This window comes from Mustela lutreola, chromosome X (genome assembly GCF_030435805.1).
Source record: "Mustela lutreola isolate mMusLut2 chromosome X, mMusLut2.pri, whole genome shotgun sequence".
Lineage (NCBI taxonomy): Eukaryota > Metazoa > Chordata > Mammalia > Carnivora > Mustelidae > Mustela > Mustela lutreola.
Window position 1 is genome coordinate 102,629,154 of NC_081308.1, and position 60,948 is coordinate 102,690,101.

The window sequence follows — 60,948 nt, forward strand, 5'->3', positions numbered from 1 at the left end:
CTGGCTTGGAGAAGGTACTCAGTCACGTCTTCTTGGAAAAAAAAAAAAAGAATCTGGGGCACCTGACTGGCTCAGGCCATAGAGTGTGTGACTCTTGAGCTCAGGGTTGTGAGTTCGAGCCCCACACTGGGTGTAGAGATTACTTAAAAAAAAATCTTAAAAAAAAAAGAATGGTTCTTCTGTACCAACTCACTTTGATCTAACTTCCTCACAGTATTACCCAGAAATGGCCCTGACTGGAAACCTAGGCCTGGAGTCCTTAGCCTAGAAATTCCCCTCTTCACAGGTTCCTTGCTTCACTGTCAGTCCTGCCCCGAAAGGACTCCAGCTCTCGAATGTCACGTAGATGCCTGACAGGAAGGTCCACTGCTTTGCTTTCTGGACCCTGGCTCTGCAGCAGGTGCCTCCACCATCTGACAAGCCACTTTGGTCTAGCTATCAACTGTACCAGTATGGACAGAATGAAAGGAAATTAGGGCAGGGAGGGAGAGTAGGGGCGATGAGGGAAGTCCACAAAAGCACATCCCAGATGGGAAGCCATTTGGCTCATGGAAAAGACAAACATAGACCAGTCTCTGGCATTAGAAACCTATGGAAATTTCTATCTAGTTCTACTCACCACTTAGTGGCTGTGAGACCTTTCTCTAGTCACTTTACCTCTCTGATCCTCAGTCGGCTAATGTAGAAAATGATCTTGAGGGGCTACTCTAGATCTCCTTCACCAGCTTTGCTGGCTTTGGGGGCTGCTACTGGTACATACCCCTGCAATCTGGCGCGGGAGGGGGGGCAATTCCAGTGCACCAGAAGATAGCATCGCTTGACACTGGGGAGAGGTATGTTTTTCAGAAAAGAACTCCTCTGTGAGAGGAAGCAAAAGTGCGCAGAAAACATTCCAGTTGCTGAGGCAGACTGAAAAATATAACATTATAACATCCAAAAGGCTTGGATAAATTCATGGCTGACAGTTTACTCAAGGGCATTTGGGTCTTTGCATCCCATTATGTTCTTGTCCAAGTCAGAGGAATATGCCACTCTTGTGTTCTCATGTCCTTCAAATGCTCCGGCTGAAGTCTCTGCAGCCGCACAGGCATGCCCATACCTTCTCCCCACATCCTGAAACCACCACCCAAAGGCAGGCAAGGTGATCAGCAAAATGACGCCAGAGGCTTCCGGAAAGCAGACAGGAAGTTTCTTCTCGGCTCCGCCCCCCCTTGCCACTTCCTGTCCCCAGCAGCAGTGTGAGCTCAACTCCCAGGGAGTGTGAGGGTAAGGCTGGCATTTTTCCCTCCTGCCACCACACAGCAGGTAGGAGCGGGGCCTTCCCCAGTGGTGTTTTCCTCCTGCTTCTCTTCTGTTCAGAATGCCTCCAACTGCCTGCTCATTTGAGTCCAAATTCACAGCCTGACCTTCAAAGAAATGTTGCCAGGAGTCGACACTTGCTGTGTGCCAGGCATGGAATCCAAGCGTAGTCATACCGCCTGAACCTGGTAGCTAGTCTAGGTTAGCCTCTCTGCTGTTTGTCAAATGAATGCGTGAAGAAGTCCTCAGGATAACCCTGAAGGGCAGGTGCTTTAAATCCCTGTTGTACCATTTAGGAGCCTGAGACATAGGGAGTTAAGTAACTGGCCCAAGGTCATGGTTAATAAGAGTCAGAGTCAGGATTCAAACCCAGGTCTATCTGACTCTGAATCCCTGAGATGATTTGCAACTGCGGTTCTTCAAACCTCTCCCTGCCCCCACTCCCTCCCTCGGGAGGGTTCTGCCTAGCAGACACAGCCCTGTAATATTTTTGGTTCCAGTTATTCCCATGGAAGCAGCTGCAGCCCTTCGGACAGGGGACACCTGTGCCAGTCGCCCAGTCGACAGGCTCCGCCCACCACAAATGGTTTGTCTTATCCAGAGGACTGGCTGGATAATAAGGCGCTGCCCCTGGGAACTTCCTGAACCTTCCCGGGACAGGCGCACCATTGGCCAGTCCCAACCCCTGGTACATCAGGGGAAGAGGCACTTCCTAGAAGCTCTGGTGGTAGAAGGATTTCCCTCCAGGCCACTGCTCCGCAGCGGGAACCAGGTCGGGGATCTGGGAAGGGGGCCCGCCTTCCATTGGGAGGGCCACCTCCAGAAGCTGGGCTAGCTCATCTTCCTGTTCTTTTTTTTTTTTTTTTTTAAAGATTTTATTTACTTACTTGAGAGGCAGAGATCACAAGTAGGCAGAGAGGAAGGCAGAGAGAGAGGAGGAGGCAGGCTCCCTACTGAGCAGAGAGCCCAATGCAGGGCTCAATCCCAGGATCCTGGGATCATGACCTGAGTCAAAGGCAGAGGCTTTAACCCACTGAGCCACCCAGGTGCCCCCTTCCTGTTCTTTAGAAGCCAGTTCGCCAGGCTTACCGGGTGTCACTTGGCTCTGACAGTTCTGTAACGGGTAGGTCTCTAGACCTCGCAGCACCTTGGTTTCTTTCCCTGTAAAATGGGGATTAAAAAAAAATATATTCCTGCCCTATTTTAAGACTCGAGAAAAAGCTTCAACTGGAGGGGGGAAATGTATGGGTAAATTCAAGATGCCAAGGCCCCCCGTGGACACTCAAGAAATTCTTGGTGCCTGGCCGGAGTGATTAGAGATCATTTGGTGATATTAATCAACCTTTTTCTTGTCACAGCACACACAGAAAATATCTGGCAAGCACACTGGGATAGAAAGGAAGAGGTTTCTGTGGACCAGAACTGCCCCAGGCTCAGCCCAGCTAGCCCCCAAGGCCAAGGGCGCGGACAGCACTGCATTCTTGGAGTCCTTGGGCAGCATCTGAGCTCTCCGTGATGCTATAGACAAAAGCGGTGGCCAAAAGTAGTGGTGAGCCTTGCTGACAGTCTCTTTCCCCTCCTTCCTGTCGGTCAGCCAGCAGAGGGCTGGGGTGGGAGGCCCTGCTTGCCCAGACACACGTGGGAGTGGTCACTGAGCAACTTGGGCAAGGCTCTTCCCTGCCTGGCTGTGGCCACAGTGTGGCGTGCTTGCTCTCACTCCTTCCCTAATGCAGTAAGGTGAGGCCATCACAGCCAGCTACAGACCTGGGGCAGGCAAAATCAGGAGAGGGGGCATCTGCCTTCTGTCTCCTCCCAAGCTTCTTGTTCTCTTTTCTCCTTCTGCTACCCCCTCGTGCCTCATTGACTTATCCATCCCCAAAGCCCTTAATAAGTAGTGACCAATGGCCAAACCCCCTGCCCGGTTATGGGACTACGGGATGCAACTGTTGGCTTCAAGGCACTCAGTCCGGTAGAAAGAAAGACCTGGAAAGAAAGGCAGTGAAGAAGGTGCCCTAAGTCTAATGGATGTCTGTAAAGAAGAGGGGAAAATTTGAGGGCTGGAGACAGGCTCAGAGTGCCTGAAGTTTGCGAGGACACTTACAGCATAGACGGGGTTGAGGGTGGGCAAGTTGGGGGGGAAAGAGGAACCAGGGAGTAAGGAGGCAGCTTTCCAGAAAGAAGGACATGCACAAAGGACAAAGGAGGCATTGAGACATGGGAGAACGAAGCATGTTCAAAGCACTCCAAGTTGTCCAGTTGTGCGAGAATAAAAAGCCAGGCAGGCGGTAGCCAGATCAGAGAGGTTGTGCCGAAAACAGCGCCAGTTTCCGGCTCGAGTCACTGGGTACACGGTGGTCCCATTCACTGAGACTGGAACACAGCAAGGACGAGGACCAGGCAGGGGTGGAGGCGAGCGCTATCACGGATAGGCTGGCTCTGTGTCAAAGGAGGTTTTTGTTGAAGATAGTTGTTCAGATTTCCATGCTGAAGGGAAGCGGGGTTGGGGAGGTCAAAGCTTCGGGAAAGAGAGAGGAAATGAGTGATGGAGCAAGGCCCGAGGGGATGTGAGGGGGACTGGACCCCAGCACACCAGATTGGGGAGGAGGGTCTCAGCCTTGGGCAGAAGGGGGGCGTGGGGGCAGGAGAAGAGAGTGTGGCAGGTCGGGTTTGTTGAGAAGCCAATTCTTTTTATTTACGATTTCATTTTTTTTTTTTTTTATTTAAGAGAGGGAGAGAGAAAGAGAGAACAGGCAGGGGCAGTTACAGAGGGAGAGGGAGAAGCAGGCTTCCTAGAAAGCAGGGAGCCTGACACGGGGCTGAATCCCAGGACCCTGAGATCCTGACCTGAGCTGAAGGCAGACACTTAGCCGATGAGCCACCCAGGCTCATTGGCCCCGAGAAGCCAATTCTGGGATCAAGAGCAATAGGTTTACTAGGGAGTGCTCTTGGGACCACTTCTACCACCCATGAAAGGGAAGGAATGGGACCAGGATGGGAGGAAGGAGATGCTGGGCTGCAACCTGGGTTCCACAAAGCCTCAGGCAGCCCCATGGGAAGCTCTGAAGCTAGGAGTTGGGACTGGGTCGGGGGCTGGGCCCTTATACCTCCCATCAGTCCTTCATGGAGAACAGGCTGCCCTGGGAAGGGGGCCTGCCCTCGGGCAGAGAAGCTTTCTTCAGCCGAGACAATCCCCAAAGGGGTCTGAAGGCTGAGCACCCTGAGCCACAGGCACCACTGGATCCTTTGGGCCTCGAGGGGGTCCCGGAAGCACATCCAGTGCCCATGACAGAGAGGAAGGGGGCGCTGTTGCATTTGAGTTGAATCTGTGGGCCAGCAGGTGACACTGTAGAGGAGCTGATCGGGGACATGGGACAGGATTGCCAAGTGGTGTTGGGGTCTTAGTTAAAACTAGAGGATGAATCATTTAGGCAGGCCCAAATAGTTTTCAGATTTCAAGGACCCTCATCCTTGATTACATGGCTCCATCCTCTCTCCCTCGGGTTGGTTTGTACCAGGAAACGTGTATATTATTTAGAGAACTGGGTTCCTAAATTCCCAAACTTTTTACCTCAACTACTTCCTTTTTTAAAAAAATATTTTATGTTTATCTGAGATAGAGTAAGAGAGAGAGAGAGAGAGAGCACAAGCAGGGGAAGCGGCAGACAGAGAGAGAAGCAGGACTCAATCCCAGGATCCTAGGATCATGACCTGAGCCAAAGGCAGACACTTAAACTGACTGAGCCACCCAGGAGCCCCTACCTCAACTACTTCCTTTCTTAAAAAGGGTTATTTATTTTTTATGTCTTAATCTACACCCAACATGCCGCTCAAACGGATAGTCCCCGAGATCAGAACTCAAATGCCCTTCTCACTGAACCAGCCTACCTACACTACTTCCTAAACACAGATCCCAGAATTTTGGTAGCTAATCATTATTTTTGTTATGACAATCATTACTTACATTAATGCCAACGATCTAGCTAATAGGCAAATAAAACTATGTGAATATTGCAGGTTACAAAAAACCACTCAGAAAACCATTTCTGAGAGAACAATGAATAAACACTCGTCTCCGAATAAACACTCGTCTCCGAGCAGATAAATGAAAATTACAGGTGTCAGCATTAAACCTAATTAGGAGACAAATACGATATGTAGAAAATGACAAAGGAAAACTAATTAGAGAGCTACAAAGGAAAACCCACAGCGGTGGTGCAGTGCTGACCCGACATGGAACCAAGGGCTCATCGGGTACTAGCGTGACAAAAGAGAAGTATGCCACCTAATTACATGGGCTTTCTAAATGCACACAGGAATGACACAGATGACCATTCAGAAACAGTGCCGGGCTCTTCTGAGAAGAAAGGGTCCCTGCATGGAGGGGGGGGCAGAACGAGAGCCCCCTTGGCTTACAGCGAGGGTCAGGCCGCCAACTGTGTCGCACTCAGGAAGACAGCTTGCCACCCCTGAGCAGCTCTGAGTGAGTTGCAACCACTTTCCGAAACGGCTACAGCCGGTTCCTAGGTTCCTAGGACAAAATGCAATCATTTCTCCTATGGTTCCTAGGACAAAATTCAATCACTAATTCACAAACAAAGTCAGCCTTGGTGATGTGGCCTCACCCTATATCCCCACACAGGTTTGCCACCGAGCATGCATTTTAACAAAGACTTTGTTGCTCCTGTGATGAGTGACTCTTTTGCGGAAATTTTAGGACACAGAGTGGCAGCCTGGGAGGGGAGCTGTTTAGGAGGGATCACATCGGTGTGCCCTAAAATCATTCTAGATACAAGGGGAGTCGGTCCTGCTGCCAAAAGCCTGGCCTTAGGGGAGAGATGGGGCTACCTAGAGCTTCTAGGGGCAGATCCCTCCTAGCAGACACCATCTTCTAGCTCTTGCCGCCAGCCTGCAAGACCACTAGGTGTGAATTCTGGGAGCGCCAACTGTTGTTCTCCATCCCATACCCCCTCATCTCCAACACACACACATACACCACAAACGCACGCACACATGCACACACCCCACAGGTGATCTTCTGAATCTCCAATGATAGTACCTAACATATCATGTTCCAGACCACCTAGTAGAGGTTTTGCCTTGTCTTTTTCTCTTGAGAACCCTAAAAAGTAGGCACTGCTGTTATCCCCACTTTATAGATGAGGACATTGATACAAAGAAATAAAGTGATTGGCCCAAGGTCACAGGGAAGCTGAAGGTAAGGTTGTGCATTTCCTGTAGACTATTATGTCTCCCACGATTTGAGTAGATCCTCAACTTTCTTTCTTTCCTTTTCTTTCTTTCTTAAGATTTTTTTTTTTATTTGAGAAAGAGAATGAGCAGGGGAGAGAGGCAGAGGGAGAGGGAGAAACAGACTCCCTGCTGAGCAAGGAGCCCAATGTGGAATTCGATCCCAGGACCCTGGGATCATGACCTGAGCCAAAGGCAGACACTTGAACCAACTGAGCCACCCAGGCACAACTCTCTCTCTCTCTCTCTTTTAAGATTTTATTTAGGGGCACCTAGGTGGTTCAGTGGGTTAAAGCCTCTGCCTTCACCTCAGGTCATGGTCTCAGGGTCCTGGGATTGAGCCCCACATTGGGCTCTCTGCTCAGCGGGAAGCCTGCTTCCCCTTCTCTCTCTGCCTGCCTCTCTGCCTACTTGTGATCTCTCTCTGTCAAAATAAATAAATAAATTTTTTTAAAAAAAGATTGTATTTACTTATTCAAGAGAGAGAGAGAGAGAGCATGAGCAGCAGGGAGAGGGAGAAGGAGGCTCCCCACTGAGCAGGGAGCCTGATGTGGGACTCGATCCCAGGACTCTGGGATCATGACCTGAGCTGAAGGCAGACCCTTAACCTACCAAGCCACCCAGGTGACCATAGCCATTCTTTCTTCAAGGGCCCCTCTGGTGAAAGTGAATCCCCTTCACAGAAAAATGTCCATCTCTTGCATGCAGCCAAAACGTATTTTGGGGCACTGGGCTCCGACCATGGAAACAGAGAGGGAGGGAAATCGAGCTCCTGGGCAGAGCTGATGAAAACGGGTGTGGCCAAGGGCGGCCTAGGCCCTACCACAGGTCAGAAGTGGAAATGAAGTCGAGAAAGGATACAAGGGGAACCAGAGGGAACCTCACTGTGAGGGCCTCTAGCGTGGAGGCTGCAGTTTGGCTTCTCCTCCCGGAAGGGCAGTGGATTTGAGCCATTCCAGAACCCGGAGAGCTGGCTCTGTGGCAGAGATGCGCGTGAGTCCCCTTTGAGCTCAGGACAGGTGGGGATGACCCCATCTGTGGCCATTCACTGAAGCAACGGGTAGTATTTGACATTTGTTTCGTTACCTGGCACTTACCAGACACCCGTGCTAAGTGCTTGACAAATACGGACCTGCTTAGTGCTCCTAATGCCTGGTGAGAGGGACTACCGGGGTCTCTGCTCAACAGATGGGGAGCCTGAAGCCCAACAGGGGTCACGCGACTTGCCTGAAGTTCTACTGTGAGTAAGTGGCAGGGCGGGATTCAAACTCCCGCAGTCCACACTCTGCCCCACTGTGCTCTGCAGAGAGCGTGATCAGGGACTGAGTCAGGGACTGGCACGGGAGCCGTAAGCAGCCCAGACGCTGTCTCTGCGGTAGAGGGACTGACGCTTAGCGGGTGACAGATGATCACGGCCCGGCCTGCTAGAATGCATTCCCCCATCGGGGTAGGGGGGGCTATGGCCGTGCTCCAGAGCGGGCAGGAGGGGCCCAGGCTCCAAGGAAGCAGCTGGCATGTTGCAGGGACTCCTTTCTCAGGCCCAGGACAGAAGCAGATAGCAGAGGGAAGAGCGTTCCGGGCAGGGGAATGGCAAATGTGAAGGCCTCAGGCAGGAATGGGCCTGGCATGAGAAACCGTGAGAACTGGGCAGGAGACCACAGTGGCCGGAGGGGAGTGAGCAGAGGGGGATCGCAGTAGGAGTTGGGGATCAGAATGAATGAACAAGTCGTGGAGATTGTGCATGGTGCCTACGATCAGGGGAACCAAACTGGTTCCCCAGCTTGGAAGCCCTCCAAATCCCTGCTGGGACTCACTGGGGGAGGGTGGGGAGGCCCCACAGGAAAGTCTATTAATAACTCACTCTCTCCAGAGCTCCATTCCAAAGGCATGACTGGACTCCCTCCTCCACCCCGACCCTCAGCTACCAGGGAGGACAGGCAGGGGCGTCCAGGAAGCTCATCCTTCCTCTCAGGCTGAGACTGGGGCGGAGCTGGCAGGAGCAGGCTGAGTTAAGAACTGACCTTTCAGGGTGCCTGGCTGGCTCAGTCAGTAGAGCATGAGGCTTTTTTTTTTTTTTTTTTTTTTTTTTTTAGGATTTTATTTCTTTGTTTGACAGAGAGAGTAGGCAGAGAGGCAGGCAGAGGGAGAAGAGGAAGCAGGCTCCCCACTGAGCAGAGAGCCCAAAACGGGGACACGGGGCTCGATCCCAGGACCCTGAGATCACGACCTGAGCCAAAGGCATAGGCTTATTAACCCATTGAGCCAACCAGGTGACCCAGAGCATGAAACTCTTTACAAAAAGAAAAAAAGACTTGACCTTTAGAGTTTACACAATATTCTACCTTGAGAGTACAAGAGAGTACTACACTTACGTCCTTTCAGAGACTGCAATGGAGGCCACGGCCATGATGGCTCGGGGCCACCTGTTCCCTCTGGTCCTTCTGAGAGAAAAAAACCCTTTGACAGTGAGGGTCTTTAGACAGCAAACTCTCTTTCAGAGTTCTACCTTCCCACCTCCCTCCCTCTCTCTGGCTCTACCATCAGAGGCAAACAGAGTGGCCTTGCCCTCCTGGTGGGATGTCTGTGTCTGAGTCCCAGAGTCAAACCCTCTATTGTCTAGAAGATGATTTGTAGTTCTCTAGAGATTTTGGAAATGAGCTTTATACTTCCCTGTATTAGAAATATCTTCACCCACTCTGTGGTTTGCTATTACACTCTCTTAATAGTGTTTTGTCTTTTTTTTTTTTTAATGAATGGAAGCTCTTAATTTTAATGTAGCCAAATGCATACCTCTTTTATGGTTAGTGCTTTTTGTGTTTTGATGGAAAGGTCTTTCATTTCCCAAAGATAATGAAAATATTTTGCTATATTGTTTTCTAAACTTTTTACAAGTTTTGTTTGTTTGGTTTAAAGATTTTATTGACAGAGAGACAGCATACACACAAGCAGGGGGAGCAGTGGAGGGAGAGGGAGAAGCAGGCTCCCTGCTGAGCAGGAAGCCCGAAGCAGGGCTCAATCCCAGGATCCTGGAATCATGATCTGAGCTGAAGGGAGACGCTGAACCGACTGAGCCACCCAGGCACCCCAAGAATTTAAATTACCTTGTCAAGTCCCCCCACCCCACCCATCCCATACACACACACACACACACACACAGGTATACATAGGAATATAATACATATATATATGTATTATACATATATATGTTATATATATAATACATATAAATACATAGGTATTTTTATGCTATTATAATGACTTAATATTCATTTCTTTTAAGTTTCCATATGCTTGTTGCTTATATAGACAAATACAATTATTTTCCATATTGAGCACATGTCCACCAACTTATTTAAATTCATTTATCAATTCAAATGCTTATCCTTCATTTCTTTTGGATATTCTTTGTACACAGTTGTGTTTTCTACAAATGATGACAGCATTCTTTCTTCCTTTCTAGATCTTTGACCTTTTTGTTTCTTTTTCTTCTTTTATTGCACTGGCTAGGATTTCCAATACAATAGTAACAGAGGGAATCCTTGCCTCATTTCCAATCTCAGGAGGCAAGTTTTAAGTATGACACTTGCCATATAATTTTTGTAGATACCTTTGATCATAATTAAGAATATTTCTTCTATTCCTGGTCCCTTATTCCCATATGCATCCTTACAATAAATCCCAATTATTTAGGATAACTTTGAGTATGTTCCTAATATCCAAAAAAACCTAACTAAAACAATGATCATGTTGTCACTTCCTTTAAAATACTTATACCTCTCAATTTTCTTATTTTATTCAGTAAGGTAGAACTTCCAGCATAATACTGAGTAGTAGCAATGATGGCAGACATCCTCATCTCATTCCTGACATTAATGTAAATGCCTCTAGAATGTCATCTAAATTCTACTTGTTGGTATCTTATTTAACACTTTGGAAAATCGAGGGGCACCGAGGTGGCTCAATTGGTTAAGCATACGCCTTCGGCTTGGGTGGTGGCTCCAGGGTCCTGGGATGGAGCCTCACCCGTGTTGGGCTCTCTGCTCAGCAGGGAGCCTGCTTCTCCCTCTGCTGCTCCCCCTGCTTGTGTGGGCGCTCGTTCTCTCTCTGTCAAATAAGTAAATAAAAGCTTAAAAAAAAAAAGAACTTTAGAACATCTATATTCAAGATTTTTATATGTGTATTTTTAGGTGAGATTGGTCCAAACATTTCTTTTTCCCACTATCATTGTCAGGTTTGGTATCAGTTATCCTATTTTCATATAAAGAATTGGGGAAAATGATCTTTTCTACTCTCTAAAACAGTTTAAGAACTATCTGTTCATTAAAGTTCTGCTAGGGGACACCTGGGTGGCTCATTTAGTTAAGCCACTGCCTTCGGGTCTGGTCATGATCCCAGAGTCCTGGGATCGAGTTCCACATCGGGCTCATTGCTCAGTGGGGAGCCTGCTTCTCTCTCTGCCTCTGCCTGCTGCTCTGCCTGCTTGTGCGCTCTCTCTCTAACAAATACATAAATAAAATCTTAAAAAAATAATAAAGTTCTGCTAGAACTCAATGACACAGTCTCATTACCCAGAGATCACCATTGTTAGTCTCTCGATGCCTATCTTTCCAGATCTTTCCCCTCCCCATGTATATGTGTGTACACGTATGAACAAATATATAATAAACCAAGTGAGATCACTCCATATTCTGTTCTGAAAACTGCTTTTTTGGCCAATAATCTTCATGATTTTAATAAATTTTCATCTCATCTAATACCATATATTTATATTTTTCCAAATGATCCCAAAATGACCCTTACAGCTGGTTTATCCAAAGCATAACCCAATCCAGAACAAGACCTTAATTGCATCTGATTGTTTTGAAAAAAGTTTTTCTAACAATTTTATCTGCCTTAAAATGGAAATGGCTGCTTTGGGAGGTGGTTAAGACTAGAGATTCTCAAGCAAAGGCTGAACCCATGTGAGTCTGGGGGCTGCCAGGGGGGTTCCTGCATGATGGAGGTTAGAGCACACAATTCTTAAGGTGTTTTTCCAAAGTTGAGTGATGAAGATACTAGGGCTGATTTTCCACAAATCGTCTTATTGTATCACCTTTGCACTGGCTCCTATCCCCTCCTGTGTACTCGGGTAGATTACTCCAGTGATTATCTCTCCTGCATGATTGATTTTTACTTCCCTCTTGTCTTTTTCCTCATCAGCATTCAAATATGCTGTTACTCCGTCTATCTTGAAAATACCTACTGTCAGTCTTGCCACTCCACATACTACACTTTGTTTTCCTTTTACAGAAAAACTAAAAAAAAAAAAAAAAAAAAAAAATGTCATCTGTATTCACAGCCTCTCCTCCCGTTCTCTCTTGAACTCACTCCTGTCTGGCTTTTTTGCTCATGCCACTCTACTGAACTGCTCTTGTCAAGGTCACCAAGGACCTCCACTGAATGCAATACTCATTTCCAAGTCCTCATCTTATTTACATGTGCTGGCCACTTCGCCTGTTCTGCTCTGCTGTGTGATACAGACGATTACAGATCCCGGGTGTCCTTCCCCTCTGACTTCCGGGTAGGTTTGGCCAATGGGCATTACTGGCTGAAGACTGGAGAGCAGGAGGAGGGGAGAAGCGAGGGTGCTCCCCTTCCTTTCCCTCTGTGAGCAGTGTCATCTCTAACACTCACTGCATTTCTTCCGTGGCCCCCCCGTAGGCCCTCCCTCTGTGGACCAAGCTCCCGTGGGGCCAGCCTTCCTGCTTCTGCTGGGTGGTTCCTGACTGTAGACTTGAGTAACACCTACTTCTGCTTTCACCCCCTGTGGAGGGGAAGCAGCTAGAAGCCCTCAAGGGGAACGGCTTCCCGCTGCTCGGTCTCTTGGTTAGTTCACCATCCCCTCCTTCGCTTGTCAGCGCTTCCTGAGAGGAATAGCTCTCACCTGAGTAACCGCTTCCTTGGGTTTGGTTCTTTCTGTTTACAATTCTGAACGTGGCTTCTGTGCTCCAACTGGCCCCTGGCTGACAGAAAACACCCATTTCTCTTAGCTTTCAGGATAGTTCCCTCTGTTTCCCTTCAGCCTTACTGGCCATTTCTATCCGGTCTTCTTTGCTGGTGTCTTCTCATCTCTTGACCATTAAACGTTGGGAGGCCCCCGGGTTCAGTCCTGCACCGTGCTCTTTGCCATTCACACTTACGTCTTTGGGACTCTCATCCTGGCTTGTGGCTTTGAATGACATCTACAGAAACCTCCCGAATTTCTATCTCTAGCTAGACCTCCCCAGTTGAGTTCCAGACCACATAGCCAACTGCCTGCTGGACATCTCCACTTTAGATAGCCAGTAGGCATTTCAAACATAACATGTCTGTCCTAACCGTGTTTGGCTTCCCCCCACCCAAATGCTGTTCCTCCCCATCTCGGTAAACAGCACTTCGGTTCACCCAGTTCCTCTAGTCACAGGTCAAGAAACTGTCCTTGACTTCCCTCTGCCCCTCACTTCCCATGTCCGGTCCATCAGCTCGTCCTGATTTACAAAACCACCCAAACACACCTCCCTTCACTTTCTCCAACTCCGCCTTTCCTGCCCTGGTCCGGCCGCTCTCAACGCTCGCCCGGGCTATGACTGTCATCTGATTGGTCTCCCTGCTTCCATTCTGGCCTCCCGATGACAAGCCATTTTCTGTGTGGCAGCTAGAATCATTTCAAAGCATAGAGGATATTACTCTTCTGCCTGAAAGTCTCCAATAATTTCCCCACTGTGCCTTTAAGGGTCCAAACTCCCTGTTTGGGCCTGCAAGGCCATTCACAGCCTGGCTCTAGTTCATTCCTTTGGCTTTACCTCTTGCTTACTCGTTCTCTCACTTAGTACAATCCAGTCCCACTGGCCTTCTTTCTGTTCCTCCAACGTGCTCAGCTTATCCCTCCACGGGGCCTTCATATTCCCTGTTGCCTTCGTCCGGGTTGCTTCCCCCTCCCATCCTTACCTGGCTGCCTCCTCCTCATCCTTCAGGTCTGGGAGGCTGGAGGGCCGCTCCTCAGGGTCCTCCCCTGCCCACCCGCCATTCTCTGGCACGTCTCGCTATTTTAACTGATCCATTTCGGGTTCACTTGCTTGGCTGGGATCCCTGCCCCAGAACATGAGCTGCTCTGTTCTCCACTCTGTCCCCAGCTCCTCGTGCTCCGTATCTAGGAGCACGTATCTAGGAGTTGACTGAGGAAGGGACAGGAGTAGACCTGAGCAGGAAGTGAGCTACGTCCGCCTCCGGAGCTGGAAGGAGAGAAGGTTGGGAAGGGATGCGACTAAGGGTGCCCTATGTCCTCAGTGCTTTGGAAAGAAAAAATGTCTGCCGAGAGAGAAAGGGATTGCAGGCAGAGGGGTTGAGGGGAAAGCGGTCAAGGCTCTAAATTGTTCCAGGGGGACCCAGGAAGGTCACTGACCCAGACAGGCCGAAGTGCTGGCCAGCTGTGGCGGGACCCCGTCCCATACTGAAACCAGAGATCCATGATGTCAGACTCCACCCACTCACAAGCTCGGGACACTCCTCTATCTGGGGAAGAGGTCAGAGGAAGCAGATTGTGTGGCTGCTGCTAAACTGGGAGTTCGCAGGGCAGATATTATAATATTAAAAGGAGGGAAGATTGATCTAGTCTTGTTTCCAACAAAGCACGGTTGCTGTAACAGAGATCAAGCCCAGGGTATTGATCAGAATGTGTGATAATGAGGAATCATGGGCAGTGGCTTAGAATATTTGGGCAGAAGACCATTACCATATACATTTCTATACATTTTTTTCTAATTTTTTAAAAAGATTTTTATTTGTCGGAGAGAGAGAGATGTAGACAGAGGGAGAAGCAGGCTCCCTGCTGAGCAAGGAGCCTGATGTGGGACTTGATCCCAGGTCCCTGGGATTGTGACCTGGGCCGAAGGCAGACACTTAATCAACTAAGCCACCCAGGCATCCCATAAATTATTGTAAATTTTTTTTCAAAAGAACTGCAGGCCTGACCTCTGCACACGGGACTCTAATCGCTGTCACAAGGATGATGCGGCATTGCCTCTCACCCACTTCCCAGACCTGCTAATTCCAGACCGGCTGACCTAGAGCCCTCTGAGCCAAGAGACAATAATGCATCCCCTGGACACTGCCACAAATACATATTATCAGTTTTTCTTGTGTCCTTTCCCAAAAGGTCCAGCAGCTATTGAACAAAGCCCCTGTCAGCTAGAGAAGGAGAGCCAGAACGCCACCCCGAGACCAGTCAGACCGGGAGCTCAGAGCAGGGGGTCAGGAGATAAATGGAATTTCTGCCTGAGTTTGCATCAGAATCCATCTCGGGGAGTTTGCAGATCCACTCAGAGATTATTTTCCTTGTTTAAAGGGAAGTGAGTTTCAGGGCATCTGGCTAGCTCAGTCGGTAGAGTGTGTGACTGAGTCTCCAGGTTGTGAGTTTGAGCCCCATGCTGGGTGTAGAGATTACTTAAAAAATAAATCAAAATTAAAACAATTTTTTAAAAAAGAGGTAAGGTTTACGATAGTACCAGAAAAAGACCAAGTACTTAGGTATAAATTTAAACAAAATACCTGCCCGATCTGTACAAGAAAAACTACAAAACGCTGATGAAAGAAATCAAAGATTAAATAAAGAGATAACTGTGTTCATGGGTTAGAAAATGCACTATTATTAAGATGTCAATTCTCCCCAACTTGATCTTTAGTTTGTACACAATTCCAATAAAAAGTCCAGCAAGAATTTCAGAGATCCCAGCAAGCTGATTCTAAAATGTATACGGAAAGGCAAAGGAACTAGAATAACCAAAATAATTCTTATAAAGAGCAAAGTTGAACAAGTCATCCTACCCAGTTTCAAGACTCACTACAAAGCTATACTGATCGAGTCAAGATAGTGTGGCATTAGCACAAGCATAGAGAACAGACAAAAGAAATAGTCCAAAAATACAGTCAGCTGATGGGGCGCCCGGGTGGCTCAGTCGATTAAGCGTCTGCCTTTCACTCAGGTCATGATCCCAGGGTCCTGGGATCGAGCCCTGCATTTGGGCTCCCTGCTCAGCAGAGAGCCTGCTTCTCCCTCTCTCTCTGCCTGCTGCTCTGCTTACTTGTGTTCTCTCTGTCAAATAAATAAATAAAATCTTTTAAAAATACACAGTCAATTGACTTTTGACAAAGGTACAAAGGCAACTGAATGGAGAAAGGAGTCTTTTCAGCAGATGGTGCTGGAAAAACTGGATGTCTATGCAAATTTTAAAAGATGAACCTCTACACATGCATCACACCATACACAAAAATTCATCCAAAATGGGGGCACCTGGCTAGCTCAGTTGGTTGAGCGTCTAACTTTTGATTTTTGGCTCAGATCATGGTCTCAGGGTCATGAGCTTGAGTCCCACATCAGGCTCTGTGCTCAGTGGGGAGTCTGCTTGAGATTCTCTCCCTCTCCTGGCTCTCTCTAAAATAAAAATAAATCTTTAAAAAAATTAATTCAAAATAGATCACAGACCTAAATGTAAAATATAAAACTTACAGAAGAAAATCTGCATGATCCTGGGCCATGAAAGCTACTACACTATTAAGAGAATAAAAAGACAACCCCCCCTAGGAGATGTTGCAAATCCCATGTCTGATAAAAGATACATATCCAGGCTATACAAAGAGCTCTTAAAACCCAACAATAAAAACAAACAAACACAGTTTAAAAATGGGCAAAAGATCTGAACAGATGCTTCTTCAAAGAAGACATATGGATGAAAACTCAGCTAATAAAAATATGTTCAGGACGCCTGGGTGGCTCAGTTGGTTAAGCATTTGCCTTAGGCTCAGGTCATGATCCCCGCATCCTGGGATCGAATCCCACATTATGGGGCATTATGTGAGCAAACTCACAACCTTGCTCGGCAGGGAGCCTGCTTCTCCCTCTGCTTCTGCCTGCCATTCTGCCTGTAAACAAGCCTCTGCTCGATCTCTCTCTCTCTGACAAATAAATAAAAATCTTCAAAAAAATATGTTCATGACAATAACAAATCAAATAATCCAATTAAAATGACCAGACCTCTCTCTAAAGGGACTATACAAATGGCCTAGAATCATATGAAAAGTTACTCAACATCAATAATTGTGGGGTGCCTGGGTGGCTCAGTGTTGTTAAAGCCTCTGCCTTTGGCTCGGGTCACGGTCCCAGGGTCCTGGGATCGAGCCCCGCATCAGGCTCTCTGCTCAGCAGGGAGCCTGCTTCTCCCTCTGCCTCTGCCCCTCCCTCCCACTTGTCTCTAATATATCTAATATATTTATTATTTTATTTATTTATAAATAAATAAAATTTATTTATAAATTTATATATTATATATATAAATTTATATATTATATATAAATATAATTTATAATATTAAAAAATATTTATTTATTTATAAATAAAATCTTTCTTAAAAATTACTCATAGAACTAACCATATAAATCAGAAGTCCCACTTCTGGGTATTTATCCAAAGATTTGAAAGCAGGGTTGCAAAGACAACATCTATCATTAGGGAGATGCAAAGTCGAAAGCACAAGATACCACTGAGAAACTGTCATGAATCAGAGGAGACTAGAGAGACACAGCAGCTAAATGCAGCGTGTGATTGTGAATGGGGTCCTCAGCCAGAAAGAGGACAGTGAAACAGCTGGTGAAATCCAGATAAAGCGTGTGGCTTTTAGACCACCATATCAATGTTAACTTATTAGTTTTGAGTACTGTGCTATGGTTTCGTATGTATTAGTCTGCCTGGGCTGCTACAACCAAATACCATAGACCAAGTGGCAAAACAACAGACATTTATTTCTCACAGTTCTGGAGACTGGAAGTCCAAGGTCCAGGTGCCAGTTCCCGGTGGAGCTCTTTTTCTGGCTTGCAGACGGCCACCTTCTTGCTGTGTCTTCATGTGGTAGAGAGAGCTCTCTGGTCTCTTCTTCTAAGGGCAATAATCCCATCATGAGGGTCCCATCTCATGACATCATTTAAACCTAATTAACTTCCCAAAGGCCCATCTCCAGATCCCACTGCACTGGGGATTAGGGCTTCAACACAGGAATTTTGGAGAGGACACAATTCAGCCCACAGCATTATATAAGAGGTTAATACTAGGGAATCTGAGTGAAGAGTATATAGAAACTTTCTGAACTATCTCTGGAACTTTTCTGTACATCTAAAATGATTCAAAGACTTTAAGTTAAAAAACTCAAGGTCAGGAGCACCTGGCTGGCTCAGTTGGTAGAGTGTGTGACCCTTGATCTCAGGATTGTGAGTTCAAGCCCCACGTTGGACATAGAGCCTACTTTTTTTAAATAAAGAAAAAGCAAACTCAAAGTCAGAAGGGTTGAAGGTGAGAGGACTTCAGAGCCCCAACCACAGGATCTAGCAGGGTCAGAAAGAAGACGGGTAGTGACAGAATGGCAGTACTGGGAGAAAACAGGAGGATGGAGGTTCTACGAAGTGTAGAAGCAGGTTTAGTTCACTGTAAGTGATGTTTTTTGTTTTCCTGGAGGAATATCAGATACTAAAAGCTCAAGTGTAATAGACTGTGTTTTGTTAAAACTGAACAAAACAATGGAGTAGTCAGGGATGTCTGGGTAGTTCGGTCAATGAAGCATCTGCCTTCGGCTCAGGTCCCAGGGTCCTGGGATTGAGCCCCCCAGGAAGCCTGCTTCTCCCTCTGCCTGCCGCTCCCCCTGCTTGTGCTCTCTCTCTTACAAATAAATAAATAAAATCATTTTAAAAATCTTAAAAACAAACAAGCAGAGTAGTCAGAGAGGTAAAGCAGCAGCAGAGTAAAACATCAAGGAAATCAAAAAGGGAAGTTTTTTCCTTAAGGAAAGGAGGTGACCCACTATGCTAAGGATTCCAGAAGGGTGGAGACAAGCTAGTTTTTAAAAAGCTTTTCAATTTCTCTTACACGGTAGAATTACACCTCCAAATGTCAGTAATTATTACAGTGGAAACATTTTACATTTTACTATTTTATTACAGTTGATAGTACAAACACAAAATAAAACAGAGTAAGACTCTCCGAAATTCCAATACGGCTCTTAGTACTAACATTAAAACACTGTATTTGCTGCTAAAATACTACAAGAAAATAAAGAGACTAGAGATAGCACAGTGTATCACTTTTGTAAGTAGATCAATATGAAAGCAGCCAACACTAAAGAGCACATGTTTATTTGGTACTAATGACATCATGATTTGCAGTCTTAAAGATGAAGCAAAGTGTGCAATTTGAACCAGCTGTTAAAATGGTTTAGGGTTAGTATCTAAGGACAAATATTTCAGAAAATATGTGGAAAGGTGACAACACATTGCTACAGGGAAGTCCTCTATGTGTCTTTACAGCGCCTTTTACTTGGTTTCTCAAAATGAAATTGTTATCTGTTCTCCATAATAGATTTTTTTTTTAAATCCCACAGGAGAAGCAATTCAGCCTAGTTCTATAGTCAGATTTTTGGCTTTATCACTTCCTGGCTACGGGATCTTAGGAAACTTATACTCTCAGAGTCTTCAATTCTCGTCTGTGAGATGAGAATGGGAACAGACCGATCTCAAAGGACTGTCATCTTGTTGAGATTTATTTACTTGACAGGCAGAGATCACAAGTAGGCAGAAAGGTGGGCAGAGAGAGAGGAAGGGAAGCAGGCTCCCTGCTGAGCAGAGAGCCTGATGTGGGACTCGATCCCAGGACCCTGGGATCATGACCTGAGCCGAAGGCAGAGGCTTTAACACACTGAGCCAGCCAGGCGCCCGTCATCTTGTTTTGACTAGGTCATACCCACGAAGTGCCTTCCATGGCACGTAACACAGAACGAGCAGCCATTAAAGAGTATCATCATCATCTGTAAACTCCTGCAGTTTTTTCTATGAGGACTGATAAAATAACCATCCTTCACATCTGAAAACAGAAAGAACAGGTTTAGTGGAAGTGAGAGCATGAGAGTGGCCATGTGAGGAGGCTGTGATCACAGAGCAGAAGTTTGGATCTCTAGAATCTTGGATCTCAGACGTGGTGGACATGGCTGCCAGGCTACGGTCATGGGAGTTTATGGCTACAGAGGCGTGAAGGTGAAGGTCACTGTTTGGAGGTGAGGTCAAGGAACTGCGAGGAGATTTTGATTGGCCATCTACATGCTGTCCAAGTATCTTTCAGAACGAGGACAGGAAATGAGGTGGACAGGAAGACTCGGTTGCAAAGACCTCACTGGATGCAGGAGAACTCGGGAAGATGGCAACACAGCCCCACCTGGCTTTCCCCGGCCCCCTGCCGCTCCTCTTTCTCCCAGTTCTTGCTAGCTCGCATCTACCCCCTACTCCAAGCTACTCTGCATTCCAAATAAGGAAGGCAGGGGAAAAAGCAAGGAGAAATGTCCTATTATTTCCCAGCAGCGCCTTACACACGTCTTGGGCGACTGCTGAGCAATCCGGCCCAACAGCTTATGACACAGGTGAACAGATAAAAACACGTATATAACGCTCCATATTGTTATCACTGAAACGGCGTGACATTAACTATTTTTTTAAAGATTTATTTACTTGAGAGAGACAGAACTAGAGAGAGCACGAGCTGGGTGGGGAGGGGCAGCCTCCCCACTGAGCAGGGAGCTCGATGCAGGGCTCCATCCATCCTCATTAGCGTGACTGAGCCGACGGCAGAGGCTTAACCAACGGAGTCACCCCGGCGCCCCTAAATATTTAAAAAGACAACACTCCTCTACAAATAGCAAATATGAAATACGAGCTGGCCAACAGCTACTTTTGTTTTGTCTCAGTATCAGCTCTTACTCTAGGTCTCCCTCCCGTACCCACATATGGAAGCAGGCGTCTCCCTAGCTGCCTGACGGGATGGTGGTCACCTTGGGTTGCTTACTGAGACCCCATTTTCATTTAGACCTGGGCTACCCTACCCGCCCCTGCCCCCAATCTGGCTGTTCCTTCTTTAAGTACAAAGGCCAGTAAGGAATAATGCATCTACAGCTTTACCATTTGAAGTAAAGGAAGAAAGACTATACTTTCAGGATCATTTCTTGGTTTATTACCAAGGAAGTTTCTCTGAATGTGAAGCTAAAGGAAGCTTTATGGACATTCTGGCTTTCCACAGATTCCTTTCTGACAGGAGAGAGGTTCAAACCATAGTCAATTCCTGCTCGTCTAAGAATAGTCACTTAAAAGAATCATAATTGCTGTAACTTTAAATATAATTCACGCCACTTTCTCTGTGATACATCATAGTACTTTTTAAAAAAAGTCTATAAACATTTTATTAGCTTTGAAGAGGGACTAAGAAGAGCTACTTTCAAAACAAGAGACACTCAAGCCCTGGTGTGTTCAGACTTTCCACACAGCTGAAGAAGTTTACATCAAATGCACAAAAAATAGTACAGAAGACCTATATACAGAAAGATTTAGAAAACCCATCTCTAGAAAGCAGGTCACATGGATTCAAAGCCCTCACCGAAAGTAGGAAGAATCAATGGGAAGTAATGGAAAGCCTTCCACTGGGGCTAAAAGGTGACCACAAGGCTGTGGAGTCAAGAAACAGTTCTTTTTCCTCCTTGTCTAAATGCCTGCTTCTGGTCTGGGCTGAGAGGAAGGTCCTGATCACTTGAACTGGTTGTCAATCAAGGTCCCCTTCATCTTTGCTTTCTTGGCTTCCAGTTCAGCCTGGAAAAGGAAGAAAAGCATATGCCCTGAGTGATGCCATGACATTCTTATTTTCCTTCCTTCTCCTAACTGCCCAGACACTATCCTTTTGTGTTCATTTAGTATAGAAACTAGAACAGTAGTTGGCAAATCCACGTATCTCTAGCAACTGCTTTCCAACCTTTCTGGTATTATGCTGCACATAGAAAACGATGGCGTCTGTGTGGTAAAAGGCTGCGGTCAAAGGTGATCAGCGCAGGGCTCCTACAGCCCCAGGCCCTTCAAAGGGCTGAGGGAATCAATACCATGATATACCATTATCCCATTCCTGGCAGAATAAGACAAGAAACACTGTTCTGGAACAGTGTTACTTCATGTTATACAGTTCGTGAACTGCTGGTTGTTGGTTCATGCAAGATATATATAAAAATCAAGAGTTAGCATCTAGAACCTTGCACAGTAATTTGCCAGCGTCATAACAAAAACAAATCATTTAGCATGAGCACTTGAGGCAAATGCATTTTTATGGAATTTTATAAATTATAAATCTGTTCTTGACAAAATGGAGATTTATAAAAAAGAAGCAAGCCCCGGCCCTTCCCCTCGGCAAATGGGATAGGCACGGCTCTAGACCACGATGGCAGGGCAATGCCGTGCCCAAGACCCACCACCTGTCACCCTGTCACCGAAGGAAGCTCTCCGGTCATCAGACTGCACCGCCACAGCCTCTGATGAGGCATGAAGACAGTGATGGCCGATCTTAAAGAACTAGCAAAAGTACATTGTTATCAAGAAGACCCACCTTACCGGCGCTATCAAATGCAAGTGTCCGCGCCATGAGTCTGTGACTCACACAGAAAGTAAGGACGGCCCTGGGGCTTTAGGCAGCCCCAAGGCCCCCATCCCAGTGAAGCCAATGTAGCACAGCTGTACGCCCTCCCCACCTAGGTGCACATCCACGAACCCCGGGCAGCAGGTTCAAGTACCGGCCCAGTCAGGACTGGCCAGTGAGTACTCTAACTTGGGGCCTGGAGCCCATGGTCACTAGACAGAGTACACTGACCGTGACGGGCCAGGGTGAGACAGCTGGCCACCAGCTACCGGGCGCCCCGCACCCGGCACACAGACTTCCTGCAGGATCTCCCCGACTGCTGGAGGGTCTCTCAGACCGAGAAACCCTTGCCGCCCAGGCCACTCACCAGCTCCTGCAGTCGCCGTTTGCTCATGCCCTTGCGCTCCAGCTGCTTTTCGATCACTTTGGCATTCTGTGCGTACGAGTCAGCAACCTCTCTCTGCGGGAGGAAGAACGGCAGCCGGTACCAGTGAGTCCCAGAGACCTTATGGAGCAATTCCTGCTCCTCGGATCTCAGAATTGTTCCTGAAATGGACTCTGTTCCCTTTAAACTCGTCAGCTGTACAATAATCCAGGAGAGCTCAGGTTTCGGCCGAAACCATTTGAAAAACAACAGATAACATCTCTCTGTAAACCTCATTATACTGAAGGACCATAAAGGTAATTGCTCCTACTACTACAGAGAGCCTCACAAGCCACTCGAGCCAGACTGACAGGACCTCAAACTGCAGAGTCCGATAGGTTTTTAGGAACGAAGAGGGATGAGAGATGAGGGATTTGCCCCCTGAAAGCATCTCAAAATCAGTATGAAAATGCCACTGATCCAGTCCAACTGCCTGGTTCTCATTTTACAGATGCCCTAGGGATCCAGAGAGACAGGAACGGGACTGGGGTCCTCTAGTTTCTTACTAACACAGTAAGGCCTGGAAGCAACATTTCTCATTATTCCGCTACTCGAATGGACTGATTCTAGAGTCCCAGTTCCTTCCGGGCCCACCCCCCAATCCAGTTCCCTTGGGAGCAGAAACACTCACAGCCTCAATTTCCTCTTCCTCTTCATCAATGGTAGACACCGTAACGGAGCTGAACTTGCCCATGTCTTTGGTCCGTTTGGTCATCATCACCTGGAGTCACAGGAGGAGGAATCAGTCTCGTTCACTGCAAGAGGCTCTGTGAGCTGCACATCGCGCACGTGTGTCCATGCACATGCCTGACTGCAGGGTGAGGACGGAGAGGCTGGCCTATCTAAAAGTGCCAGTAGATTTTTTTTTCTATTTGGATTCTATTTTTCTAATATTTGCCATCAAGGCCTTTTAACTTTCACTTTAACTGTCCACACTGAAAAAGGAAGAGATTTCAAAGGAAATCAATGTGAATCAAAACCATACAATTTCTAACTTTACTCCTGGGACAGCCGTAGGAAAGAACAGAACACATAATAGATGTTACATTAACATCTGCTCACCCATAAAAATGGCATCCTTTTAATAAAGCATGCGTCCAAAAAGAGCACTTTCTCATTATACTCATTGAAAGATGGAGGGCGATCTGGAGATTCGCAGCTATATGAACCAGTCAGTCTCCTTCAGTGATTACCTTCTTAGGAGGCTCTTGCTTCTGAGTGTAGATATTCGTTTTACCAAAACCTTGGCCGAACTTGACTACTGCGCCATCCACAATGAAGGTCACGGGGGCATTCTTGGGCTGGGACTGATAGAAGAGGGGCAGTCCACACCTGCAAACAGCAGAGTCAGTCTCTGGGAAGCTCAGAATCCAAATCCCCAAAACGCCGATTCACAAAGCGCGCTCAGACACTGAGAATAGTTTCATTCGTGGCATAAACTGAGGTTTCGCTCCTTCCGGTGTTTCCCGGAACTGCTGCCTAAGAATCACTGAGGAATCACTTTACCGAGTAAGAATTTGTTACAGCTGCTGCTCAGACTCCCAGCTCCTTCCAAAGATCTTCATTCAGCAAATCTGGAAGCTGAGGCCTGGGAATCTATTACTTTCCTCAGCATCCCAGGTAATTCTCAGCATTGGACAAGTTTGGGAAATGCTGGCGCCCGCTGCTGTTTGCTTTCCCGTTAAAGCCACTGCCACTCTGGGGCGCCTGGCTGGCTCAGCTGGGAGAGCATGTGACTCCGGACGAGGTTGTGAGTTTGAGCCCCATGCTGGATGGAAAAATTACTTAATAAATAAAAATTTTAAAATACAAGTTTCTTTAAAATATATATATAAAACCTGCTGGGGCTCCTGGGTGGTACAACCAACTCTTGGTTTCAGCTCAGGTCATAATCTCAGGGTTGTGGGATCAGGCCCCACACCAGGCTCCACACTCAGCAAGGAGTCCGCTTGGGTTCCCCGCTCTCTCTTTCTCACTCTCTAATAGATATATATTTAGGAAAAAAAACTGCTGCCATTCTTCCCAGAAGTCTGGGTACCTAGCATGGGGGGTTTGTCTAGTTTTGTTTGGGTTTTTGTAGTGTCGAGAAGGGGTGTAAAGCTCCTCGGCAGTGGCCGGCCAACTGCTCTAGGGAGTAATCATCAAACTTTCTTGGGTCAGTCAGTTTTGTTCTACTTTTTCAGCTACATGAAGTACTCAAAAGACATGATAAACTAGTGGGGGGCCGCCTGGCTGGCTCAGTTGGTGGAGTGTGACTCCTGACCTTGGGGTTGTGAGTTTGAGACCCACGTTGGGTACAGACGTTACTTAAAAATCAGATCTTTTAAAAAAAAAAAAAAAAGACAAACTGAAGCTGACAACTCTAGTGTGGCTGGGAACTAAATTGCCTTCTTAGCCATTTCCGTGCCTTGATTCTCCTCGCCAGAGTCTTCTGAGAGCTGTTGTGCCATCAACCAGATGGAACATACTGTAGTTTAGTATTCTCACTGTTAACGGCCAAAAGCTGGACATGTAGATATAGCTTTACAGAACAGTCTCTAACGCTCTTGTGAGTCTATGGGCCCTCCAGTAGGCTTTATAAGTAAGTCTGGATTACGTTACATTATGTTCCATTGACCATATGAGCCAGCGATTCCACTCCAGAGAAAACACGTGTCCCCACCAAGGTTTATACAGAATGTTCGTAACGGCTTTATGCAGGACAGTCAAAACCATCAGCAACTCAAATGCCCTCGTACAGGGGGAGAGGGACAATGGAGCCATGGACACTACTCACCAGGGCTCAATCCCAGGACCCTGAGACCATGAACTGAGCCAAAGGCAGAGGCTTAACCCACTGAGCCACCCAGGTACGCCTTTAGGTAACATTTTTAGAAAAGGCAAACCTGTAGCTACAGAAGGCAGCTCAGCGGCTGCCAGTGGGGGAGCACAGAGAAGAGGACTGACTGCAAAGGGCACAGGAGGCCGGAAATGGCCCGCATCAGGGCAGGGTGGTGTTTGCAGACTATACGTTTCTGTCACAAGTTCTCAGACTGTATGCTTAACACGGGCAAATCTGGGGAGCACCTGGCTGGCTGTCAGGAGAGCAGGCGAAAGTCGGTCTTGGGGTGGTGAGTTCAAGCCCCACAGTAGGCAGAGAGATTAGTTAAGAAAAAACAAAAACAAAAAAAGGACAGGGGCGCCTGGGTGACTCAGTAGCTAAGTGTCTGACTTCAGCTCAGGTCATGATCCCAGGGTCCTGGGATCGAGCCATATTTGGGCTCCCTGCTTAGCGGGAAGCCTGATTCTCCCTCTCCCATTCCCCCTGCTTGTGTTCTTTCTCTCGCTGTCTCTCTCTCCGTCAAATAAAATCTTTTTTTTAAAAAAAGGTAAATTTTATCATATATAATTTATATCTCTATTTAGAAAAAATGATACAATGTTAAAAAAAATTTCTGTGACCAGCTGCTCAGAGATGTGACTTCTGAGAAGCATATTGGTATTTGTGTAGTTGAAGTTCAAAGGCAGTTGAGATTACAAGGATAAAGATAACAGAGAATGGTATCCACATAATTCCTTCCTGAACATACTACCGCCTTTGCTTTTGCGTGACTGGGAGAATCCCACGCTGTTAGACACGTACTTTGCACACTTCTTCCTGTATTGTCGCTCAATGCCTTCAGGCCTGTGCAGGAAACGGAAGTAAAAAAAAAAAAAAAGGTATGAACAAATGAGCAGCAGGAGCTATAGTCACAGCAGCAGGCAGGGTCACGGTGGTAACAATAACAACAACAACAATACCAGCACCCACATGTACGCAGTGCTCAAGGACGTACGTTATGAAGCCATTTAAGCCTTACAGCAACCCAAGTTCCTATTACCATTCCTATTTTCCACACGAAGGCACAAACCTAAGCACATGATTTGCCCCAGGTCAGAGTCCAGAAGCAGAATAGGCTACATTCAAGCCCAGGCCACCAAGCTCAAGAGCCCACAAGAGCGCCTTAGGTAAGCAACTCTGCCACCCACCCAAGATGCTTAACACAAACCTGGGACTCATCCTTGACTCCTCTTTCTCTTATTGCCCATACCCAGTCCATCAGCAAATCCTATGGATTTTCTCTCCAAAACAAGATCTTGAACCTGTCTGCTTTGCTCCACCTTCCGGCCACCATCTCTTCCTTGGCCGCCTGTCCTAGCTTCCAGACTGGTCTCCTCACTTCCTTGCCCCTTGTTTGTTTCCATTTTTTAAAAGGCCATATGCAAACATGGCATATGTAAGAATAGAAAGAAAAGTAAATATTCTCCCCACCCACCCTTCACCCACCCAGTTCTCTTCCCCAGGGGCAATTATTGCTTCTGGTTTCTTCTGTTCCTCCCAGAGATAGTTGATGATTCAAGCAAGGAATCCTTACTGACATAGAAAGAAAATATATTTTATTTCTTTCCCTTTTTAGACAAACGCAGCATACCTTACACTTCTTTGTTCTTCATTTGTTTGCCTAAAAAAATGTGTCCTGGTTAGAAAATTCATAGGGGACCCTTCCTTACCAATTGACAAAGAGGTGCCTCATTCTTCATAAGGGCTGCACTGTATTCCTTTGTGTGGATAAACCGAAAAGTCTTTTACCTGTTGGATAAATTCCTAGAAGAGTATCCGCTTTAAATTCTGAGAAATACTGCCAAATTACTCTCTAGGGAAGTTGAACCAATCTACGTTCCTACCACCAATGTGAAATTTGTGTTTTTCTCCAGTCTCACCAACACAGGATGTGATTAAATTGCACGACTGTCAATCTGACACATGAAAAATGTGTTCTCATAATTTGCATTTCTTTTTTTAAAGAGTGAAAAGTGAGGCATCTTTTCGTGTATTTTATAGGCATTTGTGTTTTCTCTTTTTGGGTGAACTGTCAGTTCATATCTTTTGCCTACTGAGTTATCTTCTTATTTTCTAGTCTTGCAAATGTTGATGGCCCTTATAAATATTTCTTCCCCAGTTTGACTGGGGGAATTTCAGATCTGGGGGCAGTCAAATCGAAAGCAAGTGCGCGCATGTGTGTGGTATTCGGTTAGGCCTTCCCTGTTCTAAATTCATACCTAACATACAAACTTTAACTACTATTCTAGAATCTGCTTCCGCTACTGTTACACTCCAAATCATTCTTTAAGCAGAGGCAAGAGTGGCTTCCTAAGACACCTAGAATAAAATCCAGCCTCCTTACCATGGCCTCCTAGGCACCAGCTGAGCACAAAACTGGGCTCATCTCCTTTCACAGATGCCCTTCCTCCCTCACCATGAACCAGCCACAACAGACCTCGCTTCTTTGAACAAACAAGTGCTTTCCCACCTTGGACCTTTCACACACACACTTCTTTCTCCCCAGAATGCTCTTCTCACTGCTTTCCCATTCTCATTTTTGGGGTCTCAGCCACTTTTTCAAAGACGTTTTCACGACATTCTCTGTATGAGCCCTTTGTTTCATTCACAGGACCTCCCAGAATCATAATGACTTTATTTTTCTGTCATTCCACTGGACTGTAGGGTCCATGAGATCAGAGATTAATGGAGACCATGCCTGTCTGACCACTCTATCCCCAGAACCGAGCAAAGTACTGGAAACGAAACAGACATGCAATAAAACACTGGTTGAAAGAATTCTTTTAAGAATTTGGTTTAGTGGGGCGCCTGGGTGGCTCAGTGGGTTGAAGCCTCTGCCTTCGGCTCAGGTCACGATCCCAGGGTCCTGGGATCGAGTCCCGCATCAGGCTCTCTGCTCAGCGGGGAGCCTGCTTCCCTCTCTTTCTCTGCCTGCCTCTCTGCCTACTTGTGATCTCTGAAATAAATAAATACAATCTTTAAAAAAAAAAAGAATTTGGTTTAGTGAGGAAAATTACAATCATGGAGGTAAGTTCTTAAATGGAGAAATGTATACCATGTAATCGAATGTAAAGGTGGGAGCACCAAGTCTGTCTGAGGCAGTCATGGAAGGCTTCATGAGGAGGTGTCTGAAAGTCAATGGTCCTGATAGCAAGCAGTATTTCAAGCAGTGGGAATATTATGTGCAAAGCCAAAAAGCACAGCATATTCAGGGAATTATAAATCGTCTAATGTTAGTAGGATTTTAAAAAATCAAGAGTACTACTGGTCTGACAGAAAAAGATTTGTAAGATTATCCTATGAATGACCATATGGCAACAAATGAGATAATCGAGATGAAATGGGCAAACTCCTAGAACAATAGAATAAGATAAACTACCAAAATCACTGGAAAAGAAACAGAAAATCTAAATAGACTATCCATGTAAAGAAATTTAGTTAGTAATCAAAACACTTTGCACAAAGAAAAGCCTGGGATGAGTGGCTTCACTGGTGAATTCTACTAAAAGTTCAAAGAATTAATACCAAAGTTTCACAAACTTTTCAAAAGAGGAGGAAATACCTTCCAGCTCTTCAGATGAAGCCAGGATTACCCTGATACCAAAACCAGACAAAGGTACAACAACAAACTAGAGATCAATATTGCTTACAAACACACAGGCAGAACTCTGTAAAAAACAAAAAAATACTAGCAAACTGAATCCAGGAGCATAGAAAAAAGATCATATAACATGACCAAGAAGAATTTATCCCAGGACTACAAGACTGGTACAACATATAAAAAAATTAATCCAAGCCAAGACACCATAGTAATAGAACAAAAGAGGGGAAAAAAATGATCATCTCAACATCTCAAAAGACACAAAAGAAAAGCAGCTGACAAAATTCAAAACCCTTATTAATATACTAGGCATAGAAGGGAACTTTTTGCACCTGATAAAGGGTATCTATGAAAAACCCACAGTTACTAACAGTTACATAAACTAATATCATACTTAATGGTGAAAAACAGAAAGCTTTTCTCCTAGGATCAGGAACAAGACAAGGATACTCACTCTCAACACTTCTATTCAACATTGTAGGAAAAGTTCTAGCCAGGGCAACTGGCAAGAAAAAGAAATAAAAAGCATCCAGATTGGAAAGGAAAAAGTAAAACCATCTCTATCTGTAGATGACATGATCTTACACACAGAAACCCTAAAGAACACACAAACATACAATGAGAGCTAATAAACAAGTTTAGAAAGACTGCAGGTTACATAATCAACATATAAAAACTAATGGAGGGGCGTCTGGGTGGCTCAGTTGGTTGGACGACTGCCTTCGGCTCAGGTCATGATCCTGGAGTTCCGGGATCGAGTCCCGCATCGGGCTCCCAGCTCCATGGGGAGTCTGCTTCTCCCTCTGACCTTCTCCTTGCTCATGCTCTCTCTCACTGTCTCTCTCTCAAATAAATAAATAAAATCTTTAAAAAAATAAAAAAATAAAAAAATAAAAACTAATGGAGTCCTATATACTAAAAATGAACAATAAAAAATAAAGATAAGAAAACAATTCCAATTATAATAGCATCAAAAAGAATAAAATACTGGGTGTCTCAGTCATCAAGTGGCTGTCCTCAGCTCAGGTCATGATCCCAAGGTCCTAGGATCGAGCCCCCCATTGGGCTCCTTGCTCACCAAGGGAGCCTGCTTCTCCCTCTCCCTCTCCCCCTGATTGTGTTCCCTCCCTCTCTGTGTCTCTGTCAAATAAATAATAAAATCTTAAAAAGAATAAAATACTTAGGAAAATTTTAACAAAATAAGTGCAAGGCTCGTGCACTGAAAACTATAAAACATTGCTGAAAGAAATTAAAGAACACCTAAGTAAATGGAATGACATTCCATGTTCGTGGACTGAAGACTTAACATTAAGATGGTAATACTCCCTAAATGAATCTACAGCTTCAAAACAATCCCTATCAAAATCCGAGCTGGCTTTTTGCAGAAATTGACAAGCTGATCCTAAAATTCACATGGAATTACAAGGAATCTAGAATAGCCAAAACAATCCTGAAAAAGAACAAAGTTGGAGGACTCACATTTTCTGATTTCAAAACCACAAAAGCCACAATAATCAAGACAGGGTAGTACTGGCATAAAGACAGACAGATCAACGGAATGGAACAGAGTCCCAATAAACCCATACATATATTGCTAACTGATTTTTGATTTAAGGGTACCAAGACCATTCGAAGGAGAAAGAACAGACTTTCCATAACTGGTACCAGGACAACTGGATATCCACATGTACAAGGATGAATTTATTACATACTTATCTCACGCCATCTAAAAAAATTAACTCAAAAAAAATTTTAACTCAAAATGGATGAAAGGCTTAAACCCAAGAATTAAACTATAAAACTCTTAGAAGAAAATGTAGACATAAACCTTCAAGACCTTGAATTAGGCAAAGGTTTCTTAGCTAAGACTCCATAAGCAAAGAAAAAAATAAGCAAAGCACAAGCAAAGAAAAAAATAAGCTGGACTTGATTAAATTAAAAACTTTTATGCTTCTAAAAGTATCACCAAAAAGAGAGAAAAGGCAATCCACAGAATGGGAGAAAATGTTTGCAAATCATATATCTGTTAGGGGGTTAGCATCTGTAATATATGAATTCCTATGACCCAACAATTAAAAAGTCAAATACACCAATTAAAAAATGGGCAAATAATTTGAATAGACATTTCTCCAAAGAAGATACACAAATGACCACAAGGTACATGACATGTATGACCCAGCTATTCGTAAGTATACACCCGTGAGAACCAAAAACATGTTCACACAAAATCCTGTACACATGTCCACACGTTTACAACATTACCCATAATAGTAAAAAAAATTTTTTTTAAAAAGGAAACAGTCCAAATGCCCATCAACTAATGAACAGATAAACAACATGTGGTATGTCCTTACAATGGAATGTCATTCAGCTGCAAGAATAAAATACTGAGTCATTCTACATCATGGATGTACCTGGAAAACATGCTAAATGAAGAACAGTAGACACCAAAAGCTACAATATTTATGCTTCCCTTTTTTTTAAAGATTTTATTTATTCATTTGACAGACAGAGATCACAGGTAGGCAGAGAGGCAGGTGGAGTGGGGGGGAATCAGGCTCCCAGCTGAGCAGAGAGCCCAATGTGGAGCTCAATCCCAGGACCCTGGGATCATGACCTGAGCAGAAGGCATATAGGCTTTAACCCACTGAGCCACCCAGGTGCCCCTTTATGGTTCCCTTTTAATGAGGTACCTAGAATAGGCAAACCCACAGGGAGAAAGTAGATTAATGATTGCCAGGGGCTGGGGGAGAAGGAAGTGGGGAATGACCATTATTAGGTATAAGGTTTGTTTTAGGGGGGTGATGAAAATGCTCTGGAATTGATGATCGTTGCACAACCGTGTGAATATACTAAAACCACTGGATTGCACCCCGTAAAATGGTGAGTTTTATGCTCTATGACTTCCCCCTCATCTCCGAGGGTGGAGGTGAGGCATTAGGACTTTTCAGAAACCCCCCTGGATGGTGCTAACACAGCCAAGAGGCACTTCACAGAGGTGCATATGAAGAAGAATAAAACTGCAGAGGAGTAATTACGTGCATCTTACAAGGCCAAAGTGCTTTCCAAAGTCATTGTAACTATTTATGGTCATCCTGGTACTGCAGAGACTCCTAGCAGCTCTTTGACAACACATGGGTATTTTTTTCCCAGTTGAGGGATAAGGAAACTGGGGCCCAAAAAGGTTAAGCGAGTTGCTTCAAGTCTCACAGTGGTGCTGCTCCACCATCTTTAACAGCCCGCCTCTTCACTTATGTCAAACGTGCCATGATTCACCAGCATCATGTGACTAGGGCCCTAGCCATAGTTTCGGTTCCATGTAACTTACACTTCCATATAACTTCCTACTGGGACTCTAAATTCAACCTCAGCCTGAAGGGAGAGCTCCACCATACAACGGACTTCTAGAATTCTGGAGTCAGCCCATCTCTCATAAGCCTGAGCTTTGAAAACACAGGATTTTAAGTAAAGGGGACTGTGTATTTCTTGGTGAGAAATTTTCAAATACTAGTGCCAAAGAGGATTTTGTCAAGTTTGCAACAATTCATCTACTCTAACCATGTGCCAACAATCAGGCAAGGTGTACTAAGGGTTTTGGAAGTACAAGGCAGGATTCTTGCTCTCAAAAAGTTCATGGAAGTGAGGCAAGATACTGAACTGGCATAAGGAAGTGATTAACATGAACTAGGTAGCTGCACTAATTGACTCTGGTCTAGGATTATGTGAGGGAGGGAAGGCCAAAAACAAAACATTTTTCCTGGTTGTGGCAGTCTCTAAGATGGCCCCCAATAATCCTTGCGCCCTGGTATTGACACCCAGTGTAGTCTCCTCCCAAACTAAATAGGGCTGACCTGGGTCGCCTGGGTGGCTCATTGGGTTAAAGCCTCTGCCTTCAGCTCTGTCATGATCCCAGGGTCCTGGGATGGAGCCCTGCATTGGGCTCTCTGCTCAGTGGGGAGCCTGCTTCCTCCTCTCTCTCTCTCTGTCTGACTCTCTGCCTTCTTGTGATCTCTGTCTGCCAAATAAATAAATAAAATCTTTTTAAAAAAATAGGGCTGACCTGTACTAACAAGAGGACACTGCAGAAATGATGGTGTGTGACTACTGAGTCTCAGTTCTAAAAGATACTGTGGTTTTCACCTTGCTCTCTCTCGGATCACTCACGCTGTGGGAGGCCAGCTGCCACAACCCAAGGATAGTCACGCAGCCCTATGGAAGATTCTCGCGGTGAGGAACTGAAGTCAGTGCTCAGCTGCCAATCACGTAGGAGGTGGAACTCCCAGCCCTAATCAAGACTTCAAATGACTGCATCCATGATTGACTTTTTTTTTTCTTAAGATTTTATTTATTTGTGATAGAGCGAGAGCAAGAGAATACAAGCAGGGGGAGCAGCAAAGCAGCAGCAGAAGCAGGCTCTCCAATGAGCAGGGAGCCCAACGTGGGGCTCGATCCCAGGACTCCAGGATCATGACCTGAGCCAAAGGCAGCCACTTAACAGACTGAGCTACTCAGGCATCCCCCCATGATCTACCTCCTAACCACAGCCTCATGAAGAGATAGGAACCACCCAGCTAAACTGCTGTTGAATTCCTAACCCACAGAAATTATATGAGATGATAAATGTTGTGTTTTTAAAAATCAAGGGGCTAGGGCGCCTGGGTGGCTAAAGCCTCTGCCTTTAGCTCAGGTCGTGATCCCAGGGTCAGAGGATCGAGCCCCACATCGGGCTCTCTGCTCAGCAGGGAGCCTGCTTCCCCCCTCTCTCTCTGCCTGCCTCTCTGCCTACTTATGATCTCTGTCTGTCAAATAAATAAATAAATTCTTTTAAAAAAAATAAATACAAAATAAAAAATCAAGGGGCACATATTTTTTATTATAAAAAAATAAATACAAAATAAAAAATCAGCTGGTAGAGCATGCAACCCTTGATTTCAGGGTCACGAGTTCAAGCCCCACGTTGGGTGTAGAGCCTATTTTAAAAAAGAAAAAGAAAAGAAAAAAAAATCAAGGAGTACCAGGAGACAAGAATAAAAAGGCAGGCCAAGGCAAGAACACAGAGAGGCTTCAGACTTCGATTTTACCCCGCTAACCATGATTTCTAAAATCGCACTCCACCAGGACCCCTAAATGAAACTGGAAAAGGGAAGGGTAGGAGTCCTTAATGGATTGGGCTTGACTCTTCCCCAGTCACAGCAGCCTCCTGCGTATTCATACTTCTGGACAAGCATGCCACTTGAAGAAAGGATTCACTGTCTAAAAATGTCTGAAAAGCACTGTTGTAAGTGATGGAGAGTCACTAAAAGACTGGAAGCAGGAGACTTCTGTAATGTGCGTTTGAGACCACTCAGGCAGTAGACAACAGACTGGAGGAGAACAAAATGAGAGGCAAAAAGACCAGGTAAGAGGCTACTTCAACAGCCCAAGCCAGCGATGGCAGGTACTGGAAGATGGCCTGGCAGCAGGGCTAAAGGGGAGACACCCACAAGACAGACTGGAAGGGGGAGTCAACAGGACACGGTGAGTGACTGGTGTGTGCAGGGGATGGATGAGCCAAAGGGAGGACTGGCTCACGGACTCTGGCATGGACTACTGCATGAATGGGGGTGTCATCGTAGAAGGGGGAGGAGAAGGAAGGAACTGTGTGTGGCTGATATTTAGAGACCTGTCTGCAGTGGCTCGACACAATGGTTTGTTCTCCTATAAAAGACATCCAGAAGAGGGGCACCAGGGCGGCTCAGTAGGTGAAGCGTCTGACTCTTGATTTCGGCTCAGGTCATGATCTCAGGGTCATGAGATCCAACCCCGCATCGGGCTCCAGCCTGGGCATGAAGCCTGCTTGGGACTCTCTCTCACTCTCTGCCCCTGCCCCCCAATTCTCTCCCCCATCTTAAAAAAAGAAAAGAAAAGGTGGTTCATGGCAGTGACTGGGACCCAAGGATGGTGATGGCAAAGCTCTGCAATTCTTGTGGCCTCTCCTTCCTGGTCCCAGGATGGCTGCTGGTGCTCCAGTTATCATGCCCATTGTCCCCAAAAGCAGGAAGAAATAAGAATAGAAGAGTGAAAAGCCCTTTCCTTGGAAGCCTCATGCAACAGCTTCTACTTCTGTCCCTTTTACTTGGCAAAAGTGAAGTCACATTCAGAATCTTACGGGTCATTTGGGGCAGGGGTGGGGTGGGCGCTGTAATGTATGCCATAACTTTTCAGACACCCACATACAGGCAGGTATAGAAGAAGAGTGTTGTGGCAGTGCCAGGTCAGCCCACCTGCAGTATCTCCTTACTAGAGAAATAATGAGTTTGGCCTTGGTCATGTTCAATCTGAGACAGAACATCAGGTGAAGAAGGAGAGGAGGCAGTTAGATACACAGTTCTGGGTATGGGAGAGAAACGTAGGCAGATCTAGATTTTGTGAGTCATCAGCACATAATGTAACTGATGCCGTGAGAGGTTGTGAGGACGTCCAAGGAGAGTGTAAAGAGAGAGAAGGTAAGATCCAGGTCAGAGCCCGGGGAAATACCAACATTTAAGGGGCAGGCGGCCAAAGAATCCAGAATATTGAGAAAGCCAAAGAAGTAGGAGAATCCCCAAAGCAGCTTCACAGAAGTCAAGGAAGGAGAGCATCAAGGGAGGCAGGGTCAACAGAGAGACAGAAAAGTACTGGATCTGCAAACACTGGGACTGCTGGAGGGGAACGGGGGGCCCAGGGAACAACAGTGTCAAAAGAGAGGAACTTTAGAATGTTAGAATGAAAACTTGGAGGTGGACTATGATAGGCTCCGGGGCATGGGTACTCTTTTTTTTTTTTTTTTTTTTTTAGGCTCCAGGGGCGCCTGGGTGGCTCAGTGGGTTAAAGCCTCTGCCTTCAGCTCGGGTCATGATCCCAGGGTCCTGGGATCGAGCCCCGCATCGGGCTTTCTGCTCCACAGGGAGCCTGCTTCTACCTCTCTCTCTGCCTGTCTCTCTGCCTACTTGTGATCTCTGTCTGTCAAATAAATAAATAAAATCTTTTTAAAAAATTTAAAAACGTAAAAAATTAAAAATTAAAAACAAATAAATAAAGTAGGCTCCGAACATGGAGCCCAACATGGGGCTCGAACTCACAGCCCTGACACCAAGACCTGAGTCAAGATCAGTGGTGGGACGCTCAATCGAGGAGCACCCCCCCAACACACCCCTGGGCTCCCGGGCACATGGGGAGTGGGCAGACTGCATGTGTTCAGCAACCGGTGCTGGCACACACCCCTGGCTAAGGAGGGAAATGCACCCCCCCCCCCAGCCAGGAGGGGAGCACACTAGAGTGGGCCACTGGACAGACTGCTCATGATTAGATCAGGGACAACAACCGGAAGGGGAGTTTACCCTGCCTTGTTGGTAAACTCTGAGAACTCTCTGGCCCGACACAGTCACCTGGCCAGAGACCACAAGCCTGGGCAATACAGCCCTAGGGTGAAGTCCCAAAGCTGGCTCGCTTCCAGGACCAGGCTGGCTGGATTCCAGGGTTTCTATTTCAGACTAAGGCCACTCCGTTTTTTGGCCTAGAGGTGAGGGCGTCTGCCTTTTAGTGCCATGGGGGCCTCTGGCCTGCTGTGTTGTTAGATCAGTTTTTGTATTAACTGAGTAATACACAACCGTTCGATATATATTGAAATACTATTACACATTAGTATATGTAACTATGATACATATATAATAAACACATCATAAATCTTAGTGATCTTAACGATACTCAGTTGGAGAGTTTTTCTTTTTTAAAAAGATTTTACTTATTTATTTATTTATTTATTTATTTCAGAGAGGGAGAGAGAGTGCACGTGAGCTCAAGCAGGGAGAGCAGCAGAGGGAAAGGGAGAAGCAGACTCCCTGCTAAGCAGGGATCCGTATGCGAGGCTTGATCCCAGAACCCCAGGATCATGATCTGGGCTGAAAGCAGACGCTTAATGGACTGAGTCACCCAGGCACCCCTCAGTTGGTAATTTTCAACATCAGAAAACTGAACAAGGGTTAATGGAGGGAGAAAAAGACAACGGATTAGCTTCAGATAGGGCATCTTGTCAACCGTCCTAATCATCATAATGGGGTATTCTCCCCGTGCTTCCCAAAGGGCATTCCTTTGTAAATTTCATCAATTTTTATAATCTGGTTGTATTACTGGCCTCGAGTTGTATCTTGTGTATGACCAATTTCCTCTTCAGCTGCACAACTCTAGAAGCCTGTGCTCTAGAAGCACAGTGGTGCTCAAGGTCTCATTTGCTACTGAATGTCACCTAGCAGTACTTCTTTTCATTAGTGTGGGCTGACAACAGTTTGGTTTCTTAAATTAACATAGCAAGATGTCAGCCTGTTGCTTTCTCCAGCTCAGCCCTAGAATGCAAGCTCCATACAGGCAGGGTACTTTGCTTGTTTACTGGTTGTACTGGTTGGATGGTATCCATTAAAAAGTCACATCCTTCCAGGAATCTCGGAATGTGACCTTATTTGGAAAGAGGGTCGTTGCAGATATAATTAGTTACAATGAGGTCATGTAGATGAGTAGAATGTGCTCTTAATCCAATGTGACTGATGTCCCTATAAAAAGAAGAGAAGAAAAACAGAGACCAAGACACAGGGAGAAGGCCATGTAACGATACAGAAACTGAAGTGTTGCATCTGCCAGCCAAGAAATGCCAAGGACTGCCGGCAACCACCAGAAGCTGGGAAGGGCCAAGGAAGGATCCTCCCCAAAAACCTTCAGAGAGACCACGCGTGGCTCTACCAACAGCCTCATTTCAGACTTCTACTCTCCAGAAATGTGAGACAGTTTCTGTTGCTTTAAGCCACCCAGCTGTTGGTACTGTTACGGGAGCCCTAGCAAATAAATCCACTGGCATCTCAAAGGCTTCTGGACAGGACCCCGGCACAGAGCAGAAGCTGAGGAAATGAAATGTATGTGAAGGAACATCTGGACTTTTTAATCCCCTGCAACTGACCTCTCTGTGGCCTCAGGCACCTGCTGACGGCCACCCTCCCCAGACATACACACTTCCTGACACTCTCTCCTCCCGTTTCCCACATGGCCAGGTTCCAACTATTTTGTCTGCTTTTGAAATGTCAGTGTTCCCCAGGATGGTATTTTCAGTCCTCTCTCCTCTTGCTCCACACGCCATATAACAGCCCTTCCCAGGTTTCAATTATCTCGGCCAAGGACTCCCAAATCTCAAACAGATCCAACCATGTCACTCCCCTGCTTAAAAGAGAGAGATGGCTCAGGGCACCTGGGTGGCTCAGTCGTTAGGGGTCTGCCTTCGGCTCAGGTCATGATCCCAGGGTCCTGGGATCGAGCCCCACACTGGACTCCCTGCTCAGCAAGAAGCCTCCTTCTCCCTCTCCCACTCCCCCTACTTGTATTCCCTCTCTCGCTGTGTCTCTCTATGTCAAATAATAAATAAAATCTTAAAAAAAGAGAGAGAGAGAGAGATGGCTCTTGCCAGCAGGTGAGGTCCAAACTTGCCTACTTCAGCAATTCACTCTGGGCCCACCTCAGGATGCATGAAGCCCTTCCTGTAAAGTCACTAGACTACAGTCACCAAGGACCGTTCGAAGTTCCCAAGCATACCGTAAGTGCTCCTTTCAATGCTTCCATATTCCCTCCACCTGGGATGCTCTTCAGCCCCCTCATCAACTTGGTGAAATCCTAGTTCAAGGCCAAAGACAAATGCCATCATCGTTTGGTGCCTTTCACCACCATTCAGAATGACCCGCTCCCATCTGCTTTCCCATAGCTTTTGGCTTACCACCCCGGCATTTCACTTTTTACACAGAAGGTAGCCAGGCCTCCGCACTGAGCGGCAGACTCTTCAGTGGTAAGGGCAGTACCTCATTCAACTCCATAGAGCCAGTTCCCTGCTCGGGGCCCGGCACACGGCACGCTAAGACATCACAGATCGAATGAGCTCATTCTACTTGCAAAAAAAACAAATTACAGCTATCAAATGGCAACAGAATCACATCTCGGCAGCATTTCAAAGAAGCACAGCGAAGGTATTGCCACATTAACAGACGTTAGAGAGCTAACACAAATGTCGAAGTGTTGGACCCCTAAGAACAACCTGTTTAGCACTAGCTGGGGTACTGATTCCTCAGAAACAGACCAAAACACAAGGAAATCCAAGCATCAGCCTCTTACCTCCGAAGATACATGGTCTCCTCGTCCTCCGTGTTACAAAACTTGTGGGCGTGTTTGGCAGCATCGATCACGCGGGAGCGATCCCGGGGCCTCATGGGCAATTTCTCTAACTGACAGTCTAAAGATATGGAATAAGATTCCGTCACTAGAGCTACTGAAAACTACCCTGGGGCAATCACAAGTGTTCAGTGGGGGCCCTTAGCACTGTAATGTTTTACTATAATTACTAATGCTTATGGAAGCCTATTATTTAATTTCCCAACTGAAAAGGACTTGGTGTCAGAAGGTCTGGAGCTCCGTTACCACCTTAGTGATCTTTGGCAAATTACTTCCTTTTGTTTTGTTTTGTTTTGTTTTGACTCCTCATTGGAAGGATAAATAGATGACAGTATCTCAAAAGTCCTTCCCAGCACGTCAAGTTTGCTATGTTTCTATAATCATGGTACACTTGGTTTGTGTTCTAATGCGTGAGAATCAAAAGAGACAATCAAGCATCTGGAACGCCTATGACAAAGGCACTGGGAAAAGTGATTAAGTGCTTAGAAAAAAAGAGAGAGGGGTCAGTGCTATGCTACATGTGACAGGCAAATGACCCAAACCAGCTGGAGGAGTGTCAATCTGAAAACATACAGGAAATAAACAAGGTGCAAAAAAAAGCAAATGGAAATTGACAGAATGCAAATGAGGTACCTAAAGGGTCACAGAGAAGTCAAGTGATCACAGTGATTAGAGATTAATGGAGGAAGGGGCAGGGGAGTTGGCACCAGGGTGCCTGCACGTTCATTAATCTTAGCAATGACCTGCTGGAGTAGACACTTTGTATTCCTACTTTAGAAATGAGGGAATTGAAGCTTACAAAAGGCAAGAGACTTGCCATACATTTACTAAGAGGGAGAACAAGAATTCACACTCAACTCTAGGTGATTAAAAGAGAACTCATTTATACAACAAGGATTCGAGGGCTCTCTGGGTACCAATTGCAGTTCAAACACGGTGCTGGGGATTCAGCAAAGGACAAAGCAGAGACCCTCCCCTAATGAAGTTTTCATTCTAGTGGAAAAGGCAGAAAATTGTAAAAAGTAAGAATTATAAGGGCGCCTGGGTGGCTCAGTAGGTTAAGCCTCTGCCTTCGGCTCCTGTCATGATCCCAGGGTCCTGGGATCGAGCCCCACATGGGGCTCTCTGCTCAGCAGGGAGCTGTTTCCCCCTCCCTCTCTGCCTGCCTCTCTGCCTACTTGTGATCTCTCTCTGTGTCAAACTAACAAATAAAATCTTTAAAAAAATTTTTAAATAAGAATTATATAATATGACCATAGATAATGATAAGTGCTCATAAAAAAAATTAGCAAGATATTAAAAGGATGTACAATGATCTCAAATAGGGATAAGTACTACCAAGAAAAATCAGGCAGGGTTAAGAGGACAAAGCGTAACTAACAAGGGTACCATTTTAGATAATCAGGGAAGGGACATTTCAGCAGAGACCTGAATGAAAGAAGGAAGGAATTCCAGGTGAGGGATGATGGTGTCTTGGATTAGAGTGGCAGAAATGGAAGTATAAGAAGTAGTCAGATTCTGGATAGATTTTCAAGTAGCGGCAAAATGTGTTGATGGACTGGATGGACATAAGGTAAGGGAAAGAAAAAAGTCAAGATTGCTTCTGAAATTCTGGGTGAATAGTGTTACCACTTACCACACTAGGGTGGAACAGTGGAGAGCAGGAAGTATGGGATCATGAAGTTGATCTGAACATGATCACTTTGAGAGACCCACCAGACATCCAGTGGAGACAGGGAACAGGTAGCTGGAGTTTGAGGGGAAGTGTAAGTTAAAGATGAACATTTGGGAGGAATCGGCATGTAAATGGCATTTAAAGCTTGGGAATGGTTGGGGTCGCTTAGAAGGGCGTGAGTACAAATTGTGAACAGGTGAGAGGACTGAGCCCTAGGGCCTTGCAATGCCTAAACATCAGAGTCAGAAAAGGAGCTAGACCTTGAGGAGGGGCAAAATCAAGGTAGGAGGAAAAATCCGGAGACTGTGGAGTCTTGGAAGCAATGACAAAAAGTGTTTTAAGAAGGATGGAATCATCATCTCTGTCAAATGACACAAATGAGAACTAAAATGAGCACCGGCCATTGAGCACTGGCACCACTAACAGGTTCAGTTACTGACCTTGACAAATATGGTTTAGATGGTGAGGTGGGAAGAGAAGTATGCCTGAAGTGAGGTCAACATGGAATGGGAAGTGAGGATGCAGCGACAGGCAATATAAGCAACTCTTTCCAGAAGTTTTGCTATAAAAGCAGCAAAGAAATGGGGCTACAGCTGGAAGAGAACGTAGGATCAAGGGAACGCTTTATCCTCGTTGAAGGTAAAAGCTGTGACAGCCTCCTAGCATGCAGGAGAAAGGTTATAAAGTTTCTAGAAGCGACGTGGGAGGAAAGGGAGATAAACAATTTTTTCTGAAGGAGGAATTTGGTTTTGAGAGAAGCCCGGATACACAGAAGGTTAAACAGAAAAGCTGCCCTGGAGTAGGGTAGGGAGGCATCAGCATGGAGCAGGAAAGCCCACCAATCTTCAAAGAGACGCGCCTCCCAGATCAACAGCCAGAGAAAACCCGCCCTAGAGAACCCGAAGTTTCGCTTCTTGCAGACGCCCTCCGGTTCCCGATTACTCACCCAGCACCAGGACCATCTGGCCACACAAACAGTAGTAGACGTGGAGGGGCTTCTCGCCGTCGTCATACTCCTCCCGATCCCGGGTGTCGGAGCAAACCACTGACCGAGACACAACTTTCGGCATCGTTCACAGGAGCAGCGCAGAAACTCTACGCCAAAAAAATAAGGGTCGCACAAAAATGAGGTCACAGACTGGCGCCAAGCCTTTTCCCAGCCTCAACGCTGGTCACGTGTCAGTAGCTGGCCTGTGGACTTCCGGGCCGTTCCATTTGACCCGGATGCGCGGGGGCGTCCTGAGCTCTCAGAACCTCCTTTGCTTTGGCCTGAGTTTGCTAGGAGTGCTTTACTTGGGACACCCTTAATACCGTTTAAATTATTCATATATATTTATGTACACGTATGTATATGCAGTTACATAAAACCAGATATAAAAAAGAACTACGTTTACGTATTATAGGGATAATAGAAGTTTTAGGTGTTCCTCTAAATAGGATTTTGATTTTAATGGCTATACTCAGGAGAGTACCTAATGAAGTAGAGGTATCTTTTTTAACTTTAGATATAACTCATATGACATAAAATTCACCCTTAAAAATGTATAATGCAAAACAAATGTGTAATGCGGTGGTTTTTAATATATTCACAAAGTTGTGCAACCATCACACTAATTCCAGAACATTTTCATCTTCCCCAAAAGAAATCTCATATAACTAGCAGTCACTCTCCACTTTTTCCCAGCGCCTGGCAACCACAAATCTACTTTCAATCTCTCTGAATTTGCCTCTTCTGGACATTTCATATGAATGAAATCACACAGCATGTGGCTGTTGGTGTCTGGCTTCTTAACAATATGCTTTCAAGGTTCATTCATGTGGTAGCGAGAACGGGTAAAAATTAGTAATGAATCCGTAAAAAGCTTCAATTGTTCTCACGGCTGAAAATCCTGTTGTATGGCTATCCCACATTTTATTTATTCATCAGTTAATGGACATTTGGGCTTTTCTGACTTTTTGAATATAATGATTAATGCTACTGTGAACATTGGTGTACAAGTTTTTGTGAGGACATATGTTTTTAATTCCCTTCATTGTATACTTAGGAGTGGAATTGCTGGGTTTATATGGTGACTTTATGTTTTACCTTTTGAGGAACTGCCAAGAGTGTTTTCCAAAGCGGTTTTACCATTTTATATCCCCACCAGAATATATATATGATGTTTCTTCATAATCTCACCAGCAATTATTTTTGTTCGTCTTTTTGATCATAACTATCCTTGTGGGTGTAAAGTGATATCTCACTGTGGTTTTGATTTTCCTTTCCCTAGTGGCTAATGTTGAGTACCTTTTCATGTGCTGATCAGTTATTTATGTATCTTCTTTGGAAGATACTGAAACTGAAGATACTGAAACTCTTCCAGTATGTTCTTTGTGGAGGACAAGAGTCTGGAGCAATCTAGAACAAGGATACTGAGACAGTTTACATTGGCTAACTTCAAAAATCCAAATGAAGACACCAAAATAGTGGATTTTTTCAAAAGATTTTATTTGACAGAGATCACAAGTAGGCAGAGAGGCAGGCAGTGAGAGAGAGACAGACAGAGAGACTCCCCGCTGAGGAGAGCCCAATGTGGGGCTTGATCCCAGGACTCTGAGATCATGACCTGAGCAGAAGGCAGAGGCTTAACCCCCAGAAGGAGAGTCTTAAGCAGACTCTGTGCTGAGCGTGGAACCCAACACAGGACTTGATGTCATGACCCTGATATCACGACTTGAATCGAAACCAAGAGTCAGATGCTTAATTGACTATGCCACCACAACCCATTAATAAAGATCTTAATAAAATAAATCAGTTGCAAATATTCATCTGTTAATACTTATCTATAATGATATTTTACATATCTCATCTTTGAAAAAAGTTTTAACACACATAAGTACTGCCAAATACTGATACCAAATACCTGATTTTAATTGAGCATATTCATCTTTTAGAAGGCATTTATGAAATTCAATTAGATTCTTCTCTTGATATTTGCCTTTTAGGATGTCATTGCATACAGAATAATCACTTCTTTTTTTTTTTTTTTTTTTTTTTAAAGATTTTATTTATTTATTTGACAGAGAGAAATCACAAGTAGATGGAGAGGCAGGCAGAGAGAGAGAGGGAAGCAGGCTCTCTGCCGAGCAGAGAGCCCGATGCGGGACTCGATCCCAGGACTCTGAGATCATGACCTGAGCCGAAGGCAGCGGCTTAACCCACTGAGCCACCCAGGCGCCCCCAGAATAATCACTTCTAATTGAAATTTAGGTGGAAGCTCCTAAAATGCACAGTGAAAATGATTTTTTTTTTTTTAATCAGAGAGCTAGAAGGCCCGCAAGCAAAGCGAGTGGCAGGTAGAGGGAGAAGCAGGCCCCCCACTGAGCAAGGAACCCGATGCACAACTCAATCCCAGGACCTTAGGATCATGATATGTGCCAAAAGCAGCCATTTAACTGGCTGAACCACCAAAATGTCCCTGAAGTTGATTTTTTTAAAAGATTTCATTCATTTATTTGACAGAGAGAGAGAGAGAGAGAGAGAGAGCGCACTAGCAGGGGGATTGGGAACAGGAGAGGGAGAAGCACACTCTCTGCCAAGCAGGGAGCCCTATATGGGGGCTCAATCCCAGGACTCTGGGATCATGACCTAAGCTGAAGGCAGCAATTTAACCGACTGAGCCACCTAGGCACCCCCAGTGAAATTGACTTTTTAAATATAGAAATTTCCGGGGCGCCTGGGTGGCTCAGTGGGTTAAGCTGCTGCCTTCGGCTCAGGTCATGATCTCAGAGTCCTGGGATCGAGTCCCGCATCGGGCTCTCTGCTCATCGGAGAGCCTGCTTCCCTCTCTGTCTCTCTGCCTGCCTCTCCATCTACTTGTGATTTCTCTCTGTCAAATAAATAAATAAAATCTTTAAATATAGAAATTTCCTTTGCACTTTGCATCAAGTTTTGCAAAACACCGCTGGAATTGTAATTTGAGCTCAGAAAAGATATTCATTGCAAAATGGTGTGGAAATGCAAATCTTGATTTTTGTTTTCATTTTTGAGAGCACAGGAAGAGATTAAAGTAATGACATTACTTGCAATTGAGACAATGTTAGTTGTCTTTGAAATGACTTTACTGAAATGTAAGTTTCACATATAAGCAGTGTTTTGCCTTGTAATTTTCTTTCAAATGAATTAAGTAACAATTTGTCTACAGCAAAAGTTAATTTAAAAAACCATCCAGCGTTCAATAACAGTGGTTGCAAGTGGTTCTCCTCATTCAGAAAATTTTCAACCTCAGCCCTAAGCGCCCCCACAAAAAAAATTTTTTTAACTTGAAAAACTTTGGCACTGCCAAGCTATTGAACTGCTGTTGGTTGGGCAAGTCAGAATCTTCAGCTTCTATTTCTGACAAAAATTCGTGTAACTGACAAGTGCGGTTGGTCCATGGGCAAATGACGTGTTGACACTAATGTTTGAAATACACAAGATAGGGCGCCTGGGTGGCTCAGTGGGTTAAGCCGCTGCCTTCGGCTCAGGTCATGATCTCAGGGTCCTGGGATCGAGTTCCGCATCGGGCTCTCTGCTCAGCAGGGAGCCTGCTTCCCCCTCTCTCTCTGCCTGCCTCTGCCTACTTGTGATCTCTCTCTGTCAAATAAATAAATAAATAAATAAATAATCTTAAAAAAAGATTTATGTATTTGAGAGAGAGAAAGAATGAGCAGAAGGAGAGGGAGAAGCAGACTTCCCGCTGAGCAGGGAGCCAGACATGGGGCTCGATCCTAGGACTCTGAGATCATGACCTGAGCCAAAGTCAGAGGCTTAACAGACTCAGCCACCCAGGGGCCCCAAATAAATAAAGTCTGAGTTATTCGACACAGACCAATTCTCCCATCACTTTAAACTCAGCATCGGCTCTTTGAGTAAAATACAACTGAGCAGTATTGGTAACAACTGTCACCTCATTGAGAGCCAACGAAAATCACTTGAAATCATTTTCCCTGTGTTTTTTTTTTTTTTTAAGATATATTTATTTATTTATTTGAGAAAGAGGGGAGGGGCAGAGAGAAACTTAAGCAGACTGTGCGGAGTATGGCGCCAGACTCGGGGCTCGATCTCACAACTCTGAAATCAAGGTCTGAGCTAAAACCGAGAGTCAAGTTGCTCTATCGACTGTGCCACCGGATGCCCTGGCTCTGTTTTCTTTCTTTCTTTCTTTCTTTCTTTTTTTTTTTTAAATGACTGTTGGTGTTACTTCCAACGTTCTCAGCTCTTTGAGCCACTATTCTTGCCATAAGGTTAATAGCCTTTGAAAAGTTTATTTTCCCTGAACTCATTTCTTTGGCTTCGGCAATCAAACACGATTTAATTAACTCATCATCAGTAGATGGCTTTCCTTGCTTGCCTAACAAATGAACCACTCAGAAAATTACTGTGGCTGCAGCCTCATTTTCATATTTTTATTTTTGTGAAGGATTTTTGCTATGATAAAATATTCCATTTAAAACTTTCTAGTTTTTCTAACCACTGCTTTCCTGGGAGTCAGGAACATCTCAATGAGCACTTATTTTTGGTAATGTTGTTGTGTACTGGATTCTTTTAGCAACACTACAGGGTCATTGTGTAATAAACATTGGGCTTTGACATCTAATGTGATAACCAGGTAATCTACATTCCACTGTGCCTTAAAAGCATGACATTCAAAACCCTTTTTGTTTTCTTTTTCTGACACCATGGGTATGCACGTGTAATTTAAAAAAAAACCTGAAATGCCATAATCTGGTGATACACATGGCATTCAACATGCTGACGAGTTAGAACCACATCATGACGCCACATACAGTCTCTGTCACAGCTCCTCGACTCTGCTCTGGGAGCACAAGAGCAGCCATAGACAATACAGGCTTGAAATAACATGGCTGCAGGCACCTGGGTGACTCGGTTGATAAGCTTCTGCCTTCAGCTCAGGTCATGATCCCCAGATCGTGGGATCGAATCCGGCAGGGAGCCTGCTTTTCCCTCTCCAGTTCCCATCGCTCGTGTTCCCTCTCTCGCTGTCTCTGTCAAATAAAATCTTAGAAAAGAAATAGCATGGCTGGGGCACCTGGGTGGCTCAGTGGATTAAGCCTCTGCCTTCAGCTCAGGTCGTAGTCTCAGGGTCCTAGGATGGAGCCCCGCATCGGGCTCTCTGCTCAGCGAGGAGCCTGTTTCCACCCCCCACCCCGCTCTCTGCCTGCTGCTCTGCCTACTTGTGATCTCTCTCTCTCTGTGTCAAATAAATAAATAAAATCTTAAAAAAAAAAAAAAAGAAAGAAAGAAATAGCGTGGCTGTGTCCCAGTGAAACTTTATTCAGGGATGTTGAAAATCTGAATTTCATATTATCCTCACATTACCCTCACACATGAAATATTATAAAATGTTCTTCTTTTGACTTTTGCAACCATTTAAAAATATAGAAAATCACTTGGGCTTGCAAGCCCTGGGAGAAAAGATGACAGGCTGGATTTGGCTGTGGTTTGCTGGTGGCTACGGCCAGTTTGATTGAATTCCTATACCCGGGGTTGAAACCATGTGTATTCATTTTCTGTTGCTGTTGTAATGTGCTACCACAGTCTTAGTGGCTTAGGAAAACCCAAATTGATTATCTTACAGTTCTGGAGATCAGAAGTCCCAAATCAATCTTGCTGTTTTAAAGTCAGGATGTCAGCAGGGCTGGTTGCTCCTAGAAGCTCCAGGGGAAAACCCATTTTGCCCCATGCAGCATCTAGAAGCTACCAGCATCCCTTGGCTCCTTGGCTGGTGGCAGTATCGCTCCAATCTCTGTTTTCATGGTCACATGAAGTTCTCTCTGAATTCAGACTTTCTTCCCTCTCCTAAGGACTCATGTGATTACATCAGGCCCACTGGTTTTATCCTGGATAATCTCCCCGTCTCGAGATTCTTTATTTAACTACATCAGTGAAGTCCCTTTTGCCGTTTAAGGCAATATATGCACAAATTCCAGAGGTGAGGACCAGAAGATCCTGGGGAAGGTGCGCCTGCGTGTTTCAGCCCACCTGCCACATGTTTGTTCTTGATTCTGCAACTTAGCAGGTAGTGTCTATGTTCACGGCCCTAATGTCCCCCCACTTACCTAAACTTCACTACACCTTTTCTCCCTCTTTCTCTCCCTATAGCCTAGAGTTTATAGATGCAAAACACACCACTACTGTTTCCGCCAAGAATACACATTGTGACAACTGTTGTTTCCTATGAGCAATTCTCTTGGCTTGTCTTCTGAGGCTACTGGAGTCAAGAAAGACCTTGAGGTTTTATACTCTGTTATTTCTCGGTTGGCATTTGTACTGTTACTGGTAGAAACAGGAACCATAGGAAAATAAAATTCCTTGCCTTCTCTGGCTAACAGAAATACAAACTCACAGCCTCATAAGGCAGGAAATGATAGTTTATTCAGTCTCTCTCTCTCTCCCCAACCCAAAATAGTTCCGGAAAATCACAATCCAGTCTGCATTTTGAAAGCCTCATGAATGAAATCCCACTCCCCTAGTCATGGATTATTCCCCAACGCTATGGTCCTCCCTTTTAGGAAAATTCTAAAGTCCTTCCCTGGGGATGGTTTGGAACTTTTTATCTCTCCGGCAGCTGCATTGCTAATACGCTTTTCTTTTCACTGAAAAGGGCTTCTATTCTGGACCCCTGCTTTGGGGGAGGGGCATAGTGCTTGGTTGGGTGCAGGGTATTTCTCCAAGACGTCAAGGTGAAAAGGGGATGGAAAGAATGCTTGGCAGACTATGCTATAGTTAGCATGTTCTAGCCTGATAATCATCTGCTAGAGGACAATCTTCTGTCTTGCTGCTCGCTGTGACAACACTGCTTCTGGTGAGGAATGTGGCGGCACAGTGTTTCTGCCATGTGACTCCACTGTGCCGTCAAGGGCATGCCCTCCCCATCCCCTGGTGCCACGGGGCTTCCAAACTGCTGTGGTTCGTGTCCCCGAGGTTTCTGGATTAGACAGTCAGAGAACGACTCATGAGCTAGGGCAAAGGAATTTCAGAAAATCAACAAACCCACCACAAACTCAGCTACATCTCTGGCTTTCAGTGAGTCTCGGACACATTTGTCCAGCGGCAGGAGCTTCCCATCTCAGCCCCTTCCCGGCTCTCCAGGATGGTAGATGCAGCTTCTCAGCCCCTATGTGAGCTAGACCTGGAAAACCTCCAAAAGCTGCTTTTCGAGCCTAAGCCCTCATCCTTGCGTTTGAGGGCATCTAACCAGCTTCTGTCCCCCTCACTTTTCCAAGGAGGGGTCTCATCATCCCCCATTAGCACATGCTCCTTCACACTGTGGCCCTTGTAGAAACTGCTTGACTTCTCTCCTGGGGATGTCTCTCCCTGCCGTCACTTCTGTTGAAACAAAACTGAAACAGACCCAGTCCAGGAAGCTTGTTCTAACCCCTACCAGACAGAGGGTTTCCTCTGCTGTGCAGCCCCTCGGCCTTTATAGATTCACGCGCCTCTGCTACATTTCTTGCCGCTGCAAGAAAGGAGAGGGAGGGAGGAAGAAGCTGAAGATCCCTGGCCATGGATGTACACACACCTTCTCCCAATTTTTCAATCAAACACTCATCTAGGTTCTGCTGTGAGAGAGTTTTGCAGATGTGATTAAGGGCCCAGATCCGATGATAGGGGGGGGGTGTTACCCAGGGTGGGCCTGACCTCATCAGATAAGCCCTTAAAGTGAACTGGGGTCTTCCTGAAGAAAGATTTCAAGTGTGAGGAGGATTTCATGGGGGAGAAGTTCTCTGTTGCTGGCTTAAAAGTGAAGCAAGCCATGTGGCAAGGAATGTGGATGACCTCTAGGACCTGAGAATGGCCCCTGGCCGGCAGCCAGTGAACAAATGGCGGGGGGATGGGGGAGGTGGTTCAGTCCTTAGAACTGCAAGGCACTGAACCTGGCCTACAGCTTGTGGTCGTTCCTTAAGCAGCAATGGAAAACAAAGGCACTTGCTTTTGTAGATTGCATGTGTGTATTAGCAGACTGCCAGTTACTGAATGAAAGGAAAAGGAGATTTTAAACTTATTTTTGTACCCCTGCCCACTACAGTGACAATGTGATGCTATCAGGGAGACTTGCCTTAACCCCTGATATGTTGGAGTCAATGGGAGCCAAAATCCTTGCCCATGAACGTACCTGCTATTAAGCAGCGGCTAGAATCACCCCCATTGTCAAGTGTCTCCTGCCTCCCACCTTAGAAACAAATTTAAGCAAATCTGATATCTTATGGACATCTTTGCTCGGATGTCTCAGCAGTCCCGCGCACTCAGTAAGCTCCCAAACTTCCTATCCCCAAAGCACCCCCTTCTCCACTCTGTTCCGGAGTTCTGTTCATGGCACCTTCAAAGCCCTCATTATCTCGGGCTGAGAACTCCAGCCATTGTTGACTCCTTCCTCTCTCTTGCCTCCAAGTTCAATCTGTTGCCAAGTCCTCCCCATTCATCCCACCCTCTCCATTTTTGTTGTCACTGCCTAGTTCAATGTTTCTCACCTAGACTACTCCAAGTGTCTCTTAGCTGCTCTCCTGGGACCCATCTCTGACTCGCAGGGCTCTAACTATGCACCACCGTCCAAAGAAATCGTTAGCTTGACGTTCCAAGTCTCTATGACTTAACCCAAACTTACCTTTCTCATATTTTCATAAATTCTTAAAATGAGTGTTTTGTCTACCTTCTAAGTTATTTGGGGTTGACCTTTACAAATTATTCTTTTAAACTATTATTGCTTTTGCAGGTCCACATACTAACTGTGACTCTTCTCTGCAACCTGCTGCTTTTTCCCGTGCATCTTACCGTTACTTTTGCTTCAGACTCTCTGCCCTCCCAATTCTCCGCAGTCGGATATTCTCATACCTTGGACTCTTCCGAATATATAGTAGCCGCTTGGCTTGTTGAACTGCCAAGGGGAAATGTGGTTCCAGAGCCAAATTGTGAGTGCCCAGAGCTAAAACCTCATTGTGCTTGCCTTAAGATCTCATTCCCTCCCCCAGGACACACACCACCATTTTATCCTGCTTGGGGGTGATCACTGGCCTAACATTGGGACCAGAATCCCGCACGCTCATCTCACAGACGAGGGACCCACAAGCTTCTTGTCGTAGCCAAGGCCGATTTATTCTTTTGATTTTCAGTGATTTGAACCAGTCACACACTCTCCTCCCTAGCCTCCTGGGTCCCTAGAGTTCCCGCTTCCCGAGAACCAGATGTGCCTCCACCCACTGTCTCCTCCTCCCTTCTACTTAGGGACTCCCATCCTCTTCTCCCTCACCCCCGCCACCCCGTACCGTCGCCCGTCGTCCCCAGCCACAGTGCGCACTGTCATAAGTGATCTGATTTCCAAAAAAAAAAAAAAAAAAGGATAGAAAAAGAAAATAGGCAGGTGGAGACGGACCCCATTCCCGCACTAATTCCTAGTGAATTACAGGCTTCCGCCCGGTGGGCCACGTGCCTCTCAGTCCCGCACGGGCCCGGCGCTCCCCGCCTCCCGCTGGGGTTTAATGACCTAAGCAACTTTCCCGGCCGCCCCCCCCCGCCCTGTCTTGGTACAGCCTGTCCGGCGTACGGCGTTCGGCGTTCCACTCCCCCCTCTCTTTCCAGGTTGGTTCAGCCCCCGTCTACTCCGGGGTGGTGCTTAGTCGGCGCCAGACCGACCCTCGACTTCGGAGGGGCAGTGCCGTTCCTCTGGGCGCTCCCTCGGCGTCCGCTTCAGCTCCTTCAGCCTCCTCGGCCTCTTCAGCGTCCGCCGGGACCCGAGACCTCGGTGTATGCCCCACCCCTGACCCCGCTAGAGATATGTCCACCCCGGCTCGGCGGCGCCTCATGAGGGACTTCAAGAGGTAAAGCGACGGGGACCGCCGAGGCCGGGGCGGGCGGGGAGGGGGGAGCTGCCAGGCGGGGCGCAGGGCGGGTCCCGGGGCGGGCCGGGGGCGGCGGGGGGGCGGCCCGGAGCGGACGCGGGTGCCGGACCGCGGGGCCCCTGTCTGTTCCCCTGAAGGTTGCAGGAGGATCCTCCGGCGGGAGTCAGCGGGGCTCCGTCCGAGAACAACATAATGGTTTGGAACGCGGTCATTTTCGGGTGAGTCTGCGTTACGGGGAGGTGCCGGGAGGTGGGGGGGGGGGTACTAGAGCCGGCCCGGCCTGCCGTCGGGGACCGGCCCCCCGGCGGGGACGGAAAGGCAAAGGTGGAATGTTTGGGTCCGCCTGGGCCTAGGCGCCTCCCCGGAGCCTGTGCCTCGATTAGCTCGGTTCCCGCTGCCAGGGGAACCGTTTGGGGTTCTGAGGGGGGCGGAGCGGGGAGTGGTGGTGGTTAGGCGCGGCGGCCTGCGCCGGCGTTCGGAGCCCCAGACACCCATGTGTACTGGCTCTCGGACCCAGGAAGCGGTGGTTTAGCAGAGGTAGAGTTGGCAGAGCTGGGAATAGCCATGTGTCTTAAGGTGAACCCCTTAAGGGAGAGGGGAGCCCCTGAAGCGGGAACTGACTGTCTCTCTCTCTTTCTGTGTGTGTTGCAGGCCTGAAGGGACCCCGTTTGAGGATGGTAAGAGTTTCTTTACCCACCTTTCAGGAGCCTGAGCATCTGGGGGAGAGGGTTCCCTGTCATCCTGGAAGTGCCTCCTACTTAAGAATCCGCTTCTCCCTAGCCTCAGCCTGCTACAGGCTTCAGTGGACTCCCATATGTGGCAGGTGGTTCTGGCCATTGTCTGCTTGACTAGAACTGCACCCTTTTTCTTGCTTGCTTCTTTAAAAAAGAGAAAATGGGGTAAGGTGATCACTTTTTACAAGGAGCATCATAACACTGATGTTAAGGGTTCTTGAGGTTTGGGCTGTGTTCCTGCTGGGTTCAGCACCCTGTCAAGTTACTGACTTAGTATCAACCCAGACACTTTCTGATAGACTCAGAGACCCTAGAGACCACCTGGTTCAGAATTCTACCGCAGGGGCAGGAACTGTGTTCAGCAGGTGCTTAACGTGTATCTGTTAGTAGTTGGATGGGTGCGAGAGAGTCCCTTACATAGAACTATCTGGTTTCTACAATCTGGTGTTGAATGCCTATCAGACTCATGGTTCTAAGATGGTCTTTAATGGCACCTTTAATGGCCAGCTTGACTATAACTTTGTTTCTTATTTTTAAATGAGTTTTCAGTGTGCTTTTATCAAGATTTTATGGTCAGTATTCTCAAAGCAGTTTCAGAATTAAGGAGAACCTTAATGTACTGTCTTGACAGGTTCCAGCCTACTCGAAGGTAGTATGTGTACCTATAGGTACAGGATTTTTAATGGATTTAAGTTTGACTTTTAAAAACACGTTACTTGCTTTTTCAGTTTTTTTTTAAACTTTCTATTTTGAGACAATTACAGATTCGTATGTGGTTATAATTAATAATAATAATACAGAGACACCTTGTATACCTTTCACCCATTCCCCCACCCCTTTGGTAACATCTTGAATGACTGTACTACAATATCACAACCAGGAAATTGATATTGATATAGTTTTATGTGCGTTCAGTTGTGTGCATGTGTGTATAGTTGTTTTTGGAATGCTTAATACATTTAAAACACAATTAAAAGTATTTGAACTTCTGATCGACATTTTAATATTTGAGGTATTTGAAAAAGAAAAGCATCTTTACTTTTTTCAATGACCATCTTTCTTTACTCAGTCTTTGACACACACACACACACACACACACACATGCACACACCTGCACACACACAAATACACACATACATAGAACTCTGTCTGGAGCGGGGAATGAAAACACTTTTGCAAAGTACTAAGTATATACCTGTATTGCCGAGTTGGATTGCTTTCTGCTGTTACCGGTCTGCAAGATGCGATGTGGGAGGGCAGTGTCAGCCAGCTCTCCAATTTGTCTCAAATACTCAGATTTCCCTAGGAGACTGTGGACAGTCACCTGAATACTTTCAGTTTCCTCCCTGTCTCCACCCCCTGGGTAAATGTCACTGCTCTTCAGTGCTGCAATAAAAAGAAACGGCAGTAGGGAGTGATGCTAAAGGCATACCACTTTGGTGCAGTAAATCATTTGAACTGATCCGTGGCAAGAGCTAGCTCAACTTCATTTCCCTCTCCTAGATTGGTGCTAGTTCTTTATACCGAAGCATTGTGTGCAGATTAACTGTGTATTTGCTTTAGCTCTGGCAGGCTTTATTTTCATTGGCTTCTTCTTTTCCTCCTGACTTCACTTGGACAGCTTTATGCCGGGCACAGCTTTATTAAGACTGCATTGCTTTGCTGGAGGATTGGCTACTTAAATATTTCAAGGGTGCTTCACTCATTTTAAGTGGTATGAATTGAGAAGGTACTTAAGGAATCCATTATCTACCTGGATCTCCCCCGTTGACATCACTGGTTCTATTTTTGATGATGCGTGTCTTCATACCGGCATTGCTGAAAGGAACTACTCAAGCTAAATGACAATACCCTTCTCTGATTCATTCTCTTGAACGGTCTGCTGTCTGTGGATGCTTCCTCAGGTGTCTAGAACATAGGCTGTGGCTCCCCAAAAAATTTTGACCATTTTTTAATACCCTTTATTTACAGTTAGGGAATTTACTAGAAAAGACTGACTAGGAACAAGTGGCATAATTGATTTTGCTATTTCCAATGTATCACCTCAATCAACAGCCCCAAAACTACTTTTGCTGTTGCTTTGTAAATCATTTGTGATGGACATTTCTGGAACAGCCAGGCCCCAGTTAAAGAGAAAGACTTGAGAAAAGGAACTCTTGAGGGTATTTTGATTTAATTTTACACACATAAAGTAAGAGGAAAATGTTCTCAAGAACTTACACTACCACACAAAACACTGGGGGGCAATGCTTCCTCATCAAAATATCTTGGCATGTATGCTGAATACAAAGACTATGGAATAAATATTCTCCATCACATCATCTAAAAATTGTCAATACACACAGTACGATACTAGTATTTGCTTTTTGTGGGAGTTTGGTTTTAAGTGTGTTAAAAATTACTTAGAAACCACTGGGGGTGTTCTTAAGGTAAATACATTCTATGAAGAGTATTTGGGTTATTATCTAAAAAATCAGAATTTCCATTCATCAAAGAAATTTTGTTTAGGTGCACATACTTTGTTTTCTCCTCCAGGGTCACAAGCTGGTGGCCAAATGGCAGAAAACACACAGATGTTTTCTTTGGCTGACACAGTATTTTCAAAAATTTGAATTTGTGAATGTCTTTAGCAGAACATATCCTCTCTGATCCAACCATATCGCTCCCTGTCGCCATACCATTGCCATTGAACACATGTACTTTTCCCAGTCCCCTGTTTAGATGGATTAATTGATACTTCCCTTATGATGTTTTGGCCTCGTCAGGAAGATGAACAAAAGCAGTACTGGTTGTGTGTACAATGGCGAGGCTTACGTCTTCCGTTATTTTAAAGCCTAACCTTCTAAATATCGAGAGGATAAGCACTACTCTCAATTGCATAATATTCTAGGACTTTAAATTTCCTTAACGTTTGTTTTGGATCTCAGAAATTGCATTGAGGCTTGTATTAAAAAGGTTCCAGTAGTATAATGTGGCTGAAAGTGTGAACTGTCCCCTTTTAAATACGTATTTGCACCTGCCTCCTTAGCGCAGTAGGCAGCACGTCAGTCTCATAAGTACGTATTTGCAATAAGATTTGGGGTAAGTTCCTAATTTATATTCAGGTAGACATAAGCAGGTTGTTTCGCTTCTCAAGATAGTAAGCGAGCTGTTTGAAAAGACTTGATTAACTTATTTGGTGTAGCTAGTGTTAAACTTCTGGGCAAGTATTAGGCAGAAAGTTCAAGTCAAGGGTTTCGAGAGCCACCAGCCTACATACTCCACTTGAATTCATCTTTGAGCATTTCATGTAGGTCAGAAAGAAAGTAATATTTAATATTTAAACTGATTAATTGTATATTTCGTACTGATAGTCAAATTGGGATGTTTGGTCTTTGCCTCCTTCGGTTGGGTCTAGGGATGTGAAATGTTGGAATTATTATAGCTACCATATTTATGGAACACTTATTTTTTTTAAAGATTTTATTTATTTGACAAAAAGAGACACAGAGAGGGAACGCAGGCAGGAGCAGTGGGAGAGGAAGAAGCAGGCTTCCCGCCGAGCAGGGATCCCGATGTGGGGCTCAATCCCGGGACCCTGGGATCATGACCTGAGCCAAAGGCAGACCCCCAGCGACTGAGCCACCCAGCGACACCTTGTAGAATGCTTACTTTGTGTCACTGTGCACATGTCAATCATTTAAACCTCACAATGTAATGTGGTAGGTATTATCACTAACCCCATTTTACAGATGAGGAACTTGAGGTTTAGTCAGGTCAGGTGGCTTCCTCAAGGTCTCATAACTAGGTCTGACTGCAAGGCTGCACTCTTCCCTGATATGCTCTACCATTTCCACTTAGGCCTGTCTTGTGTTGCTTTACCGCTCTTGGACATCATATATAATGATGGTCTTAATTTAAAGTACCTGGGACCTAGTACCTGTGTGCTGTTAAATCTGCCCACTTTTAGAGCAATTCCATGATGAGAAATCTCTTACCTATAATTTAATCAGATTTCAACATTGAGCCAAATGTGTTTATACTTGAGATGCATAAGGAAGCTCAGAGTTAACACTCATTCGCACTTTTTCCTGCGTATTATAATATCAGTGGTACTGAAAAGGAAGAAGCAATGTCTCTTCCTCAAAAGTAGGAAGATTTATGACCAGGTGGTAATAAGGTAAAGTAGTTCTCATAGACTAAAGTATGTTTCTCCATTCCAAAATATTTCACTTTTTGCCCTTAGTGTTAATATACAATATCTTCAGATCTGGCTTTCACACAGTTTAAGGAGTAACAGTAGTTTGGGGAATATGTCTCTGTGTTGTACTCTAAATTATTCTGAAACTTTGGAACATTCATCATACTTGGGACAACTCTGTTAGCAGATTGTTTCCTGTGAGTTTACTGGTAGGAGACAAACTTTGGCATTGTTATGTAAGGGATCTAGCAACTGAGTGTAGTCTTTTTATCTTTTGTGGTGATAAACCTATTGGTGGAAGGAGGAAAATGCCTACTCTGAAGGAACCACTAACAAAGTATGCTCGACTTGAAGTGTGGTCTATAGTATTAGAATAAATTTATAAACGGACCAGAGTAATACAGTGGAACATTCATTACCTTATACCAGACAGTGATTCCTTAAGTTTACCTGAAGAGATTTCAGTCAGGAAAAAACAATTGCCCAATTGTTTTCTTGGATTTGTTAAACCCAATTTTAAAAATATTTTGAAGGAAACAGTCTCCCTAAATCAGGGCATCCTGCAATTCTTGAATGAGATCCACTTTGTTCATTCCTTATAAATAAGTCTATAACCTAGTATGAGTCAGAGCCTCCTGCTACCTGAGGTGACACATATTCAGAGAAAATGAATTCATTTCAATAGTAGCCTAAACAAACATCATGAGAAAGATAAATTTGCTGGAGACATGAATGCAATCTAATGTGATTTTTAAATTATTTCTGCCATTAATTCCCTCTATTAGTGTGAATAATTGAGTTCATTTTATAGTGAAGTACCTTGTGAGTCATACTTAAGGATTTTTGAGAGAGACTCTAACGGTTTTTTCTGGCTTACATTCAATTATGTTTTCATTATAGAGTTGCTATTATATGAAAAAAAGCCAGTGAACGCTTTTATAGTTATTCTCTTCCATTTTTAAAGATAATTTGGTTATCAATTTGTATTTCTAGCATTGATTTTGGAACCTGTGTACTCTCGTTCTCTCTAGCCCATGTCAGAATCACTGGAGAGTTTAAGATGGTGGCTGGTTAAAATAGGCCTTTGAAGTCTCAGTCTTCTGAGGCAAGAGCGCCAAATTTAGGCTCTATAGTTTCTTGTGATTTTAAGGATATCTTCAAAATGGTCAGTTGCTAAAGTTATCCTGTAGGCAGTACTTTTGAGTTTAAAATGACTGTATTTTTAAGTTTGGGGGTGAATGATGGCAAAACAAAAAAACAAATTCCCTTTGGGTGGTGGTTCTTACACTATCTGTCTATTTTTAGAGCAGTTCCCAGAGATCTTACCTTGTCTCTTACCTGGCCTTTCTTTCCTCCCTACCCTATATCTGCATTATTTCATTTAGTACTGGAAAAAATGTAATGTAGCATTAAAAAGAAAGTACTACTGAACAAAGCAATAAATCTGTTTCTTAAACCTTTCTTCCTAACTACAGGAACATTTAAGCTTACAATAGAATTCACCGAAGAATATCCAAATAAGCCACCTACGGTTAGATTTGTTTCTAAGATGTTTCATCCAAATGGCAAGTATCACTTTTAATGCACTGTTTTTTTTTTTTTTTTTTTTTTTTTTTTTTTTTTTAAAGATTTTATTTATTTATTTGACAGAGAGAGATTACAGGTAGGTAGAGAGGCTGGCAGAGAGAGAGAGAGAGAGAGAAGCAGGCTCCCCGCCGAGCAGAGAGCCCGATGTGGGACTCGATCCCAGGACCCCGAGATCATGACCTGAGCCGAAGGCAGCGGCTTAAACCACTGAGCCACCCAGGCGCCCCTGCACTGTTTTTTTTTTTAAGATTTTATTTATTTATTTGACAGACAGAGATCACAAGTAGGCAGAGAGGCAGGCAGAGAGAGAGGAGGAAGCAGGCTCCACGCTGAGCAGAGAGCCTGACTCGGGGCTTGATCCCACGACCCTGGGATCACTACCTGAGTCGAAGGCAGAGGCTTTAACTCACTGAACCACCCAGGTGCCCTGTTAATGCACTGTTTTAAACTACATGGTTAATTATGGGTGGTGCTCCACGTTTTTTAGGTGTTTGTCCCTAGTACCTGAGTGTGTCTTTAGGCCTCTTGCCGTTTCCTGAAAACTGCTTGTTCATGATGGTCCATTGCGGTCCTGATCTCTAGTCCTAGAACGGGAGCAATGAAGGTACTCTGCCTTCGCTTGGGGTCTGCGAGCCTCCTGGTTTTGATGATCTTTATCATTTACTTATTACCCCAAAATGAGGACGCTCTTGATGTTCCCTTTTGATGTTGGATTGGGGTAGTCTTGCGTTGTGACTATTTTCACGACCTCTAGAACTGTTTATTCAAAACAATAGTTTTCAACTTTAGATGCGGATCAAAATTGCTGTGGAACACTTTAAAAATAGAGATTCCTTGGCCCTGCTCCAGACCTACTCAATAGGAGATTCTGTGGCTGAGGGCTCCGGTGTTTTGGAAAAGCAGCATGGGTGATTCTGATGTACATTCTGCTTTTTTGGCTAGTAGTAAGCCTAGAACAGCTTGCTTTTTTATTCAGGTTAATAAAGTATTTTCTGGGATATCAGATATTTTTATCTTCATGACGAAATGAGACCTTGTGAACTCTGAGCTATCTTTTGTTATTTCAGATAACAGAGTTTGCAAATTTCGTGGAATAAATTTCTCACTTGTCTGGATGGCTGGGGACCCTGTTGGAAAACGTGTATGATTTCCTGGTTAATAGGGCAGTCTTTTCAGAAGAAAGAACACTAAATAGCTTCTAGTTTTTTATCAATTAAATAGTTGACATTCTTTGATTATTTCACTAGAAATTATTAGGACACTTCTTAGGAAGATAACTGAGAAGCAGTTTGGGAATCTTTTTAAACCTCACAAAGTATTCTTGACTATGTTTGTTTTGACTGTGTTGTTAAAAATGGGAATGGTTTTACTACATTTAACATACCTCCGCTGTGCTCTTAGTCTATGCAGATGGTAGTATATGTCTGGACATACTTCAGAACCGCTGGAGTCCAACTTATGATGTGTCTTCCATTTTAACATCCATACAGGTGAATTTTCCTTGATGTGACTAACTGTGGCCTTTGAGATGTTTTATTAGTACTTGAATTGTTTCTGAAAGTCCTAACTTAAGGTGAAGGGCAGGTCATTAAGACCCTTGCCCCCAGAAAACATGTATTTGCCTAGCTACTAGCAGATTAATGTTACTTTGATTAGTATGCTAAGAGATCAACTTTTAGTTGTTACTGAGGACAATTCAGTTGAATGATATAGATATATATATCTAAATTTTTTTTGCATTGAGGAACTGACCTTTTACAAATTGTCTCTATAGTCCCTATTGGATGAGCCCAATCCCAACAGTCCAGCAAACAGCCAGGCTGCTCAGCTGTACCAGGAGAACAAGCGGGAATATGAGAAACGTGTTTCTGCAATAGTAGAACAGAGCTGGCGTGACTGTTGACCCGGGTGCAGCAAAAGAAGAGGCTGGTCATAAGAAAAATATATATTGATGTGTTTGTCACCTTCCTATTCCTCAGTGTCATTACATTACTTTATTAAAAGCAAAATAGCTGTCGTGCCGTTTCCATCTTCCCTTGGCGAGCTCTTCCTATCCCTTCTCCCCTCTCCTTGAACATCAGAAAACACCCTCTACGAGATCAAATGTACTGTACCTGGGTTACGTGCGGAAATCACTAATGCTTCATCCCTTTTCTGTCGTCTCATCTCCAGCTTTAGGGTGGTATTGTGTTACTGTACTCTACACTAAGCTTTTAAAGTGAATTGTTGTACAAGTGGTGCTTATGCATAGCTTGATGGCCGGGATGTTATTTTTAACAAAAGGATTGCTAAAGCGTTTCATCCTGGCTGGTCCTTAACTTGCGTTGGATTTAGAAGTGAATGTTTGGAATACGGCCTCTGAAAAACAGGGGAACAAATCCACATAAACACCCATTCTGAAAGAGCAATGGAGGCTAAAAATGCTATAATACTAAGATCTAGCCAAAATGAATTACAAGATGGTTTGTGTGTGTTTTTTTTTTTTTTTTTTTTACTGGTACCAAGGGAAAAGTCAAAGGACTCAGCCAAAGGAACGCAGCAATAATTGTAACTGACACACCCTCTCCTTGCAGGATACTCACTGGGCTCACCCATGCTAAGTTTCCGAATACTGAAGTCTTCGGGGTTTTTGCTTTTTAAAGAGGTGTGGGAGCAGAGGAATGGAAACAATCATTCATTTTTAAGCTAGGGAAGGTGGGAGATCCTTTAATCTTTAAGGGAGCAAGTGCCACCCTAGATAAACTTGTAATCC

At 45.1% G+C, this 60,948-nt stretch overlaps 2 protein-coding genes across 3 annotated transcripts; one reads left to right on the forward strand and one right to left on the reverse strand.

Moving 5' to 3' along the window:
• Positions 1-18,520: 18,520 nt before the first annotated feature.
• On the reverse strand, positions 18,521-41,978 carry STEEP1 (STING1 ER exit protein 1). 2 transcript variants are annotated; one of them, XM_059157495.1, is made up of 7 exons: positions 41,764-41,974; positions 39,086-39,203; positions 26,086-26,127; positions 23,657-23,795; positions 23,095-23,184; positions 22,407-22,499; positions 18,521-21,228 (listed from the first exon to the last, which is right to left on the reverse strand). In XM_059157495.1, exons 1-7 carry the CDS (start codon positions 41,885-41,887, stop codon positions 21,166-21,168), a joined length of 669 nt encoding a protein of 222 aa, XP_059013478.1. In that variant the 5' UTR covers positions 41,888-41,974; the 3' UTR covers positions 18,521-21,165. The 2 variants fall into 2 exon arrangements, with proteins under 2 accessions (XP_059013478.1, XP_059013479.1); XM_059157496.1 differs by lacking the exon at positions 26,086-26,127 and having other exon boundaries at positions 41,764-41,978.
• A 9,441-nt stretch (positions 41,979-51,419) lies between these two features.
• Positions 51,420-60,213, forward strand: UBE2A (ubiquitin conjugating enzyme E2 A). Its single transcript, XM_059157119.1, has 6 exons — positions 51,420-51,674; positions 51,833-51,913; positions 52,347-52,372; positions 58,085-58,174; positions 59,598-59,686; positions 59,971-60,213. The coding sequence occupies exons 1-6, from the start codon at positions 51,631-51,633 to the stop codon at positions 60,097-60,099; spliced, it is 459 nt and encodes a 152-aa protein (XP_059013102.1). The 5' UTR covers positions 51,420-51,630; the 3' UTR covers positions 60,100-60,213.
• Positions 60,214-60,948: the final 735 nt, after the last annotated feature.

Coding starts and splice junctions, on each gene's coding strand:
- STEEP1 (XM_059157495.1), bottom strand. CDS start 41,887: ATGCCGAAAGTTGTGTCTCGGTCAGTGGTTTGCTCCGACACCCGGGAT. Junction 39,204..41,763: donor CCAGATGGTCCTGGTGCTGG/GTGAGTAATCGG, acceptor CCATATCTTTAG/ACTGTCAGTTAGAGAAATTG. Junction 26,128..39,085: donor GAGACCATGTATCTTCGGAG/GTAAGAGGCTGA, acceptor TTTCCTGCACAG/GCCTGAAGGCATTGAGCGAC.
- UBE2A (XM_059157119.1), top strand. CDS start 51,631: ATGTCCACCCCGGCTCGGCGGCGCCTCATGAGGGACTTCAAGAG. Junction 51,675..51,832: donor CTCATGAGGGACTTCAAGAG/GTAAAGCGACGG, acceptor GTTCCCCTGAAG/GTTGCAGGAGGATCCTCCGG. Junction 51,914..52,346: donor TGGAACGCGGTCATTTTCGG/GTGAGTCTGCGT, acceptor TGTGTGTTGCAG/GCCTGAAGGGACCCCGTTTG.